Below are 72,089 nucleotides of genomic sequence, written 5' to 3' on the forward strand. Positions count from 1 at the left end.
ATAATAGATCTAATCAGAGGACGGCTGGTAGTAGCCCAAGATGGACATAAGAAGTATGTTGATTTGACACAAAAGGACAAAGAATAGGAAGTAGGGGACCTAGTGCTGTTATAGGTATTCCCTTGGAAAGGATGGATGAGGTTCGGAAAGAAAGGAAAGCTAAGCCCACGAATTGTTGGACCCTTGGAGATATTAAGACGTATTGGGAATTTAGCATATGAGCTAGCCCTACCCCCAACCCTGTAGCAAGTTCATAACGTGTTCCACGTATCAATGTTAAGGAAGTGTAATCCGGATGCCAGACAAATAGGGGCATATGAGCGCATAGACATGCAACCAGACGTAACCTATATGGAGCAACCGGGAAAGGTTATAGATTGAAAAGGAACAAGTGATTAGGAGAAGGGTTATCAAACTAGTCAGAGTTTGATGATAGAACCACAATGTGGGAAAATTGACTTGAGAGTTAGAAAGTACAATGCTAAGAAAGTATCCCTATTTATTTTCTATCTGATTCCGGGACGGAATCCTTTTAAGGAGGGGAGACTGTAATAACCCCAATTTTTGGAATTTTTGAAACACGGATAAATAGTAACTTTTGCCGATGATGCTGATTAAGGAAAATTATCAGATCACGCTATATAGGAGTACTTTATGGAAATTCTAAGATCGTATTAGTATTCCATAAAGTAAATGAGTGTGGGTCGTTAGAATTCGAATCCGGACACTTTGATTTTTTCCGAAAATCCACCAGATACCGAAAGAAATGAGTATAAGGTAACATGATTAAAAGGATTTAAATTCAAGGATTATAAGAGAGGATCATAAAAGGAATATAAAATATTGAGAAAGGTTTAGGGGAACCCAAGTAATAAGATCCCAGATATGATCCCTCAAATGACGAACGAGAACGAAAGTTAAGTGAACCGTAAAACAAATAAGCGACCAAGAGACAAGCTTGTACAAGAAGCCAAGGATTGTGACATCATCAAACCACAAGGAAAGGACATGTGTTAAAAAGGTGACACAAGCATGGTGACATAAGCATGACAAAAAGAAGTGTGTTGTTGGTTGATTCTTGGCCATGCAAAAGTTACCATGGTAAAAGATCAAAATTTGCCAAGCCAAAAAGAAAATCAACCAAGCAAAATATCATAACACAAAATTAAAAATTTGACTTTGTTCCCATGAAGAGAAGCTCTTGGCCAAAACAAACCCAGCAACTTGAAATTGTCATATCTCCTTCAATACTCACTCAAATGTTGTGTTCTATAGCTCGTTGGAAAGGTATTGAGATGGCCTACAACTATAGTTCACAAGTATCGTCCAAAAAAGCATAGTAAGACCCTCATTTTTACAGTTCTTTCAATCATACTCTTAGAAATTTCAAAGCCTAACTTTGTGTTCTTGATTTCTTTGGAAAGATCAAGCTTGTAGGAGGCTCCCTAAGGCTTCCTAGCAACTTAACACCTACCAAGGAAGGTATAAACTTCAAACCATAGCCTTTAATTTTACTATTTGTGAGTTTGATGGTTGGTTTCAAAATGAGAAGCATGATCTTTGATTATTAGTAGTTTGATTTGAAATTGGAGTGATTTGGTGAATGAATCTTGTTATAGTTAATAGAACTTGATTGTGGTTGGTTGAGATGAAGAATATGGAGAATAAGGACTGGTATAGTATTATGTAGTTGAGGTTTTGATGTGTTAATAATTGTGGGTTGTTTGGTGAGGTTTTGGTGTAGTGAGAAACTTGGAAAACTTGTAAATATAGTCGTCGTAATGCCCGTTTTCCTTAGACTGTTGTACATGAATCTCGGACCAGATAACTCACTGACCAATCTTTAAATTTTCCATTTTTAGCTAGATCATGTCGTAAGCTTCGTTTTGGTATGTGGTTCGCTTAGATCTGATTTACGGTTTAGGAGAAACGACCGTTTTAAGTAACGGCGTTTGACGAACGAACCTTTACCCCTCACTTTACTTTGAGACCTTGGTTAAGGCCCAAAATGACTAATTGGAGTATGAAACAATTATGTAAAGTGGATTAGGAAGTTGGTAGAGTACTCGTGAAAGAATCGCCTTAAAATTCTTAATGGTTAATTTATTAAAAATGGTGGAGCCGAGGGTACTCGAACGACTTATATGATTCGTTAAGCGTAGGAGTGACCATAAGGGGACATTAGGGTTCAATTGGTTAAAGTCTAGTTTCTTAAGAGACCGGGGTTTAATTCTGACTTATGTTGTTGTTCATAGGTTATCGAACCCACTCTCAGCTTAAGTCTATCCGGGAACACTCAGGCAAGTTTTCTACCCGTTATACTGTTGTTGTGATGTATACATATGTATATGCATTATCTTGTGATAGATGCATGGTGGTTAATTAGCAAATCTTGCGATATATTAGAGCATTTGATATGGTATATATGCATGTCTATTTCATAATCTTGATATATATTGTTGATTCAATTGCTTATAAGTTGCATAATACCTATGCTAGAAATAAGCAGTAGTTGCGTATACTCTTAGTATAGGGGACCCAAAGGTGAACATTTTCTAAAACTGGGAGTCGATGTTCCCGAGTATATTATATTTATATTTATATATATATATATAGATAGTTTTCAAAACTATGAATCGAATAAGGTTTATTCGATAACTTTATTTTATTAATAAATATTATTTTGAATATTCATTCGAGGGCTTATGACTCCGTCTATTTTATTAATGAATATTATTTTGAATATTCATTCGAGGACATATGACTCTGTTTATTTTATTTAATGAATATTATTATTTGAATGTTCATTCGAGGACTTATGACTTCGATTATTTAATAATTATTATTCTTTATTTTATTAAAGAATAATGTGTCGATAATCAAACTCACTTTTGATTATTCAAATAAAGATCCTACTTTCGTATAAGTATATCTTTGGTTATTTAATATTCATTTCAATTATGAGTTTTAAAACTCCTACCTCGATTATTTTTATAAGGATCACCCTTATGGGAATATTATTTAAATATAATATTCAGATATTTTCTAATATATCGGGACTGATTTATTTTACTAAATCAGCATTACTCCAAACATTCTTAAAAATGTTTTCGAGTCTTCAAATGATCTTCCTTTCGAAGGGGATTTAAATACTCGCTCAAAACCTGAGGGATCCGGCTCTGTGGTGTATTTTATATTCGCAACAAGGTTGTTATTTTGATAAAAGAGTTTTTGATTACTTACCCAACACTCGGGAAGTAAAATTCTTAGAACAAGTTAATCCATTAACAGACACCGCATGGGAAATATCGGTGAGTTTTCCTTTCCAACTAGATACGACTTCTTGGTGGAGCCGTATCAACAAGTTTCTACTTGGGGAAAGGGGGGACAAGCTTTACGTTTCAGAGTCATGGATTTCATCTGAACTAGGAGTGGCGTAAGTGGTCGAGTGGCGCCGGCCCAACCTTATTATATTGGCCCAAATGGCCTGGAAGTTCCGTTAAGACGGTCCATTCCTTAGGAGTCCAGTGTTTGGTTGACAAATAAATCCGACAGGTTCTCCTCTACATGTAGAAAATGGTGGGGTTGCACTACTGCGACTGATCATCGTGAGTGGTCTTCCTGGCGCGGCAAACTCCCGTAATGAGTTCATCATCCAATTGGATATTTCTGCAACACTACCCAGAGCACTTCGATAGAAAGGCTACGGCTGGGCGATTGTTGAGTGTTGGCAGGGTCGAGTTTTCAAAATGATGTTTTCGTCAAATGAAGTATCTCGTAACTTCATTTCATTTTGATGATATTTCAAAGATTGATTCTATACAAGTTTTGTCTTGTAGCTTAATCTATGGGATGAACTATTTATACATTGAACGGTGGTAGTTCAAGTAGTATTCAGAAAAGATATAAGTATATTGGAGTATCTTGTAACTTCATCTTTTAAACTTATATCTAGTAAATGATTATCTTGTGCATGTCAAAAATTTTCAGAAAAACGTTGAGACAAGGTTAGATATATGAGATCACCTTGCAACAATATTTTTATACATTTATAAACTGGAACTCTGTGTATATTATACATGTCAGAGGATTTCAAAGATTGTGAAAAGTATATAGGTATATATATACTGAATATTTTGCGACTTGGTCGCGTTAAGATATCAACTTGGTTCATTTCTTCTTGACCAAGACTTCATGAGTACTATGAGAATGCTCATATATTTTAATTATATACATATTATTTCGGTGGGCTTGTTGCTCACCCTTTCTTTCTTCTTTCATCACACAACAACAGACAGACAAGATGAACAGGACCAAGCTCCCAATTTGCGAGCGGATAGGAAACGTTCCGCAGTTTTCTATAGGCGTTGATGTCGCTGTAGCTGAGGTAGGAACTACCAATAGGCTAGGCTTTCAACTTTTGATGTACCAGACTTATGTATCTTTATGAATTGTAATAATGGCAAAGAAATGTAAATTTATTCAGAAACCCTTTTAAGGTGTAACGGTTTATAATTGTGGAATAAAATGACTTGTGTTATTTTTGATATTCATCTCTGAGACTATAACTTGTGTGTGTGTGTATTGTGGGGTCACAGTACTCAGTAGTTGGTTGACTGTTAAGATTAAGTATTGATAAAGGAAATGGAACTCGTGACAACCCGAATCCCCGACCCCGGATTTGGGGGTGTTACACTCAACATATCCTCTAGTGTCTGGATGGTCCCTTTCACTCTACCCATCCGTCTGGGGATGGTAAGCAGTACTCATATTTAACTTGGTCCCCACACATTCTTGAAAGCTCCTCCAAAATCTGGAGTTGAACCTGGGGTCTCGGTCTGAGAAAATGGACGCTGGGACTCCATGTCGCGTCACTATATCCTTAAGGTAAATGTCCACCAGTCTATCGACTGTGTATCTCTCATTGATAGGAATGAAATGGGCTGACTTTGTCAGTCGGTCTATAATCACCCATATGGCATCATGGTTGGCTTTCATCCTTGGTAAACCGACAACAAAATCCATGGCTATCTGTTCCCATTTCCATTCGGGAATCTCCAGGGGTCGTAAAAGTCCACTGGATCTCTGGTGCTCTGCCTTTACTCTTTGGCAAGTCAAGCATCTGTTTACCCATTCTTCTATGTCCCTCTTCATGTTGGGCCACCAGTAATACTCCTTCAAATCCCTATACATCTTAGTGTTTCCCGGGTGAATGGAATACCTTGAACTATGGCTTTCATCCAAAATCTCGTCTTTAAGCTCTTGAACGTTCGGAACCCAAATCCGGTAGGAGTACCTCATTATCCCTTTATCATCTTTATCAGTATGAATCTCTTCTCCAGTCATTGACTCTCTGCCTTCATTCATTACTTTCTCTTGGCACAATCTGATCTTTTCCAATAACTCTGGCTGCATCGAGATCTCAAACAGTTTTTCGGTTCCGGTTCCGGTTACCTTTACTTCTATTTCCATTCTCTCGAAATACTTTATCAATTCTTCCGAAGTCGTTATTATTCTGAGTCTTTCCTTTCTACTAAGGGCATCAGCCACCACATTGACTTTCCCCGGATGATAGAGAATCTTACAATCATAGTCCTTGATTAGCTCTAACCATCTCCTCTGGCGCATGTTGAGCTCTTTCTACGTAAATATGTATTTGAGGCTCTTATGGTCTGTGAAAATCTCGCACTTCTCTCCATACAAGTAGTGCCTCAAATTTTTAAGGCAAAAACTATTGCCGCGAGCTCAAGGTCATGAGTAGGATATCTAATCTCGTATTCCTTCAATTGTCTTGACGCATACGCAATCACCTTACCGTGCTGTATAAGCACACACCCTAATCCTTTGTGCGACGCGTCACTATATATCATAAAATCTCCTTTTCCGTCTGGTAATGCCAATACCGGGGCCGTTACCAACCTTTTCTTTAATTCCTGAAAACTGTTCTCACATTTTTCCGTCCATTCAAACTTCTCTGTCTTACGAGTAAGTCGTGTCAAAGGGGCTGCGATCTTCATAAAGTCCTGTACAAATCTATGATAGTAGCCGGCCAATCCTATGAAACTCCTTACATCTGTGGGTGTGGTTGGCCTTTCCCAATTTGAGACCGCCTCTATCTTGGAGGGGTCGACCAATACTCCTTCTTTATTGATCACATGTCCTAAAAACTGTACTTCATTCCGCCAGAATTCACACTTCGAGAATTTGGCAAATAATTGTTCCTCTCTGAGTATTCCTAGAGTTATCCTCAAATGCTCTGCATGTTCTGCCTCAGTCCTTGAGTAGATTAAAATATCATCGATAAAAACTATCACACACTTGTCCAAGTACTTCTTAAATACTTTGTTCATTAAATCCATGAAAGCCGCTGGGGCGTTGGTTAATCCAAAGGACATTATCAAGAACTCATAGTGCCCATACCTGGTATGGAACGCGGTCTTGGGAATATCTTCGGGTTTAATCTTTAGTTGGTGATATCCAGTTCTCAGGTCAATCTTGGAAAAATAAACAGCATCTTTTAGCTGGTCGAACAGATTATCTATTCTAGGTAACGAGTACCTATTCTTTATGGTTAGCTTGTTCAACTCTCGGTAGTCGATGCACAGCCTCATGCTCCCATCTTTCTTCGTAACAAATAACACTGGTGCTCCCCACGGAGACACACTGGGTCTTATCATACCCTTATCCAAAAGTTCCTGCAATTGGGTAGATAATTCCTTCATTTCTAATGGGGCTAACCGATAAGATGCTTTTGAGACTGGCGCCGTCCCTGGGGCCAACTCAATAGCAAATTCAATCACTCTATCGGGTGGTAATCCCGAAAGGTCTTGTGAGAATACATCTTCAAATCCGTTGACTACCGGAATATCTTGTAAGTTGGGCACCTCCTTCTGCGTGTCTACCACATAGGCTAGGTAAGCCTCATTTCCTTTTCGTAGCATCCTTTTTGCCTGGGCCATAGTCAAAAATTTCTGTGTCTGCCTCTTTCCTCTAAATATGACTTCTTTCTTTCCTGGAATATTCAACTTAACTTTCTTCCCCTTACAGTCTATCTCAGCATCATTGCTAGATAGCCAGTCCATTCCCAAAATTACATCAAACTCCCCTAATTTAAAAGGAATCAGATCAATACTAAAAGATTGTTCCCCTATGCCTAACTCACAGGCGGGGTGAATCTGGTTAACAGGAATAACTTCATGATTGGCTATTTCTACTTGTACGGGTTCTATCAAGGATTCAGCCTTAAGTCTTAATTTACGCGCAAAGTCCTTTGATATAAAAGATTTAGTTGCTCCCGAATCAAATAAAACGTTTGCACTGACTGAATTTAGAGAAAGGGTACCTGCTATCATATCTGAGTCTTTCATAGCATTCTGGACTGTCATGTTGAAAGTCCTCACAGTCGGTGGCTTATTAGAAGCAGCTCTGCTTGCTCCTGAAGCTGCTGGTTTGTTTATTGGGCATTCCCTCTTCCAATGACCCGGGCGTCCACACTGATGACAAGTGGTGGTTGGAATGACGGTAGGGGCTGACGAAGGGTATTTATGGGAATAGTGGCCCACTTGTCCACACTTAAAGCAGGTTACTGGCTTTCCCTTACACTCCCCAGAATGCATCCTTCCACAAGTGTTATAGGCTGGCAATGGGGGTCGAGACTGGTTGGAATAGGACATTCTTGACTTCTGGCCGTTCTGGCTCACATTCACACTCATTGGCCGCTTAAACCTAGTGTTCTTTCCCGGTAGGGACACTGCTCCTCGATTAAATTTAGTTGGGAAGCTCCTTCCTGCGGAACCTCCACCCATGCTCATACTTTTCCTCTTTATTCCCTTCTTCTCTCTTTCCTTCTGCATCTGTTCACTTCCGGCTTCTACAATTGTTGCCTTTTGCACCAGAGTGGCATAATCAGTAAGCTCAAGGATTGCCACCCTATTCTGAATCCACGGTTTCAGTCCCTGCTGAAACCTCCTAGCTTTCTTTTCCTCGGTGCTCACAAACTCCAGCACAAACCTTGATAACTCAGTAAATTTCGCTTCGTACTCTGCTACAGATAAGTTATTCTGCTTTACCTCCAAGAACTTGAGCTCCATCTGGTTTTCCATAAACCTTGGGAAATATTTTCCCAGTAACAACTGACTGAATCTCTCCCAGGTTATAATAGCATCTGTCTCCATGTTTTTCTTGGCCTCCCACCAGTAGTTAGCCTCTCCTTTCAGAAGGTAAATAGCAAATACAGTCTTCTATGCCTCATCGGTACTCAGAATCTCAAAGGATTTCTCCATTTCCTTTAACCATGCCCTTGCCTCAACTGGGTCGGCTGATCCGTGGAACTCAGGGGGCTTAAGGGACTTGAAAGCCCTGAAGGAGTTTGCCACATCATTGTTATTTCCTTGAGGGGGTGGGTTGGGTTGACGTTCCAAGTTCTTCCTTAGTAGTTGCATGAACTGTCCCATGGGATCCATGCCTGGGTTTGGTACTGGTTGCTCAACCTCAGTTTCTCCTTCTTCAGCCTCTATCTCAAATCCCTCAACATCATATGTTTCCTCCTTCTCTTCATACGGGGAGTCATCCTATTCAACATAATCCTCATCTTCCTGTTCACTGTGTTCTTGGTTCCTATCGTCCTGGTTATGGCTTCCCTGGTCCTCAGATCCAGGGTTCGCCCTAGTTCCAATCTCTCTTGGCGGCATGATACTGATAATTTTTTTTTTGGGAAATTCAACGTTAGGTCACAATCATACACAAAATTGTGCCATGCACAGTTCTATAATGGGGAGAATGTATCTCGCAATTCTATTATATTATGACAGTTCTAAAAGAAGTACAGTAATAATAATGATAAAGACAGTGATCTCGTCACTAAAGAACTGAACTGAAAGGAAACAAATATATACATGATGCGAGAAAATACATAGTTTGATCTGGTCAAAAGTACAACAGTGCTACAGCCATCTGCCCAAAAGTGATACACAAGAGTCTATCTGTCTAGTCAGAAAAAGGGATGCTATATACAAGTCAACTATCCCGGAAAATTGGCTCTTACTATGGCCTCGACTAACTAGACATCTAGACTATCCCATCGTCGGTCCTGAATCACACACCGGAGCGGGTCAGCTCCCATACCCTTTCCATCACACGATGGAAGATATAGTCGGCCTGCCGCCTGGAGATCCTACCATGCTTGTCCCCCTGGAGCGATCGGAGTCTCTCTCGGGACGTGAGCTCTATCCCCGTCAGCTCCCTCCTCAAGGATCGGGGTATAACAGCCCTAGTCTCATAAGCTCGGGCACGCCTACCCGCCCTCTCCGCATCCAACTCCCTCCTGACCTCATCCAGCCGGGCCTCAGCAATAGCGACTCGGGTCCTCAGTACATCCTGAACATAGCCGTGAGCTAACAAAGACTGCCTATGGGCAGGGTCGAGAGGTGGTGAATCCGGAGCTGCTGGGGGTGCCTCCTCGGTCTGCCTAGGCTCGGGAGTATGGGTCTCTGAGCTGTCATCATAGGGGCTCCAAGATAGTGGTGGAGGGGTAGGAGCTCTGACCACCGGGAGTGAGGGTAAAGGGGTACCACTATACTCCACTATAGCTCCGACATGCTCCTCAGCTACTAGGACCTCATCTGGGTCCTCCTCATCTGAAATAGCAATAACCTCTGTCTCTGACTCCTCTGAGGGGTCCTCCTCATCCTCCTCCATCTCAGGCTCCTCCTGATCCTCGACATCTAGCAGTGCCTCATTATGCTCACGCTCGAACATCTCAGGGTCCTCTATCTCATGTGCCTATACATTAAACGAGCTAAGTTACTATCATGATACTTATAAGGGTTCCCGTAAGGGTTTTAACTGTCAGTGCTACTTTAAGTAGTCCGACTATGAACTTGGCAAAAGTTCTTATTATCTTTGTGAGTTGATTATTATATCGTCGCATCATCTCTGAGGTTTATAACGCTTAGCTCTGATACCATTTCTGTAACACCCCAAGATCCGGGGTCGGGGATCTGGGTCGTCACGGTCTTTCTTTCCACAATATCACTTAACTTAATTAATAATAAATAACCTCATGCTGTGACCCCACGCTAACACACACCACAACCCGTTATAGTCTCAGAGATGAAATTGAAATAAGTACAAGTCCTTGAATCCACAATTTAAAAGTTATTACAACCCAAAATGATTACTTGATAAGTTTACAGTTAATTGCCATTATCTGCCACAAGTTATAATTATACATTATTTAGTTCCCAAAAGTAGAATGCCTGATCTACCAATAAATCTACCTCTGCAGCTATAGCAGCTACAACATCAACGGAAAGACGCGGGACGCTTCCCATGCGCTTGCGCTGGGTCTGCTTGAGTCTGGCCATCTTTCCTAACTGTTGTGTGTGATGAAGAAATGAAGCAAGAGTGAGCATTACAGCTCGCAAGATAATATATAGTGTAAACAATAATGCAAGTATCTAAATGGATAACTTACTAGAATCCTTTATGAAGTGTAAGGTAATTACTTACTGGATATAAGCTTAAAGGAAGCTGAATTTAACAATTACTTCACTATACTTATACCATTTTTAGAAATCTACTTGAACTACCACTGTTCAAAGTATAATAAGTTTCAAAAGTTCGTCCCATAGATGAGACCACAAGTTAAGACTTGAATAGATTCAATCTTTGAATTAACTTTTAAAGGAAATGAAGTTATGAGATACTTCATTCAATGGAAACACCATTATAACTGTTTGACCCTTGTCAATGCTTCGACAATTACCCATTCGTAGCCTTTCGATCGAAATGCTCCGGGTAATGTTGCAGAAATATCCAACTGGATGATGAACTCATTACGGGAGTTTGTCGCGCCAGGAAGACCACTTACGATGATCAGTCGCAGTGGTGCAACCCCACCATTTTCTACATGTAGAGGAGAACCTGTCGGATTTACTTGTCAACCGAACACTGGACTCCTAAGGAATGGACCGTCTTAGTGGAACTTCCGGGCCATTTGGGCCAATACAATAAGGCTGGGCCGGCGCCACTTGGCCACTTACGCCATTCCTAGTTCAAATGAAATCCATGACTCTGAAACGTAAAGCTCGTCCCCACTTTCCCCAAGTAGAAACTTGTTGATACGGCTCCACCAAGAAGTCGTATCTAGTTGGAAAGGAAAACTCACCGATATTTCCCAGGCGATGCCTGTTAATGGATTAACTTGTTCCAAGAATTTTACTTACCGAGTGTTGGGTAAGTAATCAAAAACTCTTTTATCAGAATAGAAACCTTGTTGCGAATATAAAATACACCACAGAGCCGGATCCCTCAGGTTTTGAGCGAGTATTTAAATCCTCTTCGAAAGGAGGATCTTAAATATAAAAATGAGCTTTGGGATCAGCCCTAACCTTTAAAATCATTTTGAAGACTCGAAAACATTTTAAAGAATGTTTGGAGTGATGCTGATTTAATAAAATAATTCAGTCCCAATATATTAGAAAATTTCTAAATATTATTATTTAAATAATATTCCCATAAAGAATAATCTTTATAAAAATAATTGAAGTAAAAATTTTAAAACTTATACTTGAAATGAATATTAAATAACCAAAGATATACTTATACGAAAGTACTATCTTTATTTGAATTATCAAAAGTGAGTTTGATTATCGACACATTATTCTTTAATAAAGTAAAGAATAATAATTAGTAAATAATCGGAGTCATAAGTCCTCGAATGAATATTCAAATAATAATATTCATTAATAAAATAGACGGAGACATAAGTCCTCGAATGAATATTCAAAATAATATTCATTAATAAAATAGACGGAGTCATAAGTTCTCGAATGAATATTCAAAATAATATTCATTAATATAATAAAGTTATCGAATAAACCTTATTCGATTCATAGTTTTGAAAACTATATATCTATATATATATATAAAAATATATATAATATACTCAGGAACATCGACTCCCGGTTTTAGAAAATGTTCACCTTTGGGTCCCCTATACTAAGGGTATACGCAATTACTGCTTATCTCTAGCATAGGTATTATGCAACTAATAAGCATTTGAATCAACAGATATATATCAAGATTACGAAACAGACATGCATATATACCATATCACATGCTCCAATATATCGCAAGATTTGCTAATTAACCATCATGCATCTATCACAAGATAATGCATATACATATGTATACATCACAACAACAGTATAACGGGTAGAAAACTTTCCTGAGCGACTGGGGGTAATAAATGGCTTGGGAGGAGTCTGGTAACCTATAAACAACATATAAGTTGGAATTAAACCAAAGTCGCTTATGAATCTATACTTTAACCAATTAGACCCTAACGTTCGCTTTTGCGCTTAACGATTCACTTAAGTCGCTCGAGTACCCTCGGCTCCACCATTTTTAATAAATTAACCATTAAGGGTTTTAAGGCAATTCTTTCGCGAGTGCCTTACCAACTGCATAATACACTTCACATAAATGTTTCATACTCCAATTAGTCATTTAAGGTCTTTAACCTATGTTTCAAAGTAAGGCGAGTGGTAATGGTTCGTTCGCGAAACGCCGTTACTTAAAACGGTCGTTTCTCCTAAACCGTATATCGGATTCAAACGAACCACATATCAAAACGAAGATCGTAACATGAACTATCTAAGCATGGCAATGGTCAAAACCTAACAGTGAGTTCTCGGGTCCTGATGTTAAGAGCAAAAACAGTCTAAAGTAAATCGGACATTACGACGGCTATGTTTATGCGATTACCAATTTTTATTCTACTCCAAATCAACCACAATTCAACCATACAACCAAACTCCATCCATACATCACTACAACAGCCCCAACACCTCAAGTATTTCCAATTTATATTAATCTCAAACATGAACTAAAACTATTCTTAAGTTCTTTAACTAATAACCAAGATTTACAACTCCAAAAACATCACAAAACCAACTAATCTCTACATACACAACAATCAAGCCTCTTATGAACTATAATACTCATGCTAAGCTCTTAACATTCAATAAAAAAGCTAGGTTAAGAGATTATACCTTCCTTGTGAGTAGGAGTAACTAATTAGCTTGGAATCACCCTTGAAAGTCCTTATCTAAGCTTAATCTAAACAAAAACTCAAGAACAAAAATTTAAGTTCTTAAAAAACACTATTCACCCTCTTCTTCCATGAATTTTAGGAAGAGATTGTGAATGAACTTGAAGCTCAAACTTATAGGATAGCTATATCTATGCATAAGGAGTATTAGATAATTACCTCACTAATTAACAAGGCTTGGATCTTGAATTTTAGATTTTTCTTCTTGAAAAAAAGAGAAAGGCCGAGAGCTTTCTTGAAGAAAATGAAGTCAACTTTGTGTTTTTGTGATTTTGTGATTTGTTTTGCTTGGTTGCTTGCTTTTGTTTTGATTTATTACTTTTAACCATGGTGAATTTTGTGTGGTTCACAATCAACCAACAACACCCTTCTCTTTGGTCATGCTTAGGTCATCATGTTATGTCATCCTCCCACACTTGTCCTCTTCTTGTTGGTTTGATGACATCATCCTCACTAACCTCTTTGATTAGCTTCTAATTACTTGGCTAATGACCGCTGATCTGTTATACGGTTCGCTTAACTTTCGTTTTCGTTTATCGTTTGAGGGATCATACCCGGGATCTTATTACTTGGTTTTCCTTAACCTTTCTCAATACATTATATTACTTTTATGATCCTCTCTTATAATCCTTGAATTTAAATCCTTTTTATCCTGTTACCTTATACTCAATTCTTTCGGTATCTGGTGGATTTTTGGGAAAAATCAAAGTGTTTGAATTTGGATTCTAACAATCTTTACATACACTTATATATCATATAGAGTGCTAATAAGATCTCAGAATAACAATAAAAGAACCCCTACATAGTGTGGCATGAAAAGTTTTCTTATTCAGTAATATCAGCAAAAACACTATTCACAAGGGTTACAAAAAAAAGTTCAAAATTTTGGGGTTATTACACCTTCCATCACATGTTCCCTTATGAAATGGTACCTTATACTGATGTGCTTTGTCATTGAGTGTTGAACTGGATTACCTGTCATAGCAATAGCACTTTGATTATCACAGTAAATAGGTATTTTAGAAACTTCTAACCCATAATCCAGTAACTGATTCTTCATCCAAAGAATCTGTGCACAACAGCTTCCTGCAGCAATATATTCTGCTTTTGCAGTTGATGTGGAAATTGATTTCTGTTTCTTGCTAAACTAAGAAACTAATCTGCCTCGAAGAAATTGGCAGCTTCCAACTGTGTTTTTTCTATCTATTTGCATCCTGCAAAATCTGCATCTGAGTAACCTATTAGCTTAAAATATGATTCTCTAGGATACCACAATCATAGATCAGCTGTACCCTTAAGGTGCTTAAAAATTCTTTTCACAGCTATTAAATGAGGTTCTCTTGGATCAACCTGAAATCTTGCACAAAGACAGGTAGCATACATGATATCAGGTCTACTAGCAGTTAAATAGAGTAAAGAGCCAATCATACCTCTGTAGTTAGTAATATCTACTGATGAACCAGTATCTTTATCTAACTTGGTTGCAGTGGCCATGGGAGTGGATGCAGTTGAACTGTCTTGCATTCCAAATTTCTTGAGTAAATTTCTGGTGTACTTGGATTGACAGATAAAAGTACCTTCTTCATTTTTCTTGACTTGAAGTCCCAGAAAATAAGTGTAAATACAATCAAATCGATTTAACACAAGTATGTAACAAAGATCAAGTATATTAAAGAAACTCCGTTACAATAAGAACTATTGTTCTCTCTCAGTGATGAAAAAAATCACTAAGAGCTGCTAGGTTACAATGTATAATCTTCTCGATAATGATAACACATATAGTGTAAACCCTATGTCTGTGTTTATATAGTATACAGTTACAAGATAACTTCTAATTGATATGGAATATAATTCTGTCTCCTAAAATATATCAATCAGATATCTTCTACAAGTCTTCTAGTCTTCTAACTCTTCCATGCATATCTTCTTTTGTTTTAGTCTTGATCTTCTACTGCAAATCAGCTTCCTTCCTTATATGAAAGTCTTTCCGCACTTAAGTTCTGATATGACCTTAAGTTCTGATATTAAGTTCTGACTTCCAGTAAGTCCTGATTTCAATAAGTCCTGATATATCCTGTTTGTTAAGATCTAAAAACTAAACATGAATCATGTTAGACATGACATCTCAAATATATCTAATAAAAGCAAGAGTGAGCAATAATGCTCAGCCATAATAATCAACAGGATGAAAAGATTGTTAAAGAAATTATATTAATCTGCATAAGGAAATGTATTTATTCAAGTAGTTTTCTTGGTGATACACACCTCTTTTCAAAACAATATTTTTGATTGATTTATCAGTCTACAAATATCTTAATGGTAAACCCAACGCCTAGGCTTGGGTTACGGTATTGCATCTCAATTCCAATTGGAAGAATAGGACATTCACTGGAGCTACCGCATATGATTATCAGTCGTAATACGGAAATATGTAACCTTTTCTACTAGTAGAAGGACGACACCTTCGTATCCCGATTATGAACCTTACCGCATTCGGGCTACGTGTCCCATTTCGGGTATACACATACTTCTCAAGTTCCTAAGTACACAGAGTACCTTCGCCTGTGGTACCTTTGGTAGTCTCCCTAGTACACATAGTACTAGAGTCTACCTTTCCAAGTCTTTTGAAGAATCCGATCATATCTGAAGAACTCGAACAACATCGAAGTTCCCCAAGCATTTTGCTTGTTGAGAGAAACAACTCATCTCATATGTATATATATATATGTACTTCTGAGAATTTTCGGAGGAAGTACTAAGGTAATGTGAGTTGACTGTTTTCAACAGATAAATAAATAAGGAGAAGTTCTTTTGAAACTATGCTCAAATATTTAAAATAAGTCGAGATAATATTCTTCGACGATTTGAAATTATTCAAATGACTTTCTGAAATTCAGAAAGTATTTTAAATCAGGTTTTATTATTTTTAAATCATTTAATAAATAATGAATAATTAAATAATAATTATTAAATAATTAAACCTCGAATAGTTCTTCTTTAAAAGAATATTTGAAATAATATTCCTCAACTAATTTATGTTTAAGTAATTATATTAATCTTTAAGATATATATAAAATAATTGGTCTTAAAATATAATAAACGTTGGAGAATACTTCTCTCTTTTTAAATAAATATCTCAAATTAATTAAAATTCGAGGTACTTTAAAATTTCACAAGAGGACATCGAATCCCTTGGAGTAAAATAAATACGGACTTTTGATCGTCCAAAACATCACCGGGATGATTCCCGGGTTTTAACTATAATATACATACCGACCGACTCTCGGTCTACAATTTACATGTCACGCTACTCTCTAGCGTTAACATTTCTTAAATATAACAACACCGCAATATTTCCTGGTTTTTTATAAACTTACACCGACCAATCCTCGGTCTAAATATATCGTTTCAAATCCGGTACTTTTATTATACCAAAATCATCGTATCTTATGATTCAATATATAACAATTTGTAAATCACCGTAAAACATTTATCATGCATATATTACAGTATTTAAAAGCAATCACAACACAATAGTTCTTAAAAGGTAGGGTTTGAAAACTTGCCTGGAGTCCAGATACGTTTCACGACTTCCTCTCGTTCCCGGTTTTCTAATCAACAAGTATCATAATCTTAATCAGTATTCCTAATCCCATCACCGACTTATATTTCTTGTTACGACCGGCATTTTATGTAATATTAATTATGAATTTGATGTAATTATAAAGCCGAATGCAAATATATTCAATGATTGTACGTTGGTGTGAGTGAAAAATTTCTGCATTATAAATTTGCTTTATGTAGTATATGATTTTTCAAAGCAAGAGTTTATTTAATTGCATTATTTTTGAATTATAAGGGATATTCTAAGCCTTGGAAAATTTTTCCTTTAAAAGGTATTTTGTTCACAAATTTTGAAAATGATTTTATAAAGTCTCTAAAAATCCAAGTTATTTTATGGTATAAATTTTATAATTTTTGAACTTGTATTTTATTTTATAAAAATAAATCTTTACAAATTTTATTTATTATAATTAGCAAATTACATGGCTACCCTTGCATGCAAATACTCTTCCAATTCAACTAAGGGGCAAGGAAGACATTTCCAACCCCACTCACTTTCATTCTACTAACCAAATTACCACTTTGTCCTTGCATGCAAATCTATCTAACTATGTTGGAAGGTTACTCTTGTAAATTCTCAAATCCACTCACTTTTGGTCAAATAAAAACCAAACTAACATGATTATTACTCCACTTTCACCCCACAATTTCCACACTCCTCCTTTCCTCCCCCTCCTCTCGGCTCTCCCCTCTCCTCTCGGCTTTTTGGCCGAAGGCATACCCCCCTCCCTTTTCTTCATTCTTCATTCAAGCTCCCACTTTCCAATCAAGTAAATGTTACTTCCTATATCTTGATCATACATAATTTAAAGAGTGTTGAGTGAAAAGTTTAAGTTTAAAGGTTGCATGTAAAGGTTTTAGTGAAACTCAAAATACAACCTTGATTCTTGTGAGTTTAGGGTTGTTTTTGAGAGGACTACAAGGAATGGAGAAGTGCCAAGTCTTGAGAGAGAAACTCTTGATGATTAAATGGCCATTCCTATCCATTGCATTCGGCCATGACCATATGGAGCCGAATGAATGGTCCTTAAGACTATTCTTGTCGCTTAAATCAATTTTTGCATGTTTATGTGATAATGACTTGAATTTTGCGGTGAAAATTTGATAAAACTCTTTGCATGCTAAGTGATCATCTAGGTATAGTTTATGCTAGGCTTGCATGTCAATTTTATGATAGAATATATGTAGAAAATATGTTGTTTTGGTTTGCAAAACCCGAAGACATGCATGCATGTGGATTTCTCTTAGAATGTTATAAGATTTTGATCATTTGGAAAGATTTTGTTAGTGAGCCTTAATTTCAGTAGGAATAATGTGTTAATATTGATTTATGCATCTTGTTACATGGTAATAATTCGTGGTTATCTTTTAATAAAAATGCATATCTTGTTGTTTCAAAAGCATGAAGATTTGTGAGTTGTGAAGTGTAGTTTCTTTTGTTTTGCCATAATTGTACCTTAGGTAAGGATGATCTCACCCAAGGTTATTTTGAGAATAAGGGAGTTAGTTCAGTAGATTACCATGTTTAAGTCTTGGTTTGAGTATTGGGTTGTTGGTAGTTGAGTTTGTCAAGTCAAAACCTTGGAGAAAGGAGAGTTATAGTTTCTGCAGAAAAATCAGTTTAGTACACTGAGGTTTAGAGTGAGTTTTGACCATGTCATTGATGTGTACTTTGAGGCCCAAGCCACCAGAAGTTAGTATTGGGAGTATATAAAAAGTTTTAGGTGTTGGTTGGAGGTTTGCATATCATTTGGTTAGGTGCACAAGTAGAACAACAAAATCTGTCCAGCAGGGGACAGTTTTGTTGCAACTTAGAAATATGGAGATTTGACCATGTCATGGGTAGGCCCTCATTAGGCCCTGTTGGGCCTTAGTTAGAGGGAGTGTCAGAGAAGTTTTCCAACCATAGTTCATAGGATATGAGTTAGAACCATGTGTCACAAGTTAATTCAAGTCAGGGCATTTTCTGCCCAGAAAAATAGGGGAACCTTGGACTTTTAGCTTAGGCCCAAGAAGGCCCAAGCCAGGCCCTTGAGCCACATCAAGTTTGTGAGATGCCCTTAGGTCAGGAGAGTCTTGTGTAAAAGTTTTGATGGAAAACTTGTAGTTTAAGAGTGTCTAATCCACTCAAGAAACCATAGTTGTCATTCTGAAATTTGCACCAGTGAGCACTTTCACTTATCACATAGTTTTAGAACACTTAGGAGTGAGTATTAGGTCGACCACCATAGTTGTAAGATAGTATAAGGTCAGTAGAACAAAAGGCACAAGTGAGGGTCAATAGGTTTTGGATAGTTTAGTAAAGGCACATCGAGTTAGGAAGCCAAAATTAGAAGACTTTGTCTAGTTTAGCGACCAAGTGACTTAAGTTGTGAGTCAAGATCATCCGAGCCTAGTGTTGCATTATGGTATATATGATGTTATTAATATATGATATGTGATTATGTGGCTATGTCTGAACATTTGTAATTTAAAAGTGAATATAAAATTAAGTGCATATAGGCCTAAGTGCCATCCCTGTTAAATTTCGGGTTGTAAATAGGTTAAGATGGTAAGAATATATTATAATGAGGATTATCATTATTTATGTAGGATCTCGAGACGAGGGAAAACTTGCCATGAAGGTCGAGTGAAGCTATAGTTGTTGCTCCTAACAGTCAGACCAGACCAACCTTTCTCAAGGCAAGTGATTCAACTTGACCTTCGTATTTACTGTTAATAGTTCATATATATCGATGCAATTATCCTGAGTCATTTTGATATATTTAAATCAAGCGTATCTTTTGTTTATCTTTGAGTTATATAGAGATGCCATGAACCCTCGAGTACGTATTGCAAGTAGTTCAAAAGTCTTTTTCATGATAGTTAAATGCCATGATAAAATGAAGAGTTGTTATATTACTTGATTGATCCTCTTGATTAACATGCTGATGATTCCTATGTATTGATATCTCATCCTGATACTTGAATCCCTATAGAAACTTACCTTGAATCCTGAAAGCCAGATATTTATCAAAGTGATTCCTCATTGATTGATACCTCTCTTTCTTATCTTAAAGCTTGACAATTCTGATATATCCTGAGCTAAAGATCATTTCTTCATACCTTAACACCCTTAGTATTCATGAAGCTTATCTTCTTGATGATCCAACACCTGTACCTTGACGAGAAACCATTGCTTTAAGCCCAGTTTGGCATTACCCCTTCATATTATCCATTAGCCTCACTAAATTTTCTTGTCCAAGTTTTGACATATGAAAACCTTTTAGTTACCCTAATAGAGTAAAGTTTTGTGAATCATGGCCCTGAGAGTTAGTATCATTTTCCATCCCTTGATAAAAATGTTTACTGTAAAAAGAGATTTTAGTTATAATTCGGCATCAGTATTTTTGAAATAAATAAAATGTGGGTTTTCAGTCCCAAAGGGGGATAAATGTTTTCTTTGAATGGTGGATCTGGACTGAGACGCGAGTCCTTTCCACACTTAAATTAGGCTTAAAAGTTGCCTAGGGATTCCCATTAATGTTTTAGAACCCAGCGAGGTTCGGGATTACTTCGCGGCTGATCACCGGCTGTAATCCGTAGCGTCATAAAATGATTTTGATTAAGATATGATTTTAAAATTGTTTTGATACAAGCCAAATGATGCCATCGTGCATAGTTTTATCTCTCGTTATCATTGGTTATCTCTTTCCATTGTCATTCTTTAATGTATATCTCGATTTATGTTTTGTATCGTACTGTTAGCACTTGTTGAGCATTTGGCTCACTCCTTGCTTTACCCTGATATTACAGCTAGCAGCTATGGTTAGATTCAAGCAGACTGCCCGTAATACCTGTGATGCTGATGCTTATGTTCGAGCTCAGGTAGAATAAGTGATAGTAGTTTGTGTGAGGACTCGGTTTTTAAAATCAGATGTAATAGTTGGTAGTGTTGGGCTGTTCCAAACCCTAAACTGTAAGATCTTGGATTTGGTTGTATTATTTCTTTTAAAATTTTGTAATAGCTATATTTATTTTGCTGTTCAAGTTGGGGGCGTGACATTTCTAATAAGTACAATACTTCATATTTTTCAATATTCGACCGACTCAAAATAAGTATCAATCCGTGGTCGAAACGGACGGTCAAAGTGGTCTTCTAGAGTTGACTTTACCGAATGTTACTATTACGCAATTCGCACTCTAACATTTTTAATAAATCGAAAAATTAATACTTTAATGCAAAACCACCTCAAGGAGCTTCTTGAGTTGTTTTAATATTTATCATAAAAGTTTCATTTTAATAAAATGAATTTAAATAGGTGAAAAACTTTTTAAAAATTCGGTCAACTACGGAGTTTTACTATTCATACCGCTTTCACTAAAATATTGATTTCTCTCAAACCGTTAACTCAATTGACACACCGTTTTCGTGTGCACAATTTAGATAAAATTTAGAACACCGTTTTCTAGGAAGAGGGTTAAAATCCCGAAGAAGCAGTTTCTAATAGGGGGTTGTTTTTTGATGTTCGTACTCCGCGCGACCTCGGCTCCGACATTTTTTTAAAATCTAAATATCCATATTTTTACTTGAAATTTTTATGGCCGTTAATAAACTCTATTTATTAATCTCTGTTCAAATTTCATGATTTTGAAATATTTTTAAGTCGATCATTTCTATTTACAAAGTTCATAATTTGTAGGAGTTTTTGTTACGCAAATCGTTTTTACTAAACGGTCATAACTTTTGATCCGTAAATTGAAATCAAGTTATTCAAGCGTCTAAACGATCCTAATAAAATTTTCTATCATAATAAAGTATTAATTTTCAAGAAACTACAGTTTATACATTCGGGAATGTCTGCGGAAAACTTAAGTTGTGAATTGTTCATTTTAACGAGGTTACGATTACGATTCGAGTTTCGTTTACGTCCTAAATCATTATGCAACCATCAACAACCAACATATCATCATCTCAAACACTAACTCCTCTCAAGAACATAATGTTCTTGAGAAAACAAACATCGACCTTAATACTAACTAACTAAACATCAAGAAAATATCAAATCAATCATCAAAACCATACTTATATCCAAGATACTTACTTTTCTTGAAACTTAAAACTTTAACAAATTTTGGATGAATATTTATAACTTCCTTGAATCTTTTTAATACTTAATAAATTCCTAAGATCCTTTATGAAGTCTTGGTCTAGCTTTAGGAGCCTTAAACTTCCATGAAAACTTAAGAAAATAAGTTAGTGATTTTCGGAGTTGCTATTCACCCTCAAATTCAAACATTTTTATAAAATTGAAAACTTCATGGATGGGCTTGAAATTTGGTGCGTGACTTACCCATGATATGAAAGAGGATTGGTAAAAATTTGGTGATTTTGAAATGAGTAGAACATGAGATATGAATTTTTCTTTCCATGGTATTCTTGAAATCAGCATTGTGTTTTGAAGAGAGAGAGAGAGTTTTTATAATTTTCTTGGATGCTTCTTGTGAAAGATTGTGATATATGATCTTGTATATATCCTAGTACTACTAAGTCAATAGAAATCTTTGCTAGCCATCCTAGTTTCCAATGTATACTACTTAGTTTAGGTACTTAGTTACTATTTGCTAGCTTTTAGGTTATCATTCCTATTTAGCTAGGTTACTATTTGGCTACTTAACCATGGTTAGTTTCTTACTCTAGTTAGCTTGTATAGTTAGCTTGATTTAATACGTTTATTTATTCGTCTACACATTCGCTTAGTCGCTTATTCGTTTTCGTAATAAACTCTCATAAACGGTTCGCGGTGTAAATCCTTTCTTATACGTTCTTTATGTTTTGAAGTATCGTACTTGAATTTGAATTTATAGGAATTTAAATTTGTAAATATATTGTGATTCTCGTAATCCTTGATGGTTCATTCATACGGTCATTTTTCAAAGTTTGTTTTCTTCGAAAACTAATAGCGTTTACATACACTCATTTGGTACGTATAATCACAATATCAACTCAGAATCTTAAATTAAAAACTCATATATGGTATGGTCATAAAAAATTTTATTTAACCGCAAGGTTACTATTCATAAAGGTCTTTCACCGATGTCAAAATTTTGGGTTTTTACAATCTTCCCCCTTAAAAGGATTCGGTCCCGGAATCAATCTAGAAACAGGCAGGGATATGCTTCTCACATGACAACCTCGAGTTCTCACATTGACTTTGCAGTATTTGATCTCTTCCTAAAATTTTCACTCGTCCGTCAAATATATTTCAGAGTACTCGTTCCTGGAGACCTATGGTCTCTACATGTTTCTCCACATATGTTAAGTCTGGCCGCAAGTTTATTAGCACACTTCCAATCATATGTCTGGCGTTGTCGGTTAAATTTCCTAACATCGATTTGTGATACTCGTTATAAACTTGGCAACTGTTCGACGATGGTGCTAATATATAAGTCAAATCTCTTAGTCCTTTGAAGATTTCAACCGGTCCAATAAACCTTGGGTTCAACATTTCTTTCCCTTTTGAATCTCATCACTCCCTCCCCGGTCGGCACTTTCAACAATACTTGGTATGTTACTTCGTACTTTCTGTCTTTATAGTTCTGGTCCGCATATCTCTATTATTCATCCTGGGATGCCACTAGCCGGGTTCGAATGAATTCTAGAAATTTCTTTGGTATGTCGACTCATCTATGGTCTAAGTATCCTCCGCTTACCAACTTCTTCCCAACATAAGGGAGAATGAATCTTTCTTCCGTACAAGGCTTTGTAGCCATTCCAATGCCCGCATGATAATTCGTTATTATCGATAATTCGATTAACGTCAACTGGTCACTTCATCTTCCTTAAAAATCTATAATATGGAATATTAGCGCATCTCCTAGCGTTTGGAATGGTCCAACTTATTTGTTTCCCTCTTCATCACTGTTACCAGTGCTAGAGTTTCATTCCTTAATGTTTGCTCATTTCGGCGCATCAACTCTATCGATTATTTTATGTAAGAAGTTCCCGTTGGACATCTTCATGCTCGTCTCTTGTTACATGTTTAGCATCATATTTTAACATTTCTTCATGTAGTAATGTAAGGCACGTCGGGTCTTGTTGCCATCTTGAAGGAAGCACCATTTCATACGCAATCGATTGATACATTTTAGAATCGTGGAATGCTCAGCTTCCGCTATCGATCATACTTCTTTAATCATTTCCCATATAATATTTATAGTACTAGGATACCTTCTGGGTTGTATTTGTTATTCTCGCTAGTGTCTTTGACATATACGCATTTATTGGGGACTGCTACCAATGGCCTTTAAAGGGCGTGTACGATCTTCTTTGCCTTCTGTCAACTCTAACAATGACATCCTTCATTCTTCCACATTATCCTTCGTAAGGGATATCGGCGGCTATTTTCCTTATGCTCACGTGGTAAGTATATCTACACAAATTTTCTGTTAACGATAGGCGATTCTCCTAACCGTTCCCAATAAAAGGTAAGCCGCTAGACATATCTTTAATGGTCTGGATAGTCCTCTCATTCTACTTGTCGATTTAAGAACTCTAAGTTATGCCTATGTTCGTCCTTTTTTCACAAAATATTTTGGGAAATAGTCCCGTTATGAAATTAAATCTTAGGTCCTTGCCTGGCGCAATTGTCACGGAGTGTCTCTTTCACTAATTATCTCTTCTACGTTCATAACAATTTTGTAGAGTGGAGATCTTTCATTTGCATAATAAAATAAGCGGTCTTATTTAACCTATCACTCAAAATCCTCAAACCGACTTACTTGGTTGTTGATAATCATCCTTCAAAATTTAATATAATAAACTCTTACTTCCATTTGGGTCATTTACAAGTCGCAATCGCCAAAATTTGAATTCTCGCCTTTCCGTTTTCACTTTCAACCATGTCGAGTACTTACTTACCTACTCAATGACATCCCTTTTCATATTCGGTCATGACTAACATCCTTTTAAGTTTCTAGGCATTATTAATTCTTTCCATTATGTAATAAAGGGTTCTCTTTACATTGTCTTAACTTGAAAATTCATTCGTGCAATCCTCCGCATCACTTGTCCTGAAATTTGTTAATCTGAATCTATCTTTTCCTACTTAAAGTATCGGCCACCATATTGGCCTTTCCTCGATGATAATAGATTTCTCAATCATAATCCTTTTTATTTTGACTATAGCCTCTACCTCGTGTCCAGCGTAAGTATACACTTTGGGAAAAAATATCCATATTTTCCTCGTATGTTAAACTTTTCGCCCCTTATAGTGTGGAACTTATCGTGATTATTTTAGATCATTATTAGGATGCTATATATCACGGTCCTTAAGCTGCGTAAATGTATCATTACACTTCATATGAAATCCTATTTTTATCGTCGAGTATTGCTAACACGGGCTTGTTACTAATCTTACCTTCACTTTTTGAAAATCCTATTCCTCGAATTCATACATGCTTGGTCTTTCCCGAATTCATTAGTACCTATCCCGATAATGTTTCATAGAAGCGTACCTCATTAATCACGTTGGTATCTCTGTTATTGTTCTTCTATAACCATGTTAAAGATCATTTGGATGATAACTAAATATGGTATTCCCTTTTTCAAAATAACTTACTCATCACGATGCTCCGATTGCACCATCATAGCACTGAGTTTTCAGTCTCATATTACAACAATCGGTTTTCAAATATACATTTTCCTGTGTTTTTGACTTTAGTATCATCATACCTATGATCAATGAGATGTGATCATCAGTCAACAAACACACCAGTCTTAATGTATTATTATTGTCCCTTAATAATAATACTCGACTAGGGACCTTTAGGAATTTGATACTATTCTCATAATCTCATTTCTAAGTCACGTACTTAGAGATATATAATTGCATATCATATTCCAAGGACATTTATTAATCTAAGATTTATATCGCAGTAAATTAAGAATTAATACATTATAAAGGGAATAATCGATAGAACATAAACATTAATAATCCTAATGTCTAAAACTAAAACATTATAGTGTTGTCTCTCGGGCACAAACACTAACAATCTCCCACTTGCACTAGAGCCAATCACCCATGTATCTAATACTCATGGAACTAGTATGATCATCATGCTTCTGCTGCGATAAAGCCTTAGTCAGTGGGTCTGCAACACTATCACTACTATGCACTTTATATATATATCTCCTTGATCATTAATCTCATTAATAAGGTGATATCGCCTAAGGACATGCCTAAACACTCTCCTTGGCTGTTTCAAAAGTATCAATATATTTGGCTTCCATTATAGAATCATCAATGTTCTTGCTGTGAACCATTCCAGCTAATATAACTTATATTTAGACAAAACACAAATCAGACATAGACACATAATCATCCTTGTATATCCATAAATTAGGTTCAGAAACTAGTAACAATTTAACCCTTTATCCCCAGTTCCCTATCTTCTCCATACACCAAAAATAAATCTTTAGTCTTCTTTAAGTACTTAAGAATATTCTTGAAAACTATCTAGTGACCCTCACCTTGATTAGACTGGTATCTGCTCGTCATGCTCAAAGCATACAAAATAACATGATAAATACATATCATTGTACACATTATAGATCCAATTGCTGATGCATCTGGAACTTTCTCAACGGCCCTTATCATCTAATGATTTATGGGGCATTTATCTTTTGAGATCACTATCCCATGAGACATCGAAACATATACTTTCTTTGTCTCTTGCATCATAAAATGATGCAATAATTTATCAATGTATGTACTCCGACTAGGTCGATTAATCTCTTCAATCTATCTCTATAGATCTTGACCCCTAATATATAGGGAGCATCGCCTAAGTCTTTTATCGAGAAACAAGTTCTCAACCAAGTCTTAACATCCTGTAGAGAAGATATGTCATTCCATATATGTTATATGTCATCTACATATAATACTAGGAATGTCACATGGCTCCCATTAACCTTCTTGCAAACACATGGTTCATTTTCATTTTGAATAAAGCCAAACTTTTTTACCATTTTATCAAAATGAATATTCATTCTCCTTGAGGCTTACTTTAATCTACAAATAGATAGAAGAACCTTACAAACTATCTTAACAAACTTTGGATCGATAAAACCCTCAGGTTGTATCATATAAACATCCTCTTCAAGGCTCCCATACAAGAAAGCAGTTTTGAGATCCATTTTCCAAATCTCATAGTTAAAGTAAGCAACTATTGCTAACAAAGTCCTGATGGACTTGACCATAGTAACCGGTGAAAAAGTCTCATCATAGTCTATACCATGAATTTGTTTGAAACTTTATTGCCACTAGTCGCGTGTTATAGGTTAGTACTTTACCATCCATGTCAGTTTTCTTCCTGAAAACCCACTTGTACCCTATAGGTTTTACCCCTTCGAGTGGATCAACTAAAGTCAATACTTTATTTTGATACATAGATTTCATCGCGGATTTTTTGGCCTCCATCCATCTCTCGGAGTCTGGACTGTTCATAGCATCTGTTATTCCCTAACAATACAACAAGAATTACAGAAGGGGGGTTGAATGTAATTCTGTCTTCTTTTTGAGATTTTTAAAACTGTTCTAACTCAATAATATATAAGTGTTCGATTTGCAAAGTGCGGAATGAAAGAATTACATAAATCGAAACACAAGTAATAAAAACACAAGTCTTTAAAACATTCTGGTGGATTTGAATGTATCCACCAGATATATATATTTATATATATATATATATATATATATATATATATCGAGAGAACCCTGTGAAGGTTGAATAGCTCAAAGCTGCTGTTACAAGTGAACAAACAAACTACAGGGAAATTCTTAACAGTTACAGCTTTTTCTATTTATCTTCTAAAATGTGTTTGCTTAGTTTTTTGTTCTACTAGCTACACTTGGTTTATATATCACCAAGTTTACATGGTAATAAGACAGGATAATAAAATAAAGCCTAGCAAGTCTAACTTCATGCTGCTTCACTACTCTATTCCAGCATCTTTGAATATCTTCATAATAGCAAGGAAATGGTAATGCTTCTTTGTTCACGAAACCCTGCTAAACAGGCTGCCACATTCCTTTTGCAAACACTCGACGCATGTGACTGTGTTGTCACTGTCAACAGATATTTGAATTGATCATCCGTCGGGTACTTTCTTGTTATCCGTCGGGTAGCTTTGTTGATCATCTGTCGGGTAGCTTTGTTGATCATCCGTCAGGTAGCTATTTGACACTTAACTCCATTTCATTTATGGAGAATTATAAGACATCTTATATTTAAAATTAATCAACCTATTCTGCATATCTACTAGCAGTCAACATCACTCATATGCTACTACAGAATCTACACAAAGTTGTTTGCAGAAATCTGCTACATTACTTATTATTACATTAACTACTCACCCGGTGGATATCAATTAGTCATCCATCGGGACTATATTGAATCATCCGTCGGGACTATAATTGATCATCCATCGGGTGCTACAAAATTCACTAAGTTAAATCTACATAGGTGTTTTGTATAGCTTATCAACAAGTACATAACATATTCCTAACAATCTCCCCCAATTTATGTCTACTGGAATTGTAGCCATAAATTAAGATAAACTTGATGATAAAAAAACATCCTAAAAATACAGATTCAAAAATAGTAGATAAAACTGATAAGTGCTACAAAATTACTGAAAATTGAACAATACAAAGTACACAAAGAAACTGCTCAAAATATTTACCAAGGTGCTCCACTAGTCTGAGCAGATAGATCTATTTCCTTGATTGTCTGGATTTCTTTCCAAGCCTTCTGTTGTTTTCTTCAATTTAATTCTAGAGTTGTCTGTGACTTTCAAGTTTATCAGCTTTTGAGAGATTTAGCATTTCCTGCATTTCCAAAAGAGTCTCATTGCTAGAGATACTCAATTGGTCCTCCAATCTGAAGAATCTTCTAACTCCTTTTTCATCCCTGAATTCCATCAGCCAATAGGGACTGAGATACACTCTCTTTCCTGTAAAGGGAATAGATAGAGTTTTTGGAAGTGTATCTTTTGCTCTAGTACTCCTCAGCTCCTCAATCTTCTTTAGAACTAGTCTTCTTGCTATCACATTGTACCCAAAGTTCTTTTTGAATGAAGAGTAGAACTTTATAAAAAAATATTGGCTTTCTAATAGAATCCTATAAAGTGGCCATATGATCTCTCTTCCTCCCTTGTATTTGAATACCAGCCTTTCAGGGAGATGTCTGTGAGCATCAATTCCTCTAACTTCCTCCAATTCATCTAAGTAAAGGTTTATGTTAGAAAACTCCTTGATGTCACAAATATACAACATGTCTCCCTTGTTGACTATAGATTTGGCTTTGATTGGTGTCTTGGATCTGAGAATCACTGGATTCACTTTCTTGCTAGCTCTTGTCTTTGTCTTCTTTGTCTTGAAGATGGGTAAATTTAGCTCAGGAATTGGCAAACTATCCCAGTCTACTGGCTCATCCTTAGGAACAATTGGTTCACCATGAATATTCCTTGTTGGATCAACCACTTTGAATTCTTTAAATACCACTGAGGGTTTTGATGTCTGAGTTGTAGTTGTTGGCTTTTTGGGAATTTGGTCTTCCTTTTCCTCATCATTAATGTTCAATTTCCTCTTGGAATGGAGTTTGTATATGAATCTTCTTTTCTACTGTGGTTCTTCTTGTACTTTCAGATCCTTAGGTTCAGCAATTATGGTTGGTTGTACAGGAATTTCTTTTGTGGTTTTTATAGCTTGAAGCATGGCCAAGATAACAGCTTGCTTCTTCTTTTGTTTAAGCTTTTTAGCATCCAAAGCAGCTTGCTTCTTTTCTTGACTGATTCTCTCTTTCTCTTCCTTTTTGGCTTCCACAAACATGGGGTGTCCAGCCACCACACAAATTTTCTTACCATTTTTGTAAATCTTTGCTAATCTTCTTTTTAGTATTGAATTAGTTGGATCTTTGTAGAAGGCAATTGACCTAGCCAGCAGATTCTTCTCATCAGGCCTAGGTGTCTCATACACAGTATCCATATGATTTTTATCTGAAAACTTTGAATAGTTTCTTTTAGGCTACATGATAAAATATGCTTTTGGAGATTTGATGCAAGATGTTTGGCCTTTTTCCAGATAATTCATATCACTTCATTCACAGAAATGTTCTTGACTTTAGAGTGATGAATGAATGTTTTGTCTGGCTTCTGAATTGACCCAAACTTTTGTTGAATATCTGCATCTATCTTTCTCCATTTTTCTTTTAGTTCCTTCTCTAAAGCTGTAAAATTAAGCATCTTAGGATTTGACTTTGACTCAAGCTTTTCAGCTGCTATTTGGATTAGATCAATGCTATCCAACACTGGTGGCTTTGTGAAAGCAATTGTTGGCATAATCACTTTGCTGACTTGTATGTTTAGCTGTAGCTCCCCTTTACTTGAGCCTTTCTCCCTCTCCCCCTTACTTGAGCTTTTCTCCCTCTTTTGTTATCATCAAGTACAGTGGAGGATGAAATTATGTAACCACTAGTTGTTGTAGCAGTTGAGTTTGCTGAGCTTGATGTAGATATATAGCTATTAAAGAAGCTTCCATTGCAGTTATTCTGGTATCCAAGAAATCTATCTTTGTGGCAAGATCAGAATTCTTCCTGAGTTGTCTCTTCTGGAAGTTTAGAATCCAACCTTTCAAAAATGTCCTTTTTCATTTGATCAATCTCAATCTTTATAGAAGTGACATCCTGATTGTGTTGAAAGCCTTGGATTTGTTGTAATTGAAGAGAAGCAAGGTATGCTTATAGGAGCTTCTTGGCGCTGGCATTTGTTGTTGATTAAAATAGTGATATAATACTAGATTGATCCTCTTAATTAACATGCTATTGATTCCTAAGATATTGACATCTCACCCTGATGCTTGAACCCCAATAGAAACTTTACCTTGATACCTAAAAGCCAGATATTCTTCAAAGTTGTTCTTAATTGATTTGATAACCCCTTTTTCATACCCTGAAGATGGACAATCCTGTTATACCTTGAGCTAAAAATCATTTCTTCATAACTTAACACCCCTATTATTAATGAAGCTTATCTTCTTGATGTTTTAGTACTTGTACCTTGTCGAAAACCATTGCTTTAAGCCTAGCTTGGCATTACTCTTTCATATTATCCAAGAGCCTTGCTAAATCTCCTTGTCAAAGTTCTTGTATATGGAAACCTTTCAATTACCCTAATATAGTAAAGTCGAGTGGATCATGGCCCTGAAATTCGGTGACATATTTCCAGTGTTCTAAGTTGATCTATAATCCCTTGATAAAAATGTTTACTACTTAAGAGATTTTATTATTAATCGGCACAATTTTTGAAATAATTAAAATATGGGTTTTCAATCCCAAAGGGGGATAAAAAATTTCTTTGAATAGTGGATCTGGACTGAGACGCGAGTCCTTTCCACACTTATATTGTAGGCTTAAAAGTTGCCTAGGGACCCCATTAATGTTTTAGAACCCAGCGAGGTTCAGGATTACTTCGCGGCTGATCACCGGCTGTAATCCGTAGCGTCATAAAATGATTTTCGAATTAAGATACGATTTTGAAAATGTTTTGATACAACCAAATGATGCCATCACCCAAAGTTTCATTTCTTGTTATTATTGGTTATGTCTTCACAATGTCATTCTTTTATATATATCTCGATTTATGTTGTGTATCATATAGTTTAGCACTTGTTTAGCATTTGGCTCACTCCTTGCTTTACCCTGATATTACAGCTAGCAGCTATGGTTAGATTCAAGCAGACAGCACGTAAAACCTGTGACGCCGATGCGTATGTCCGAGCTCAGGTCGAATAAGAGATAGTTTTGTGTGAGGACTCGATATTAAAAATTAGTTGTAAAAGATGGTAGTGTTGGGCTGTTCCAAACCCTAAACTGTAAGATCTTCGATTCGGTTATGTTTACTTTCTTTTAAATATTGTAATAGTTATATTTATTTTGTTTGTTAAGTTGGGGGTGTGACAGGTTTTGGTATCAGAGCTACGTTTTAGAGTCCCTGGACAGCCCAAATAGGTTATAAGATTTATGTATAGGCTATAGATAATATGCGAGAGAGTAGGTTAAGTAAACTTATTATTAATACCCCTCTTATTGGTTTGTCAGCAAATGGCGCATTCATCGTCATCCTCTAGGTCAGATGACACTATTGCTTTCTCCGTGTATGGTGAGTTGAGGCGCGAGTTTGACATGCTTCAGGGAAAGTACGACTGACTGATAGACCGACTGAAGAACGTGTACCCGGACAACCGAAACTATGTAGGGAAGCCTAAGGAGCAGATGACTGCGAGACTTGAGACTTTGGTTCAGTACGTCAACACTAATCTTGAGGAGATGCCATCACACCGAGACCGCACCAGCCAGTATATCATCCAGATGGTGGCGGATGAGCTCCAGAGCATTGTGAAGATGCTTCGAGAGGAGAAGACTACCAAGCCCCGTTCTGATGGAGTGGAGCCTTAGTTCTTTCCATTATCTACCTTCCATGTTGTTGTATTATCAGACTTCGTAGAATTCCCAGTTGTTTCCTTTAAATAAGCATGTTATTTCTAGAATCAGACTTTGTCCTAATCCTGATGTATTGTGACCTTTAAATTTCAATTATTATGCACTATCGTTCCATTTGCTATCAACTGTTATTTTACGCCTTTATATGCATTACCATATATGTTTAATTTGAAACTTGACCTCATATGTAAATAAGAATGCCATGCGATACCCTCGAATTATTTCATCATTCATACCTGTTTTGACATAACTCTTATTTCAGGATCATGCCACCCAAAAAGAAGAACCCAGCAACCACATCTACCACAGATCCAAATATTCTTCGATTACTAGAAACTTTGCAACAGTAAACCAATGCTATAGCTCAACAACAACTAACTCTTTAACAACGAATTGAAAAGCAATATAACCGTGAACCACACCAACCACCCGAACCACCAGTATCATCTCGACAAGTTGTCATTTTCAAGGCTTTTCAGAATGTGAATCAACCTGCATTTCATGATACCACTGACCCAATAATAGCTAACACATGGATTAAGGAAATGGAAAGGGCTTTTGAGTTGGTACAGATAGGGGACGATCAGAAGACGCCATATGTTACTTACTTCTTGAAGGGCGAAGTCATCTATTGGTGGGAATCAGTAAAAGCTATGGAAGCAACTCAGCAGGTTTCTTGGGAAAGATTTAAGAAGTTATTTATGGAAAAGTATTACCCTAAGTACATGCAGAATCAGATGGAGCATAAATTTCTTGAGTTGAAGCAAGGGAATATGTCTGTACTGGAGTATGAGAAGAAGTTCACTGAGTTGTCAAGGTTTGTGACAAAGTAAACCAGCACTGAGGAGGAAAACGCGAAGAGATTTCAATAAGCATTGGAGCCTTGGATCAGAGATAGAGTGGCTATGTTTGAACTTTATACTTATGCGGGAGTAGTATAGAAAGCTTCTCTGATTGAGAACAATGGGATGCAGTCCAGAAAGGAAAGGGATAACAAGAAGAGAAAGGTTCCATTTTATGGAGAAAAATCGGAAGTCGGAAATACACAAGATCGGAATGTAAAGAGGATTGGATTTCATAAGGGCGGAAATTTTCAAAAGAAAGGGAATTTGGGCAAAAGACCAGAATCAAACGGGAACAGCCAGGCAAGCCAAGGACAAGTTGGAGAAAACAGACTCCAGAGACTGGAATGCAAGCATTATGGAAGAAGGCACCCCGGAATGTGTAAAAAGCTGAGCATGACATTTTATAGGTGCAACCAGAAGGGACATTTGGCAAATGAGTGTAAGATGCCGAAGCCAGGAGTTACATGTTACAAGTGTGGAAAAACTGGACACATAGCTAGGGAGTGCAAGACAACCGGACCAGTCAAAGCTCTAATGAATGTGGCAAGTACCAGTGCGAGCGTGCCAGCCGAGGTATTGGCATTACCTCCACCACCTACAACAACTCCGCAAGCAACAGCAAGGACATTTGATTTGAAAATGAAAGATGCTGTTCAGAACTTTGAGGTGATAGCAGGTACACTTTTACTCAATAATGTCAAAGCTAAAGTATTGATTGATTCAGGAGCAACAAGATCTTTCATATCAGAAACTTTTTTTAATAAACTTCAATGTGATAAAATGATTATGAACGAGGTAGTAAATGTGGTAATTGCGAACCAAGAGAAGATTCCTGTGAACCAATTCTGTCCGAAGTGTGAGATTGATATTTCGGGGCATAAGTTTTCAGCCGACTTGATACTCTTCAAGTTGGGAGAGTTTGATATAAATTTAGGAATGGATTGGTTAGGGAAGAATAATGCCCAGATTAATTGTAAGACCAAGAAAGTGTATTTAAAGATGAAGAGTGGAGAGAAGGTAGTATTTAAGGGACATAGGCAAGAGCAACTATTTCTTACAATCGTTCAGGCTAAGAAGCTACTTAGAAAAGGTTGTGAGTCGTTCCTAGCTTATGTAGTGGATTCAGAAAAAGGAAGTCCCAGCTTAGAAGATATCCCCGTAGTTAACGAGTTCCCAGATATGTTTCCAGATGAACTACCAGGCTTACCACTAGATCGACAAATAGAGTTTGAGATCAACCTTGCTCCAGGCACAGAACCAGTTTCAAAGGCCCCATATAGGATGGCACCAGTAGAAATGAAAGAGTTGGTGAGCCAACTACAAGAATTGTTGGATAAAGGAGTGATTCGGCCAAGTACGTCACCATGGGGATCACCTGTTTTGTTTGTAAAGAAGGATGCAATTATGCGGCTATGTATAGATTATCGGGAGTTGAATAAGGTAACGATCAAGAACCGCTACCCGCTACCAAGAATAGATGACCTATTTGATCAGCTGAAGGGAGCAAAGTGCTTTTCAATGATTGACTTGAGATTAGGATACCATCAATTAAAGATCAAGGAAGAAGATATTCCCAAGATAGCATTCAGGACCAGATACGGACATTATGAATTCTTAGTAATGTCGTTTGGATTGACTAATGCCCCTGCCGCATTTATCGATCTGATGAATTGGGTATTTAAAAAGTATTTGGACAAGTTCGTAGTAGTATTCATTGATGACATCCTTATTTATTCTAAGTCGGAAGAAGAACATAAGCAGCACCTATGGATAGCATTGGAGATACTTCGGTAAGAGAAGTTGTATGCCAAGTTTTCTAAATGTGAGTTTTGGTTAAAGGAAGTTCAATTTTTGTGACACGTCATTGGAAATGAAGGAGTTAAAGTAGATCCGGCAAAGATTGAGGCGATTATGAGTTGGGAGAGGCCAAAGACACCTACGGAAGTGTAAAGTTTTCTAGGATTGGCAGGGTATTATAGAAGGTTTGTCAAGGATTTTTCGAAAATTGCCGCGCCATTGACTAAGTTAACCAGGAAGAATCAGAAGTTCGAATGGAGTGCAGAATGTGAGGATAGCTTTCAAGAGTTGAAACAGGGGTTGGTAACGGCTCCGGTGTTAGTACTACCAGATGACCAAGGAAACTTTGTGATATTCAGCGACGCTTCACATAAGGGATTGGGCTGTGTGCTAATGCAATACAGTAAGGTGCTCGCGTATGCGTCAAGATAGTTAAAACCGCATGAGTTGAAGTACCAGACGCATGACTTGGAACTAGCTGCCATAGTGTTCGCACTTAAGATTTGGAGACATTACCTCTACGGAGAAAAGTGTGAAATCTACACATATCACAAGAGTTTAAAGTACATTTTCACTCAAAAGGAGCTCAATATGAGGCAAAGAAGATGGTTGGAATTGATCAAGGACTACGATTGCTCAATAAATTATCATCCTGGAAAGGCGAATGTTGTAGCCGATGCTTTAAGTAGGAAGGAAAAATTGAATATGATGGCAACACCAAAGGAATTGTCTGAAGAGATTAAAAAAATTGGATTAGAACTTTGTGATTATGGAATAGTTGAAGAAGTTTGTCGTACAATGACTTTTCATCCAACACTAGTGGAAAAAATAAGGAAATGTCAGGAAGAAGTAATGGAGAAAGAGAAGAATCAGCTGACTGGAGAAGAGATTGGCACTCAAAGGGATGAGCAAGGTATAATAAGGTTTTCCTCAAGAATTTGGATTCCTCATGTACCTGAATTTAAGAATGAGATCCTACAAGAAGCCCACAATTCAAGATTTTCAATCCACCTGGGAAGCACCAAGATGTATCGGGACTTAAAGGAGAACTTTTGGTGGCCAAATATGAAGCGAGACGTGGCAGAATGGGTTACAACGTGTTATACTTGTTAGAAAATGAAGGCGGAACATCAACGACCAAGCGGATTAATTCATCCCCTAAAGATTCCAGAATGGAAATGGGAAAATATTGCTATGGACTTTATAGTGGGACTACCGCGAACGAAATCCGGACATGACGCTATATGGGTTATAGTTGATCGCCTTACGAAGTCGGCGCATTTCCTTCCAATTAATGAGAAGTCGTCATTGGACAAATTGGTTCATCTGTACGTGCGTGAAATCGTACTAAGACATGGAGTACCCGTATCGATAGTTTCAGACAGAGATCCCCGATTTAACTCGAGATTCTGGAAGCAATTTCAAGAAAGTCTTGGCACGAAATTGAACATGAGTACGGCGTACCACCCGTAGACTGATGGTCAGAGCGAAAGGACAATTCAAACAATCGAAGACATGTTGCGCAGTTGTGCAATTGATTTTGCAGGAAGTTGGGACGACCACTTGCCATTGATTGAATTCTCTTACAACAACAGCTATCACTCCAGTATTGGCATGCCACCATACAAAGCCTTGTACGGACAAAAATGTAGATCACCGACAAGTTGGGATGAAGTAGGAGAAGGAAGGATTCTAGGCTCGGAATTGGTACAACAATTGCATGACACGGTCAAGTTAATTCAGAGAAGGTTGCTTGCTGCTCAAGATAGACAGAAGAAGTATGCAGATCCAACGCGTAAGGATGTTCGATCCAAGCAGGCGAAGCCGTTTTGTTGAAAGTGTCACCAAGAAAAGAGTTGTCTAGATTTGGCAAGAAAGGGAAGTTAGCACCTAGGAATATAGGTCCTTTTGAAATTTTGAGTCAAGTGGGGAATGTAGCCTACGAGTTAGCCTTACCACCTCAGTATCAGCATGTGCATAATGTGTTCCATGTGTCGTTACTTAAGAAGTACAATCCTGACGCCAGCCATGTGATAGAATATAAACCTGTAGAAATTCAGGCAGACCTGTCATTTGTGGAGCAACCTGTTAAAATACTCGACTGGCAAGTAAAGAGTCTTAGGAATAAGTCGGTAAAGTTAGTGAAAGTACTTTGGAGGAACCCCAAGGTCGAAGAATCAACTTGGGAGTTAAAGTCTAATATGCGTTCCCAGTATCCTCATCTGTTCTCTTAGATTCTGGGGACAGAATCCCTTAAGGGGGAGAGGATGTTACGACCGACATTTTTGTAATATTATCTGTGGATTTTGAATGATATTAAAGTCGAATGTAAATATACTTAATGGTTGTACTTTGTGTGAATGAAAATTTCTGCATTATAAATTTGTTGTATGTAGTATATGATTTTTTCAAAGCAAAAGTTTATTTATTTCCTTTATTTTTGATTTATAAGGAATATTCTAATCCTTGGAAAAATTTTCTTTTAAAAGATATTTTCTTCACAAATTTTGAAAGTGATTTTATAAAATTTCTAAAAATCAAATTTATTTTATGGTATAAATTTTATAATTTTTGAACTTTTATTTTATTATATAAAAATAAATCTTTGAAAATTAGTTGCTTAATAATTATCAAATTACATGTTTACCCTTGCATGCAAATATTCTTCCATTCAACTAAAGGGAAAGGACGGCATTTCTAACCCCACTCACTTTTATTCTACTAGCCAAATTACCACTTTGTCCTTGCATGCAAATCTACCTAACTTTAGCTAGAAGGATACTCTTATCATTTCTTAAATCCACTCACTTGGGGTCAAATCAAAAGCATAAAAACCAAACAAATATGATTATCACTTCATTTTTTCACTCCACCATTCCACACCTCCCTCCTTCCTCCCCCTCTCCTCTCGGCCCTCCTCCCTCTCGGCTATTTTGGCCGAGCCCCACCCCCCTCTTTTCTTTCATTTTTCATTCAAGCTTCTATCTCCCAGTCAAGTAAATGTTACTTCCTATATCTTGATCATATATAATTCAAAGAGTTTTGAGTGAAAATTTTAAGTTTTGAGTTTGCATGTCAAAGTTTTAGTTGAAACTCAAAGTACAATCTTGATTCTTATGGATTTAAGGTTGTATTTGAGAGAACTACAAGGAATGGTGAAATGCCAAGTCATGAGAATAAGGCTCTTGATTTTAAATGGTCATTTCCCTTCCATTTCATTCGGCCATGACCTTTAGGGAGCTGAATGAATGGTTCTTGAGGTTGTTTTGTTGCCTTATTTCATTTTTATGTGTTTTTGGTGGTGATAACATGAATTTTTTATCAAAAACTTGATAAAACCCTTTGAATGCTAAGTGATCATTTAGTTATAACTTATGCTAGGCTTGCATGTTGATTTCATGGTAAAATTTATTTGGAAAGCATGTTGTTTTGGTTTATAAGACTCGAAGTCATGCATGCATGTAGATTTCTCTTGGAATTTTGGAAGTTTTTGATCATTTGGATTGATTTGTTAGTAAGCCTTAATTTCAGTAGGGATAAGATATTAATCTTGATTAGTGCTCCTTGATACGTGATAATAATTCGTATATATTTAAAAATATATATATATATATAACTTGTCGTTTTCAAAAACTTGATGACTTGTAAATTGTGTAATGTAATTTCCATTGTTTTGCTATGTTGCACCTTAGGTAAGGATGATCTCCACCAAGATTATTTTGAGTGTAAGGGAGTTAGTTCAGTAGAACACCTTAGTTAAGGTTTGGGTTGGGTTTTTGATTGTTGTTGGTTGGGTTTGTTAAGTAAGAACCTTGGTGAAATGAGAGTATTAGTTTCTGCAGAAAATCAGTTTGGTACCCTGAGGTTTAGAGTGAGTTTTGACCATGTCATTGTTGTGCACTTTGAGGCCCAAGCCACCAGAAGCTAGAATTAGGAGTATATAGAAGGTTTTAGGTGTTTGTTGGAGGTTTACAAGTCGTTTGGTTAGTTGCACAAGTGGAATCACAAAATCTGTCCAGCAGGGGACAGTTTTGTTGCAACTTAGAAATAGGAAGTTTTGACAATGTCATGGGTAGGCCCTCATTAGGTCATATTGGGCCTTAGTTAGAGGGAGTGTCATAGGAGTTTTTCCAACCATAGTTCATAGGATTTGAGTTAGAACCATGTGTCACAAGTTAATTCAAGTCCAGGCGTTTTCTGCCCAGAAAAATAGGGGAACCATGGACTTTAATCTTAGGCCCAAGGAGGCCCAAGCTAAGCCCTTGAGCCAAATCAAGTTTGGGAGATTCCTTATGGTCATAAGAGTCTAGTGTAGAAGTTTTGGAGGTAAGCTTGTAGTTTAAGAGTGTCTAATGCACTCAAGGAACCATAGATGTCATTCTGAAATTTACTCCAGTGAGCACTTTCACTTACCACATAGTTTTAGAGCACTTATGAGTGAGACCTAGGTTGACCACTATGGTTTCAAGATAGTATAAAGCCATTAGAATTAAAGGCCTAAGTGAGGGTCAATAGGTTTTGGATAGTTTAGTAAAGGCACACCGAGTAAGGAAGCCAAAATTTGGAGACTTTGTCTAGTTTAGCGACCAAGTGACTTAAGTTGTGGGTCGAGATCATCCAAGCCTAGTGTTGCATTATGATGTGTGTGATATTATTTGATATTAAAATATGATATGTGAATATATGTGGCTATGTGGACTATGGTATTTATAAGGTGATTATAAATTGAGTGCATATAGGCCTACGTGCCATTTGTGTTTAATTTCAGATTGTAAATAGGTTAAGTTGGTGAGAATATATTATAATGAAGTTATTATTATTTATGTAGGATCTCGAGACGAGGGTAAACTTGCCATAAAGGTCGAGTAAAGCTTCCAGTTGCTCCTATCAGCCAGACCAGACCAGCCTTTCTCAAGGCAAGTGATTCAACCTGTCTTTCGTATTCACTGCAAATGTGTAATAATTAGTTCATATATATTGATGCGATTATCCTGAGTCATCTTCATATACTTGAACCAAGCGATACTTAAATCTATCTTTGTATTATTATAGAAATGCCATGAACCCATAAGTACATATTGATATTGCAACGGTTGTATCACGCCCGTATGTCAAGTAATTGGAATGCCATTATAAGATAAAGATTTGATATAATACTAGATTGATCCTCTTAATTAACATGCTATTGATTCCTAAGATATTGACATCTCACCCTGATGCTTGAACCCCAATAGAAACTTTACCTTGATACCTAAAAGCCAGATATTCTTCAAAGTTGTTCTTAATTGATTTGATAACCCCTTTTTCATACCCTGAAGATGGACAATCATGTTATACCTTGAGCTAAAATTCATTTCTTCATAACTTAACACCCCTATTATTCATGAAGCTTATCTTCTTCATGTTCTAGTACTTATACCTTGTCGAAAACCATTGCTTTAAGCCTAGCTTGGCATTACTCTTTCATATTATCTACAAGCCTTGCTAAATCTCCTTGTCAAAGTTCTTGTATATAGAAACCTTTCAATTACCCTAAAAGGGACTGAGACGTGAGTCCCTTCCACACTTATATTGTAGGCTTAAACGTTGCCTAGGGATCCCATTAATGTTTTAGAACCTAGCGAGGTTCGGGATTACTTCGCGGCTGATCACCGGCTGTAATCCGTAGCGTCATAAAATGATTTTCGAATTAAGATACGATTTTAAAAATGTTTTGATACAAGCAAATGATGCCATCACCCAAAGTTTCATTTTTTGTTATTATTGGTTATGTCTTCACAATGTCATTCTTTTATATATATCTTGATTTATGTTTTTTATCATATAGTTTAGCACTTGTTGAGCATTTGGCTCACTTCTTGCTTTATCCTGATATTACAGCTAGCAGCTATGGTTAGATTCAAGCAGACAACACGTAAAACCTGTTATGCCGATGCGTATATCTGAGCTCAGGTAGAATAAGAGATAGTTTTGTGTGAGGAGTCGATATTAAAAATCAGTTGTAATAGATGGTAGTGTTGGGCTGTTCCAAACCCTAAACTGTAAGATCTTGGATTCGATTATGTTTACTTTCTTTTAAATATTATAATAGTTATATTTATTTTGTTTGTTAAGTTGGGGGTGTGACAATTTAGAGAATCTTAACAAGATTTCAAAATCTAATATCTAAAGAAATAATGAGCTCTGAATAAAAGAGTCACAACACTCAAAAGATTTATAACTTGGAAGAACGAATACAACAAGGATTATCCTTCCATGTCCTTAGAATTTCGTATTATGATATTTTAGAGAATATCCCTTAAAAGCAATGATTACTGAATAATAATATCACACGACTGGTACTTGTAGGATTTCCCCATTGAAAGAATACTTTTATTTTCTAATAATAAAAGAAATTTCGAATAGCATCCCCAAACAAAGGTAAACCATTAAGGTCTCAAAATGATGCTATTTTGAAAGAAGGAATTCTATCCAATAATTAACAAATAAGGAAGTATATTGTTCTTCAATCACTTTATGATCTTAAATGGATATTCGTTATATAAACGAAAGAATAGAACATTTCATGAACAAAATATTTCAGAAAACTGGATATTAATCTTTGTTCGAGTCGGCGACCTAGTTAGGTCTCAATTAAATCATTCTTTGAAAATTTCATCAACAATTAAATTTTGCATATATAATGCACTACAGAATAATAAAAAATTTGATTGGATGTGGAACTAGCAAAATAATAACTAGTCCATATCAAGCAATATTATCAACCGGCTAAGAAAATGGCCAGCTCAATTGGTTTGGCCCATAGAAACTAGCTAGGACAATTAGCTAGGCTTCCGTCATATTAATTTAAATTTCGATTAGTTAGGATAATTAACTAGTCGTTCATGATAACATATGAAACTAAGCATATTTCAGTTTGTTTGAAACAAAAATCTTAAGATCGTAACCACTGAAGAAATTTGTGGCTACCCGGATGACGATTTTGAAATAAAGATTTTTCAAATTTGGGTCGAGAAAGGGAATTATAACTTTGAATCGAGTGGTCTTGGCATCAGAAGAATCGATAGCCTCTCATCAAATATTTCTTTCCAATAAAATGGTACACTCAGAGGTGCCCTTGTTCACATACTTTTTCAGATTCTCAAATAGAATTGAATTCGGAATGCCAATATCAAATAAGAATCAATTGAAGATACTCATTATGAATATTCATCGATGAATTGAGGAAAATTTATCAAAAATCTCTTGGATAATTGAAATAAAGTATAAATAGCTCTGAGCCGAAGAAGAAGACCATAATCTATGAATGAAAGTTCATGGATAAACTAAAAGAATTGAACTAGTCCTGATGCGAAGAAAGACTATTCAAGTTGTTGATCACAACAAAATTTCAAAATAGGGAACTAAAAGGATTGCCTGATATGACTTATCAAGACAATACGAATGATCAACAGTTTGGAGGGAGTAGCGTGACAGTGAGTAGGTGCCAAAATATTTCACTAATTATCCTAACTCTCGTCATTATCCGTCTGAGGATGATCCCACCTCTTCGTCTTTGTAATTCCATTTTCAACTAGTGTCTCTTTCAACATCATTTCAAAATCGCTTACTAACTTGACTTCCTCAAGTATATCTATTATTCTGGTGTTTTACCTCGAAGACCTTACTCAGCATTATTCCAAAAGCATCTGTTAAGGCAATATAGGCTTGCTACACGGATCCATTACTAATTACAAGTGGCTAGTTCCCCCAGGGAACAGATTAAAGAGATCTCTCAGGGATCTCAATGCAGTCCATAAGTTCGGTGGCATGTGTGTGTAATTGATCATACATTATCGAATATATTAGAGGTCTACGAGTATATATAAGTAGTCTTTGACATCATATCTGAAAGGAATGTGTCCTAAGTCCAATCATGTATTAGGATTTAGGAATAACTTTTTATGTAATCTGTTTTGATTTCATTGATATTAATAAAAGACTTGTTTTGTTTTTATTACGGGCTCTATCTATTTAAGTGTTTAAATAAGATATACCATAGTTTAGAGTAAAGCTTTTTATGGATTATGATGAGATCATAATAGTGAGACCTAAAAGATGATAACTCTAAACTTAAATAGTTCCTGGTCGTAGGATTACTAACTGGTAATTAATAATCCGCAAAGATCGATACATACTATGCTTGCTTCATTATGAAGGATGTTTGTTCTCATAGACATTTGTGTGGTGACATTATAGCTAGTATGTAGGTGCTTATTATAGAATAAGTTCACTGAACATGACTCGCACAGCTGAACAACTGATGGAGTTCACTCACGTATCAGCAGTTGTTCACATAGTGATAGTTGTACAAGTATCCTTAGACTTGAGGTCATCATAGTCATCTTGTATACACTGAACTATGCTTTGGTTTAGTTCTTAGTCTCCAGGGACAATTATTAGGGCTCTACTGAGTATAGGAATTTGTACACGAAGATAGTGTATGATCAATAAAGGATCTACCCCTTCCAGTGAAGGAAGCGAATGTTCAAGGCTGATCCACTTATGTTAGTTCAGGAATCTCTGGCCAGAGTAAATGAAATTAAAAAGGAGTTTCTAATTTGCATAGAACTATGCATAGTAAATGGTAAGCAAGTGATTGAATTAGATAGGCTTGACACGAGATCCATGCCTTGTATTTAATCGGGACATTGTAGGGTAGAAGGAGTTTATTGTACGGTAACTATTCACTGAATAGGTTCTTGGTATTCTAAGCAGTGAATTCATATTATCCGGATAGTCGCGATATGCTGAGAAGTATCCCTCACGATGTAGAATAAATGTGATTAATTAATTAATCATATTTAATAATTTAGAGAATTTATATAAATAATGATAAAATAGTTTTATTATTATTTATTTCTACTACCGGCTTAATATTGAACCTACATGGTCACACCATAAAAAGAGAATGATTTAATGGTGGAGGAATTAATTAATAATGGCTAATAATTATTTATTTGTGAAATAAATAATTAATTGGCAAATTTAATAATTGATTAAATGAGATTTAATTGATTATAAATTAATTAAGAAAAGTTCTTAATATTATTAATTAAAGGATTTAATTTTTGGAAATTAAATCAAGAGAGAGAATTATTTCTAAAGTGTTTAGAAAAAGGATTAATAATTAAAAGGTGTTTTAATTATTAATGAGAATAATAAATGGGATAATAATAATATTTATGGGAAAATTTCAGCTGAAAATTTTGCCTATAAATACACTATTATAAACCCTATTTTTATTCGAACCCAAAAAACCCAAAAAGTTTGGAAAACCCAATTCTCTCCACCTCCTTCCTCCTCCTTAACATCGTTTTCTTGGTGGATACCGGTGGACTGCTTTACACTTGAGGAGCAACTGCTAAGGATCTCTGATCGTTGTCTCCGAATTATTTTAAAGGTTAGATTTGATCCCTATGTTTTTACCACGATTTATATGCTTTTATTTGGATTTTATGTGTGTAAAAGTGTTTTGCCATGCCCTCGCTGCATTTAAAATCCAACAATGGTATTAGATCATAGGTTGTATGCATATAGATCTGTGGTAAAAATTTCAGAATTTTATGTGTTTGTATGAATTAATTATGATTTTTACAAGTTATATTATGGATTAATTTTGTCTGATTAGAAATCGTTTCTCATAATAATTTTGAATGTTGATCTGGGTTCTACAAGTGTTGTAGATCGTCTGGGTATTTTTTCATAATTTTATGATGTATAGATTTTTTATTATGAATTTTTGAAGTTGTTGCAATTAAATTCGTAATTAAATAAATCAAATATATATATGAATTGTAAGTATGTTTATATATTTGTATATATGCTGCTGTATATTTGTCTGTTGAATGCTGCTGTACGGAGAAAGACAAAGAAACAATCAGATGTACGGCGGCACGGAGATCGAGGAAAAGACGGCGGCTGCTGCAGAAAACAAAAAAAAAGGGGTGTCGCGCATTCCGGGAATGCGTTACACCCTGTGGCGCATTCACGGAATGCGTTACACCTTTTAATGGCTTAAAAGGGTTGTAACGCATCACCGGAATGCGTTACAGGGCTTGTAACGCGTTCCTGTAATGCGTTACAGCCCGACTGTCCACATTAAATTTAATTTTCTGGGAGTTTCGTAACTCCGTTTTGGGCGTGCAATATACCGTTGGATTTTTTTTTCCGAGACGGATCTAATGGAGTGATCAATTTTAGTTTATATAAAAGGTTTGAACTGTTTATATTTCCGAAAGTGTTTTAAAGCTGTTTTTAACTGTTTTAACTGCTTTTAAATGCTTCATGTGATACATAGAGATGTATAATGCTTAGACTAATGTGCTAGATGATATAACATGCCTACCTTGATGTTTATTCATGTTGATATATGTGATATATGCTTAGTTTATCATGCGATAATAGATTTAGGTGAACTTAAATGAACATAAGGTGTTTGTTAGACAACCTAGTATAGTGAAATTGTTTCATAACCTTAATAACAATATTATGAATACAATCATGAGATTCTTGTGTTTATGAAACACGTAATTGAATATGAATTTTCAATATGAGAGAAAGGATGATTCTGTCAACAACAGATTTTTATCTGTAAGAAAGGGTTATTAAGTGACGCCTCTTGACAATGCTCCACCCGATCTGGGAATCATCTGATTATTGATTATTGATTTGAAATATTTAATTTAAAAGGAAGAATCTCTTTATAATATGATTATGATTGTAACGTAATATAATCCCTCTAAAATTAAATAATATCAAGTAGTAATTGGCCAATGACACAACGGGCTTGTGTCGGTCATAGCCTTCCAACATGATAGAAAGTAGTTCTTATTTTTAAATCATTGTCATTTCGTGCCACAGGCGAGGGCTTTGATTTCGAAATAAGAAATACTTGTCTATTACATAGAGATGTGTACATTGAATAAGAATCTAAAGGTCGTTACGTGCCACAGCCGTGGGCCTTTGGGGACTGATTCAATTGTACGGAATGTTGGGTTAGACTTGACTTAGAATATTGAGTTTGTCGTGCCACAGCCATGACTCAATTATTCAAGAGGCTAAAGTTTGATTAGGGAATAACATTAGATGTAATTGACAAGAGTTGTTTGCCTATTGAACATTACATGGCGTTTCGTGCCACAGCCGGGGTTGTGTAACGGAATGTAGGATCCCTATTCCCACTAGCATTATCAATGCTTAATTTTTCACATAGGGGGTTGAATAAATTAGGTAAACTAGTGGGAGCCACTTATGAATAAAGACCCGATTCATATAGTGTTTTAAAATGAAATCAAATATTTGCTAAGTGTTGTTATGTGTTTATCATTTACAGATTTACAATATACATTATGTCTTCTGCACTATCACTCAGGAGCATACTGGATGCTCACAAATTGACTGGTCCTAATTATGCTGACTGGCTTCGAAACTTAAGAATTGTTCTCAGGATTGAGAAGCTGGAATACGTGATTGACTCACCTAAGCCTACTGAACCTGCTAGCGATGCACATAATGATGAACATGTTGTGTATCGTAAGTGGATAGATGATGCAAATGTTGCTCAATGCATCATGCTAGCTTCCATGAACATTGAGCTACAGAAGCAACATGAGCATATGGATGCTCACACTATCCTCATGCATCTACAAGAGTTGTATGATGTGGCGGGGAGGACAGCTCGATATGAGATATCGAAGGAGCTGTTCGGTTGTAGGATGTCTGAGGGATCATCTGTGAATGACCATGTACTTAAGATGATCAATTTGATTGAACGTCTTGGACAACTTGGTTTTGCCATGGATGGGGAGCTGAGCCAAGACTTGGTCTTGCAATCGCTTCCGAGTTCGTTCTCGCAGTTTGTTGTGAACTTTCAGATGAATAAGTTGGATGTCAGCCTGCCTGAACTCCACAACATGTTGAAGACTGCGGAATCGAATTTCCCCCCTAAGAAGAGTTATGTTCTTCTAATTGGTGAAGGTTCCAATCCTAAGAAAAGGAAGAGGAACCCTTCCAAGAAGAAGAAAGTAGGTGAGAAAACGCCGGTTCCACTAAAAGCTGAAGACCCCAAGAGCAAAGTTGTTTGCTTTCACGGTAACAAGGTGGGGCACTGGAAGAGGAACTACAAGGTTTACCTTGCAGAATTGAAGAAGAAGAAGGGTAGTGAGACTACCGCTTCTGATTCAGGTATGTTCATGATAGAAGTGAATATGTCATTAAATCAAATTTCTACTTGGGTAATAGATTCCGCCTGTGGTTCTCAAATCTGCAATTTGTTGCAGGGACCAAGGAGAAGTAGGACTCTTGAGGAAGAGGAGGTGATTCTACTGATGGGAAATGGAACAAGAGTTGCTACTGAAGATGTAGAATCATTTCATTTACATATGCCTACGGGCAAGACTATTGTTTTAAATAATTGTTATTTTGTTCCCTCGATTGTGAGGAATATTATTCCCATGTTAGACTTGGCTGGATTTTCATTTATTATTGAGAATAATGAATATTCTATTCTTAGAGATAATATTCTTTATGGACGTGGTACTTTAAATAATGGTCTGTATAAATGTGACATAATTTACTTCAGATTGAACAAACTAATAAAAGAAAAGGGATGATGAAAATCTCACTTCATTGTGCCACTGCAGTCTCCATTTAGTAGACATGGAGAGAGGGCTGCAAATTTGCTAGGAATGGTACACACAGATGTATGTGGACCAATGTCTACGCAAGCCATGGGTGGATTTTCATACTTCATTACTTTCATAGATGATAGATCTGGATTCGGATATGTGTTTGATGAAACACAAGTCTGAGGCCTTTGAAAAGTTCAAAGAATATAAGTATGAAGTGGAGAAACAACCAAACATAGTATTATAACTCTTCGATCAGATTGAGGTGGTGAATACTTTAATGGAGTGTTTTTAGATTATCTCAAAGTAAATGGTATAGTCTCCCAGTGGACTCCTCCAGATTGGTATCTGAAAGGAGAAATCAAACTTTGTTAGACAGTTCGGTCCATGATGAGCTATGCAAATCTTCCAGTATTCCTATGGGGTTATGCATTGGAAACCTCAGCATATTTACTGAATATGGTGCCTTCCAAAATCTGTTCCTCAAACTTCGTATGAGATATGGAAAGGAAACCGAGTCTTAAACACGTTAAGATTTGGGGATGTCCAGCTTATGTCAAGTAAGTTGACCCAGATAAGCTGGAATATCGATCCGTAAAATGTAGTTTTGTGGGATATCCTAAAGAGACTTTAGGGTATTACTTTTGCACCGATCATCGGGTGTTTGTCTCCAGACATGCTACCTTTTTGGAAAAGGAGTTTATCCTTGAAGGAAACAGTGGGAGCGAAATTGAACTTGATGAAGTTCAAGAAGCACAAACTACTACGGATCAAGTGGAAACACCTGTTCTGACTGAACAACCTTTTGTGGAACAGCCCATTCATAGAACAGGGAGAGTGTCTCGCCAACCTGAGAGGTAATATGGCCTTGTCATTAAGAATGACAATGAGTTGTCGATCATTGATGATGACGACCCTGTGACCTATAATGAGGCTATGAGTAGTGTTGACTCAGAGAAATGGCATAATGCCATGAAATCCGAAAAGGAATCTATGTATACGGTATACGAAAGAATGATTAGAGCAGATGGGCCAGGTAGAGACCTATAAGGCCAGGCTTTTGGAAAAAGGATTCAAACAAAGGCAATGGATTGACTTTGATGAAACTTTTTACCTATAGCCCTGTTAAAATCAGTTCGGATTTTGCTTGCGATTGCTTCTTACTACGACTATGAGATCTGGCATATAGCCAGATGGTTTTCTTTCCAAGGGCAATGAAAGCCTAATGTGTAAGCTACTGCGAACAATATGTGGTTTAAAGCAAGCTTCTCGAAAGATGGAACATTCGTTTTGATGAGACAATCAAAGAGTTTAATTTTATCAAAAACGCAGATGAACCATGCGTCTACAAAAGGGTTAGTGGGAGCGCGGTAACATTTCTTGTATTGTATTGAAATAGAGTTGACACACATAATAACATAGCAGACCCACTCACAAAGCTACTTTCTGAAAGTCACTTTGATCGTCATAAAGACTAGATGGGTATTAGATACCAGAGTGATTGGCTTTAGTACAAGTGGGAGATTGAAAGGAATGTGTCCTAAGTCCAATCATGTATTAGGATTTAGGAATAACTTTTTATGTAATCTGTTTTGATTTCATTGATATTAATAAAAGACTTGTTTTGTTTTTATTACGGGCTCTATCTATTTAAGTGTTTAAATAAGATATACCATAGTTTAGAGTAAAGCTTTTTATGGATTATGATGAGATCATAATAGTGAGACCTAAAAGATGATAACTCTAAACTTAAATAGTTCCTGGTCGTAGGATTACTAACTGGTAATTAATAATCCGCAAAGATCGGTACATACTATGCTTGCTTCATTATGAAGGATGTTTGTTCTCATAGACATTTGTGTGGTGACACTATAGCTAGTATGTAGGTGCTTATTATGGAATAAGTTCACTGAACATGACTCGCATAGCTGAACAACTGATGGAGTTCACTCACGTGTCAGCAGTTGTTCACATAGTGATAGTTGTACAAGTATCCTTAGACTTGAGGTCATCATAGTCATCTTGTGTACACTGAACTATGCTTTGGTTTAGTTCTTAGTCTCCAGGGACAATTATTAGGGCTCTACTGGGTATAGGAATTTGTACACGAAGATAGTGTATGATCAATAAAGGATCTACCCCTTCCAGTGAAGGAAGCGAATGTTCAAGGCTGATCCACTTATGCTAGTTCAGGAATCTCTGGCCAGAGTAAATGAAATTAGAAAGGAGTTTCTAATTTGCATAGAACTATGCATAGTAAATGGTAAGCAAGTGATTGAATTAGATAGGCTTGACACGAGATCCATGCCTTGTATTTAATCGGGACATTGTAGGGTAGAAGGAGTTTATTGTACAGTAACTATTCACTGAATAGGTTCTTGGTATTCTAAGCAGTAAATTCATATTATCCGGATAGTCGCGATATGCTGAGAAGTATCCCTCACGATGTAGAATAAATGTGATTAATTAATTAATCATATTTAATAAATTAGAGAATTTATATAAATAATGATAAAATAGTTTTATTATTATTTATTTCTACTACCGGCTTAATATTGAACCTACAGGGTCACACCATAAAAAGAGAATGATTTAATGGTGGAGGAATTAATTTTTGGAAATTAAATGAAGAGAGAGAATTATTTCTAAAGTGTTTAGAAAAAGGATTAATAATTAAAAGGTATTTTAATTATTAATGAGAATAATAAATGGGATAATAATAATAATATTTATAGGAAAATTTCAGCTGAAAATTTTGCCTATAAATACACTATTATAAACCCTATTTTTATTCGAACCCAAAAAACCCAAAAAGTTTAAAAAACCCAATTCTCTCCACCTCCTTCCTCCTCCTTAACATCATTTTCTTGGTGGATACCGATGGAGTGCTTCACACTTGAGGAGCAACTGCTAAGGATCTCTGATCGTTGTCTCCGAATTATTTTAAAGGTTAGATTCGATCCCTATGTTTTTACCACGATTTATATGCTTTTATTTGGATTTTATGTGTGTAAAAGTGTTTTGCCATGCCCCCGCTGCGTTTAAAATCCAACAATATCATGCTAAGATCGAACCATTGTTCATTGTAATCTTACGTCATTTAATTGTAAACATGCCATCGATTCTCGATGCTCTTGATTTTTGAGCTAAGCCATCATAACCTTACATGTTAAGTGCACTAATAATATCATGTAAAGTACTCGTCTTACGATAACATTCATATATTACGTTCAAATATTTCTTAATGGAAATAAAATCCTCAAGGGTATATTAGACACTATCTCTGCTGAATTCGTTATTGATACGGTATTCATATCCTCATTGGCAAAATAATACCTTCAACTAGCTGGTAGTAACCTCAACTGTTATATTAATAATTACATTTCATGGTTCTCACATGTGATTCCCCTTCATGGGCAACCTATAAAGAACTACGAGTAACAAAGCTCGTGTTGTGCAAATGAACATATGGTGTTGATAATACCGTCTTTACCCCAAATGCCCTGGAGACTCTGCTCCGAGTTCTACATCCACATCATTTCCAAATCATATATGATTCTAATTTTTCTTCTCATCATTCTGATAATCTTTAATAGTTCTATTAGTCATACTTTAATACCTCAAATATACACTTATCATAACCTACACATTGGGGCTAACTCCGGTAGTCCAATGATGAACTCTATATGAGCTCATACACAATCTCGCATATAGACAAAATCCTAAAACTCTCTCCTCTGAGTACCGTTTTGTTGAATGGCATTTATGACATTTTATAACGCTCCATAAAGCTTTGGATTGATGTTTTGTACTCAAGTTGTTAGTGTTTTTAATGTGTTTTTGTAGTGTTTTTGCATTTCAGGCATTATTCAGGAATACAGGTACATTAGCATTGTTTGGATGTTAATTTGGTGTTAGGATGGTGTCTAGAATAAAAGCTCGTAAAAAGACCAGCTCAAACCAACAAGAAAAGAAGAAGTCAATATTTTTTCCAGAGAGACGGCGCGCCCGCGCTGTGATAGCGCGCAACCGCGCCAGGAAGGCAGAATGTCAGCGCGTCCGCGGTGGTTAAGCACGCGACCGCACCAGGTCGGGAAAAGAAAATCTTGTTTCTTATGGAATTTTGATCTAGAAGACTTTTACTCTGCATGGGCTGCTATATATACATAACTTATGCTCATTTTTCATAAGAATACGTACTAGAGCTTAAGGAGAAGGCGTAAGAAGACCGTAGAGCATAATTCGACCAAGGCGAAGAAGATCTAGTTTATTCTTGTGATTCTTTATTTTAAGTTGTAACTTTGGATGCTAGTTTTCTTATTCGTGAACCTATACTTTTATTTCGTACTTGGTTTTATTAAGTATAAAGACTACGTTTATTATACTATGCTTTCATCGGAACCCACATTGATGATGAGTCCGATTATGGGCTAATCGTTATCGTGGGGTTCTAACGGATTTATTTATGGATTTATTTAGTTAATTCGTTTCAATGCCTTAGTGTGTGGTGATTATATGATAACCTAGTATTGGTTGTGCTTATTCATCTTATGAGCATCACGAACTTATAAGATAGTATGTAAATCATTAATGAACCGAAAGTGAATTTAAGGGTTTAGAACTTGCCATGCTAGCATAGGTTCATGTATGTTGTAATAACCCCAAAATTTTGGACTTTTTGTAACCCTTATGAATAGTGATTTTACTGATTATGCTGAATAAGAAAACTTTTCATACCACACTTTATAGGGGTTATTTTATTGTTATTCTGAGATCTTATTACTACTTTATATGGTATATAAGTGTATGTAAAGATCGTCAGAATCCAAATTCGAACACTTTGATTTTTCCCGAAAATCCATCAGATACCGAAAGAATTGAGTATAAGGTAACAGGATAAAAATGATTTAAATTCAAGGATTATAAGAGAGGATCATAAAAGGAATATAATGTATTGAGAAAGGTTAAGTGAACCCAAGTAATAAGATCCCGGGTATGATCCCTCAAACGATAAACGAAAACGAAAGTTAAGCGAACCGTATAATAGATCATCGATCATTAGCCAAGTAATTAGGAGTTAATCAAAGAAGTTAGTGATGATGATGTCATCACACCAACAAGAAGAAGACAAGTGTGGGAAGATGACATAAGAGGATGACATAAGCATGACACAATGGGAAGGAATTGTTGATTGATTATAAGCCACACAAATTTTACCATGGTAAAAGGTTAATTAACAACAAAAACAAAGCAACCAAGCAAACACATTCATTTCTCTTAGCCCCATCTCCTTGCTCACGGTTTTTTAAAGAAAAACAAGAAGAAAAATTTCCAAACCCAAGCTCCACTCAATCATAATTCAAGAGGTTTGTTTCTTTGGATCCTATATTTCATAACTAAGAAGAGCAAGTAGTTTGAGTGCTTGAATCAAAGGTTTTCTATCTCAAACAAATCATTTTAGTTTAGGGTGAATAGTAACTTTCAAGAACAAATTTTTGATTCTTGAATTTATTTGTAAGGTCAAGGTAGCTTAAGCATAGATAAAGGCTTCCATGGGAATTCCAAGGATCTTTCATGGATTAAAAGCTTCAAGGAAGGTATAAAACTTCAAACCCTAGTTTTACTTTGAATATTTAGGAGTGGTTTTGATTAATATAGTTCATGAGAAGCATGATGCTTGTGTGTTTAAAGTTTGGTTGGGTTTGTAGCGATTTGGATGATTGAATCTTGTTTATAGTTAATGAAACTTAAGTATAAGCTTTTAGTTCATGATTGAGAGTAGTATAAATTGGAAATCTTGAGATGTTGGGGCTGTTGTAGTAGAGTATGGATGGAGTTTGGTTGTAGTAATTATTGTGGGATTGATTGTGGATTGATTTGGAGTTGTACAAATTTGGTAATCGCGTAAACATAGCCGTCCTAATACCCGATTTACCTTAGACTGCTTTTGTTCTTAACATCAGGACCCGTGAGCTCACTTTTAGGTGTTGACCATTGCTATGATTAGATAGTTCATGTTACGATCTTCGTTTTGATATGTGGTTCGCTTAAATCCGATGTACGATTTATGAGAAATGACCGTTTTAAGTAACGGCATTTCACGACCGAACCATTACCCCTCGCCTTACTTTGAAACCTTGGTTAAGGCTCTTAAATGACTAATTGGAATATAAAACAATTATGTAAAGTGGATTAGGCAGTTGGTAGGGTACTTGCAAAAGAATCACCTTAAAATTCCTAATGATTAATTTATTAAAAATGGTGGAGCCGAGGGTACTCTAGCGACTTAAGTGAATCGTTAAGCGTGAAAGCGAATGTTAGGGTCTAATTGGTTAAAGTATTGATTCTTAAGCGACTTTGGTTTAATTCCAACTTATATTTTGTTTATAGGTTACCAGACTCATCCCAGGACTTTTACTACCCCCAGTCGCTCAGGCAAGTTTTCTACCCGTTATACTGTTGTTGTGATGTAAATATATGTATATACATTATCTTGTGATAAGTGCATGATTGTTATTAGAAAATCTTGCGATATATTGGAGTATGCTGATATGGTATATATGCATGTCTGTTTCGTAATCTTGATATATCTTCGTTGATTCAAATGCTTATAATTGCATAATACCTATGCTAGAGATAAGCAGTAGTTGTGTATACCCTTAGTATAGGGGACCCAAAGGTGAACATTTTCTAAACAGGGAGTCGATATTCCAGAGTATAATATATATATATATATATTTATATTGATATAGTTTTCAAAACTATTAATCGAATAAGGTTTATTCGATAACTTTATTTTATTTAATGAATATTATTTTGAACATTCATTCGAGGACTTATGACTCCGCTTATTTTATTAAATGAATATTATTTTGAATATTCATTCGAGGACTTATGACTCCGCTTCTTTTATTAAATAATATTCTGTCACACCCCCAACTTAACAAACAAAATAAATATAACTATTACAATATTTAAAAGAAAGTAAACATAATCGAATCCAAGATCTTACAGTTTAGGGTTTGGAACAGCCCAACACTACCATCTATTACAACTGATTTTAATACCGAGTCCTCACACAAACTATCTCTTATTCTACCTGAGCTTGGACATACACATCGGCGTCACAGGTCTTACGTGCTGTCCGCTTGAATCTAACCATAGTTGCTAGCTGTAATATCAGGGTAAAGCAATGAGTGAGCTAAATGCTCAACAAGTGCTAAACTATATGGTACAAAACATGAATTGAGATATACATAAAAGAATGACATTGTGAAGACATAACCAATAATAACAAGAGATAAAACTTTGGGTGCTGGCATCATTTGCTTGATTCAAAACATTTTTCAAAATCATATCTTAATCAAAATCATTTTATGACGCTACGAATTACAGCCGATGATCAGCCGCGAAGTAATCCCGAACCTCGCTGGGTTCTAAAACATTAATGGGATCCCTAGGCAACTTTTAAGCCTACAATATAAGTGTGGAAGGGACTCGCGTCTTAGTCCAGATCCACTATTCAAGAAAACATTTATCCCCCTTTGGGACTGAAAATCAATATTTTAATCATTTAAAAAAAACTGATGCCGATTTTATAAAATCTCTTAAGTAGTACACATTTTTATCAAGGGATTATAGATCAACTTTGAAACGCTGGGAATATGTCACCAAATCTCAGGGCCATGATCCACTAGACTTTACTATATTAGGGTAATTAAAAGGTTTCCCATATGCAAGAACTTTGACAAGGACATTTAGCAAGGCTCTTGGGTAATATGAAAGAGTAATGCCGAACTAGGCTTAAAGCAATGGTTTTCGACAAGGTACAAGTACTAGAACATCAAGAAGATAAGCTTCATGAATATTATGGGTGTTAAGTTATGAAGAAGTGATTTTTAGCTCAAGGTATATCAGGATTGTCCATCTTCAGGGTAAGAAAAGGGGTTATCAATCAATCAAGAACAACTTTGAAGAATATCTGGCTTTTAGGTATCAAGTAAAGTTTCTATTGGGGTTCAAGCATCAGGGTGAGATATCAATATTTTAGGAATCAATAACATGTTAATCAAGAGGATCAATCTAGTATTATATCAAATCTTTATCTTATCATGACATTCCAATTACTTTGACATACCGGCGTGATACAACTGTTGCAATATCAATATGTACTTGAGGGTTCATGGCATTTCTACAAAGATAGATTTAAGTATCGCTTGTTTTAAGTGTATCAAGATAACTCAGGATAATCACATCAATATATATGAACTAATTATTACACATTTGCAGTGAAAACGAAAGGCAGGTTGAATCACTTGCCTTGAGAAAGGCTAGTCTAGTCTGGCTGGTAGGAGCAACTGGAAGCTTTACTCAACCTTTATGGCAAGTTTACCCTCGTCTCGAGATCCTACATAAATAATAATAACCTCATTATAATATATTCTCACAACTCAACCTATTTACAACCCGAAATTAAACACAAATGGCACTTAGGCCTATATGCACGTAATTTCTAATCACCTTATAAATACAATAGTACACATGGCCACATATACTCACATATCATATTTTAATATCAAATAATATCACACACACCATAATGCAACACTAGGCTTGGATGATCTCGACCCACAACTTTAGTCACTTGGTCGCTAAACTAGACAAAGTCTCCAAATTTTGGCCTCCTAACTCGATGTGCCTTTACTAAACTATCCAAAACCTATTGACCCTCACTTGGGCCTTTAATTTTAATGGCTTTATACTATCTTGCAACCATAGTGGTCAACCTAGGTCTCACTCATAAGTGCTCTAAAACTATGTGGTAAGTGAAAGTGCTCACTGGAGTAAATTTCAGAATGACATCTATGGTTTCTTGAGTGCATTAGACACTCTTAAACTACAAGTTTACCTCCAAAACTTCTACACTAGACTCTTCTGACCATAAGGAATCTTCCAAACTCGATGTGGCTCAAGGGCCTAGCTTGGGACTCCTTGGGCCTCAGCTTTAAGTCCATGGTTCCCCTGTTTTTCTGGGCAGAAAACGCCCTGACTTGAACTAACTTGCGACACATGGTTCTAACTCAAATCCTATGAACTATGGTTGGAAAAACTCCTCTGACACTCCCTCTAACTAAGCCCCAATAGGGCCTAATGAGGGCCTACCCATGACATGGTCAAAACTTCCTCTTTCTAAGTTGCAACAAAACTGTCCCCTGCTGGAAAGATTTTGTGATTCCACTCTTGCACCTAACCAAACGACTTGTAAACCTCCAACAAACACCTAAAACCTTTTATATACTCCTAATTCTAGATTATGGTGGCTCGGGCCTCAAAGTGCACAACAATGACATGGTCAAAACTCACTCTAAACCTTAGGGTACCAAACTGATTTTCTGCAGAAACTAAGACTCTCCTTTCTCCAAGGTTCTCAGTTAACAACCCAACCACCAACAACCAAAATACCCAAACCATGACTTAACTATGGTGATCTACTGTACTAACCCCCTTACACTCAAAATTGACTTGGTGGAGATCATCCTTACCTAAGGTGCAACATAGCAAAACAAAGGAAATCACATTATACAAATTACAAGTCATCAAGTTTTCAAGGACAACAACTTTAACCTTTAGGATAAATATAAACGAAATAACATCACATTTTAAGAAGCACAATTCTTAATTAATATCTTAACTTAACTACAATTAAGGTTTACTATCAAGATATCAATCTGAATGATCAAGAACTTTCAAGAATTCAAGAGAAATTTGCATGCATGCATGACTTCGAGTCTTACTAATCAAAACAACATGCTTTCCAAATAAATTTTCATTTTAACTCAACATGCAAGCCTATCATGGTTTATATCTAAATGACCACCTAGTATTCAAAGGGTTTTACCATGATTTCACTAAGATTTTCATGTTATTATCATAAAAACACATAAAATGAAACAAAGCAACCAAAACATCATTAAGAACCATTCATTCGGCTCCCTCAAGGTCATGGCCGAATGAAATGGAAGGGAAAATGACCATTAAAATCAAGAGCCTCATTCTCATGACTTGGAATTTCACCATTCCTTGTAGTTCCCTAAATAATACAACCTTACTTCCATGAGAATTAAGATTGTACTTTGAGTTCCAACTAAAACTATGCCATGCAAGATCAAAACTTAAACTTTTTACTCAAACTTCTTTGGATTATATATGATCAAGATATAGGAAGTAACATTTACTTGAATGAAAGTTAGGTGCTTGAATGAAGAATGAAGAAAAGGGAGGGGGTAGGGCTTCAGCCAAAAAGCCGAGAGGAAGGAGCCGAGAGGGAGGGGAAGGAGGTGAGGTGAGGGTGGAGTGAGTGAAATGATCCTCTCATTTTGTGCTTGGTTTTATACTTTTGATTGACTAAAAGAAGTGAGTGGACATGAGAATTTACAAGAGTAACCTTCCAACATAGTTAGTGTAATAAACCCAATTTTTGGAAATTTTTTGAAACCCTTATGAATAGTGTTTTTGCTAAATGAGAAAACTTTTCATGCCACACTATGTAGGGGTTCTGTTATTGATCTTCTGGGATATTATTAGTACTCTATGGGGTATATAAGTGTATGTAAAGATCGTCAGAATCCAATTCCGAACACTTTGATTTTTCCCGGAAATCCACTAGATACGGAAAGAATTGAGTATAAGGTAACAGGATAAGAAGGATTTAAATTAAAGGATTATAAGAGAGGATCATAAAAGGAATATAATATATTGAGAAAGGTTAAGGGAACCTAAGTAATAAGATCCCGGGTATGATCCCTCAAACGATAAACGAAAACGAAAGTTAAGCGAACCGTATAACAGATCAGCGGTCATTAGGCAAATAATTAGGAAGTTAATCAAAGGGATAAGAGAGGATGGTGTCATCCAACCAATAGAAAGAGGACAAAGGAGGGGTGATGACATCACAAAGTGATGCAAGCATGACATAAGAGGGAAGGAAATGTGGTGGAATATTAACCACACAAAATCAAGGGTAAATGGGTAATTGACCTAAAACAAAACAAAACTAATTCAACCAATCAAGCAAATATTCATTTTCATCAAAACAAAAACACAAAATTCTCCTTCATCCTCCCTTTGCTCTCGGCTTTTGCCATTTTCAAAGAAAACAATTTTCAAAATTCAAGTTCAAGGCTTCCTAAATTGGTAAGATAATTCCCTAGTATTCCTTATGCATAGTTATGGCTATTCTATGAGTTTAAGCCTCCAAATCATTCATAATATTCTTCAAGAAATCAATGAAGAAGACAATGAATAGTGACTTCAAGAATTTTAACTTGATTTTCTTGTTTTTCCTTTAAGATCCAAGCATCCCTAAGTCATCTCAAGACTTCTTAAGGCTTCCTAGCTACTCACACCACTTCAAGGAAGGTATATCATCTCCAAACCCTAGCTTTACTTTGTTAAATAGGATGATTCTAGTTGTTATGGTGATATAGTAGCTTAATGCTTGTTGGTTTAGAATTTGGGTTGGAGTGGTAGTGAAATGGATGGTGAATCTTGTTGTTTTGGTTAAAAGAACTTAAGTATAGTTAAATTCAAGCTTAAGCATAAGTATAAATGTTAATATTGAATTGATTGGGGCTGTTAGGATGTGGTATGGATGGAGTTTGGATTGGGATGTGATTGTGGCTTGATTATGGGTTGAATTGGAAGGGTATAAAATTGGGAAATCGCGTAAACATAGCCGTCGTAATGTCCGATTTACTTTAGACTGCTTTTGTTCATAACATTAGGACCCGAGAACCCCCTGCTAGATTTTGACCACTGCCATTTTTAGATAGTTCATGTTACGAGCTTCGTTTTGATATGTGGTTCGTTGGATTCCGTTGAACGGTTTAGGAGAAACGGCCGTTTTAAGTAACGACGTTTCGCGAACGAACCCTTACCCCTCGCCTTACTTTGAAACATAGGTTAAAGATCTTAAAGGACTAATTGAAGTATGAAACATTTATGTAAGGTGTAATAGGTAGTTGGTAAGACACTCGCGAAGGAATTGCCTTAAAACTCGTAATGGTTAAATTATTAAAAATGGTGGAGTCGAGGGTACTCGAGTGACTTAAGAGAGTCAGTAAGCGCAAAGCGAGCGTTAGAGTCTAAGTTGGTTAATGTATAGATTTACAAGTGACTTTGGTTTAATTCCAACTTACTTGTTGTTTATAGGTTACCAGACTCGTCCCGAGCCATTGTAACCCCCAGTCGCTCAGGCAAGTTTTCTACCCGTTATACTGTTGTTGTGATGTATATATGTATATGCATTATCTTGTGATAGATGCATGTTGGTTAATTAGCAAATGTTGCGATATATTGAAGCATGCTGATATGGTATATATATGCATGCCTGTTTCGTATTCTTGCCATATATATCTGTTGGTTCAGTTGATAATACCTATGCTAGAGAATAACAGTAATTTGCATATACCCTTAGTATAGGGACCCAAAGGTGAAAACATTTTCTAAAACCGGGAGTCGAGGATCCCGAGTAGATTTTATATATATATATTTATATATATATATATGGTTATAATTTTCAAAACTATTAATCGAATAAGGTTTATTCGATAACTTTATTTTATTATTGAATATTATTTCGAATATTCATCCGAGGACTTTTGACTCCTTTATTTTATTATTGAATATTATTTCGAATATTCATCCGAGGACTTATGACTCCTTTATTTATTATGGAATATTATTTCGAATATTTATCCGAGGACTTATGAATCCTTTATTTTATTATTGAATATTATTTCGAATATTCATCCGAGGACTTATGACTCCTTTATTTTATTATTAAATATTATTTCGAATATTCATTCGAGGGCTTATGACTCAGCTTAATTTATTTATTGAATATTATTTGAATGTTCAGCTGAGATATATTCTTTATTTTATTAAAGAATAAGGTGTCGATAATCAAACTCACTTTTGATTATTCAAATAAAGATAGTACTTTCGTATAGGTATATCTTTGGTTATTTAATATTCATTTCAAGTATAAGTTTTAAAACTTCTACTTCAATTATTTTTATAAAGATTATTCTTTATGGGAATATTATTTAATAATATTTAGATATTTTCTAATATATTGGGACTGATTTACCTTGTTAAATCAACATCATTCCAAACATTCTTAAAAATGTTTTGCGAGTCTTCAAAATGATTTTTAAAAGTTAGAGCGGATCCCAAAACTCATTTTTATATTTAAGATCCTCCTTTCGAAGGTGATTTAAATACTCGCTCAAAACCTGAGGGATCCGGCTCTGTGGTGTGTTTTATATTCGCAACAAGGTTGCTGTTTTGATAAATGAATTGATTACTTACCCAACACTCGGGAAGTAAAATTCTTGGAACAAGTTAATCCATTAACAGGCATCGCCTGGGAAATATCGGTGAGTTTTCCTTTCCAACTAGATACGACTTCTTGATGGAGCCGTATCAACAAGTTTCTACTTGGGGAAAGGGGGAACGAGCTTTACGTTTCAGAGTCATGGATTTCATCTGAACTAGGAGTGGCGTAAGTGGTCGAGTGGCGCCGGCCCAGCCTTATTATATTGGCCCAAATGGCCTGGAAGTTCCGCTAAAGTGGTCCATTTCTTAGGATTTCAGTGTTCGGTTGACAAGTAAATCCGACAGGTTCTCCTCTACATGTAGGAAATGGTGGGGTTGCACTATTACGACTGATCATCGTAAGTGGTCTTCCTGGCGCGGCAAACTCCCGTAATGAGTTCATCATCCAATTGGATATTTCTGCAACACTACCCAGAGCACTTCGATAGAAAGGCTACGGTTGGGCGATTGTTGAGTGTTGGCAGGGTCAAGTTTTCAAAATGATGTTTGTATCAAATGAAGTATCTCATAACTTCATTTTATTTTGATGATATTTGAAAGGTTGAATTTATTCAAGTATTATCTTGTAGTCTCATCTATGTGATAAACTTTTGAACTAATTATAACTTGAACGGTGGTAGTTCAAGTAGTATTTGGAAAAGATATAAGTATATTGGAGTATCTTGTAACTTCATCTCTTAAACTTATATCTAGTAAATGATTATCTTATGCATGACAAAGATTTTCAGAAAAACGTTGAGACAAGGTTAGATATATGAGATCACCTTGCAACGGTATTTTTATACAGTTATACACTGGAACTCTGTGTGTATTATGCATGGAAGAGGACTTCCAATATTTTGAAAAGTATATATATATATACTGAATATTTTGCGACTTCATCACATTAAGATATCAACTTGGTTCATTTCTTCTTAACCAAGACTTTCTTGAGTACTATGAGAATGCTCAAATATTGTAAGTTATTATAAATATTATTTTGGTGGGCTTGCTGCTCACCCTTGCTTTCTTCTTTCATCACACAACATCAGATAGGCAAGATGAACAGGACCAAGCTCTCAATTCGCGAGCGGATAGGAAACGTTCCGCAGTTTCCTATAGGCGTTGATGTCGCTGTAGCTGAGGAAGGAACTACCAATAGGCTAGGCTTTCAACTTTTGATGTATCAGATTATGTATATTTATGAATTGTAATAATGGCAAAGAAATGTAAATTTATTTGAAAAACCTTTTAAGGTGTATTGGCAGATAATTGTGGAATAAAATGACTTGTGATTATTTTTGGATGTTCATCTCTGAGACTATAACGTGTGGTGTGTGTGTTTATTGTGGGGTCACAGTACAGAGTAGTTGATTAATTATTAAGATTGGGTGTTATTAAGGGAAATGGAACTCGTGACAACCCGGATCCCCGACCCCGGATTTGGGGGTGTTACAGAAGTGGTATCAGAGCTAAGCGTTATAAACCTCAGAGATGATGTGACGTAAGGATAATAAGTTCACTAAGATAATAAGAACTCTTGCCAAGTTCATAGTCGGGCTACCTAACGTAGTACTGACAGTTAAAACCCTTATGGGAACCCTTATAAATGTCGTGATAGAAGCGTAGTTCGTTATCGTATATGGTAGCGGGACTCCGAACCCTGAGGTTGAGGAGCAACAACGCGATGATGTTTTATTACTTATTGGAGATCAGATTATGGATCCGATAAAGCGTCCTAACGCGGGATCAGATGATGTTCATATTGAGGATGTAGCGGTTGAGGATGTTGTCCTAGAAGGGACAGTTGCTGAGGAGGATCTAATGGAGGATCCTGACAAGAATGATAAAGGACCACTGATGAATTGATGACCATGGTTAGGTCGACTACCAGAGGTAGGATTGGTCGATCACTACCGGAGGTTCGTTCAAGTTTGTAAAGATAGTAGCCCCCTTTAACGTGGCTTACTCGTAAGACTGAGAAGTTTGAATGGACAGAGAAATACGAGAACAGCTTTCAAGAACTGAAGCAAAGGTTGGTGAGGGCCCCTATGCTGGTGTTGCCGGATGGAAAAGGAGATTTTGTGAAGTATAGTGACGCTTCGCACAAGGGCTTAGGGTGCGTGCTTATGCAGCACGATAAGGTAATCGCGTACGCATCAAGACAATTAAGGGAATATAAAATTCGATATCCCCGCCCATGAGCTTAGGCTCGTGGCAATAGTTTTACCCTAAAGATTGGAGGCACTACTTGTATGGAGAGAAGTGCGGGATTTACACAAACCATAGGAGCTCTAGTACATTTTTACGTAGAAAGAGCTCAACATACGCCAGAGGAGGCGGTTAGAGCTAATCAAGAATTATGATTGGGAGATTCTTTATCATTTGGGGAAAGCCAATATGGTGGCTTATGCCCTTAATAAAAAGGAGAGACTAAAGATGATAATGTCTTTTGGAGAGTTTATAAGAGATTTTGAAAAAAATGGAAATAGAAGTGAAGGTAACCGGAGCCGGTACCAAAAATCTATTTGAGATCGCTATACGGTCTGAATTTATTGGAAAATTTATTATTGTGCCAAGAAAAAGTGATGAATGAAGGCAGAGAGCCAACAATTAGATAAAAGATTAATACCAAGAAAGATGATAAGGGAATAATGAGGTATTCCTACAGGATTTGGGTTCCAAATGTTCAAGAGCTTAAAGATGAGATCCTAGATGAAAGCTAGTTTGAGGAATAAGATTTAGAGCAAAACCTGAACGTGATAGTCAGGGAGGTCGCCATCAAGATAGAATGAACCCATAACATAATGAAATGGAAAATGAGGATTTAAAATGTATAAAATAACCCCAAGTATGGGAGAAGGATGAAACATTTCATACTAAGGAAATAGAAGTCGAGTAAGGAAAGGAGAACCGAGACGGTACTCCTATACGACAATTTATGGACCTTTCTAGACAGAACTTAGACTATTATCCCCAACCACCACCCTGAGGAAACAATGCGGTGAGAAATTCTTTCAGGACCTTTAAGTCGCTAAGCTCTCAGAGTTCCAAGGAACAAGCTGACCCAGTCGAGACAAGAGCCTGGCTAAAGGAAATATAGGAATCATTTGGAATTCTAAATGATTGACGAATCACAAAAGACTGTTTTTGTCACTTACCCTCCTAAGAGAGAGGCCACCCGCTGGTGAAAGTCCAAGGAAGGAACGGAGCCAGAGGTTACAATAAACTGATTAAAGTTCAATCAATTGTTTTCAGGAAAGTACTTCCCAAGGTTATGGAGATAATGTAAAAGCTTTAGAGCCAGAACAAAGGCGGATGAGAATGATAAATTATGAATCTAAGTTGTAAAAGTTGTCAAGATTCGTTCTGAGGACACGAATCCAGAATGACGGGATGTTTGAAATCAATACTTATGTTGTGTTGGTTCATGAAATAAGGATAAGAGAAAGGAAAATAAAAAGAAACTGAAGTGGAAAGGAATATAAAGGCAATAGAGTTTGAAGTATGATAAGGGAGTTGGGTATGAGGAAACCCTAAAGACTCGTAGCAATAGAAATAGAAAAGTATGCATTTGTCAGGATGAGGGTGATTCACCATGAGTTAAAATTGATGGTTGAGGGCATAAGAGATACATATATTTTATCCCCTGTAAGTTGGGAGAATTTAATGAAACCTTGAGATAATTCGAAGGGTAAATAATGAGACACGGATAGACTAAGGAGACAAGGAAGTAAGAAATTAGGAAAATTGGATGAAGGAAGTGACCTTCAAGAATGTGAAGTGTAAGACCGGTGGCTTGATACCCAGAAAGGGAGACGCCAGGTATGAAAGATATTCCAACATTGAGGTGACTGTTGAGATAAACAACAAAAGTAAACAAGGAATTATTAAGAAGAGGTTCACGTTGAATACGACCAATATCTTCCAGAACATCCTTGTTATCGTTACCAAATTAGGCAAGAAAAGCGGATAACCGTTGTTATCTTTTGGAGGCCATATTGATTGACCTCATTTTGAATACAGATGTTATTGTGAAAATTAGGCATATACTATCGAGGTGGGAATGATTGAATAAGACACCCTTATCAGGGATATATGACTTGATTTATCCATGGAAGGATGCATGTACTTTTTTAAAGGTGGAATTAAGGATAGAACATCGGTAACTTAAAACGAATCCTAAGGGAATGCATAAAGGTTGGCATTTCACCCTTAATAGGGATAGTATGAGTTTTGACAGTATGAATTGGAAAGGATTAAAGTAATAACAACCTTTAAGGATCAGTGGAGAAATTTTCAGAAGTATATAGACAATGGTTCTGGTATTAGTAAATGGTATTTTGATATGCCCTGTATCTAGGGAATACAGGAGGAACGAATCAAGGATAACCTTAGAGGTTTTACAAGGAGAAAGGTAATATTCAAAATTCTCAAGAATAGAAATGTTGATAAAGGAGATATGACGTAATTATAATGATGCCAAGTGGGGCACATGTTAAACCACAAGAAAGTATAGATCGAACCAGTAAAGGTTGAAACTGTTCAGGGAAATTAGGACCTAAGATAAAAGATGTTCTAAGTATGATTGCGAGTCATTCGTGACAGTGATTAACCTCTAAAGACTGAGGCGATAACTTATGGAAAAATGGTGATATTTTTTTTTTACTCATCAGATTTTAAGGAAAACATCTTCACATAAGCAGTGATTGAAATGAGGAAGAAAATTTATTTGGAGGTGGTTAAAATGACATTGACTATAAGGAAAATTTTACTATCAGGAAAGGCCAAAGAGGTGGCCGACACTTTAAAGGTAAGAGGATAATTATAGGCACTCGTGCCAGAGGAATACAGTGATAATGGTTGAAGCCGTCAAGGTTGTATTATGGTTTGGAAGATTGACATTCCTTCTGATGACTGTGCAATACCCAACCGTAATAGTAGTTGGTAAAGGTTTAATTCGTGTGATCGCCATGAGCGGGCTATCTATCTCAGAAGGAACTACCCGGAGGATAATCCCGGACCATGTTTCAAAAAGGACTAAACGAACCTTGACTTAAGTCTTCTATTTAAGGCATGCGAGTAAGAATGGTATTAACCTTCTATCGTTGCTTTGATTGAAACTCTTCTGCAATTTTATCTGCTTCATGTCAGGTATGTATGTCAGGATCAGGAGTGTTCTTCATGAATCATGAATGGTGATTATGTTACCTTCTTAGAAGAATTTTATACGACATATATGGACTCCGTATGGTTAGATATTAAGATTTCATGGAAAGTGAATGATGACAGTAGGTCAGTGGTGGACCATAGTAAGGCAGCAATGATTCTGCGAGTAATGAGCTGATTACAACCATGAGAGTTGTATTGGAAGGGATGTTGAGATTAAGTACCACTAATTGGGTCGTGGTACTGTATAAGTTATCATTGATAGACTAATTAAGTAGAGTATCTACCTATTGAATATTTATTCCTTCCTATCAATAGAGAGTCGTATTACTATACGAGGAAGGTTGCGATGCAAGCATGGAATTCTAGTAACGATGATGTCTAGAATGAGATCCCAGATTCGATTTTCAATGTCGAGGGAGTTTCAAAGGTGATTGTGTATAAGCTCGAGGAAGAGCATGGGTCCATAGAATGATGGACGGAATAGCAAAAATATTTAAGCATGTGAAATGCAATGCGATAATACTTGATGTTGATATATATACACATATGTTTTGTTCTCCTATGACAAACCTCTATAATTCAGAGGTAGGTTCCAAGCCAGATATTTTGTGGCAGTATATTTTTTTGCATATATACAATTCTCTTCAGTTCGTTCTTTTCTCTTTTTTTCATTTCATATAAACTGAGAAGAACAACCCTTCCAGAAGGGGAGGTATTGCCGAATGACTATCTATCTGTGTGATAGAAGCCGAGTAGGATACCAGCTATTGTTTAATTTCTTATCAAGTACTAAAGGCTGGCCACCTTCTGTACTAACTATGCGATATAACAAGTGTTCATGATCATAGTGATCTCTCAATGAATTCTTTTACTTCTATATGATTGATCAAACTTTGGGAAATAGAAACAGCTGAGAAAGGAGTAGTAAAGTTATGGTGGTAGTCAGAATGGAAGCACATTCGTGATACTAAGGTTGACGTGGTTATTAAAATGTTATAGAACTCTAACGAGCAAAAGTATAACCAGTATAATATTAGGAACGGAAGGTAGTAGCGATTACGAACTGGAAACCTTTGGAAAGGATTGATGAGATTCGGAAAGAAAGGAAAGCTAAGTCCACAATTTGTCGGACCCTTGGATGTATTACGACGTTTTGGGAAGTTAGCATATGAGCTATCCCTACCCCCGAACATGTAGCAAGTCATAACGTGTTCCACGTATCAATGTTATGGAAGTATAATTCGGATGCCAGACAAATAGGGGCATATGAGCGCATAGACATGCAACCAGACATAACCTACATGGAGCAACCAGGAAGGGTTATAGATAAAAAATGGACAAATGCTTAGGAGAAGAGTTATCAAACTAGTCAGAGTTTGTTGGTAAAACCACAATGTGGGAAAATTTACTCGAGACTTAGAAAGTGCAATGCTAAGAGAGTATCCCTATTCATTTTCTATCTGATTTCGGGACGGAATCCTTTTAAGGAGGGGAGACTGTAATAACCCCAATTTTTGGAAAATTTTTGAAACCCTTATGAATAGTGTTTTTGCTAAATGAGAAAACTTTTCATGCCATACTATGTAGGGGTTCTGTTATTGATCTTCTGGGATATTATTAGTACTCTATGGGGTATATAAGTGTATGTAAAGATCGTCAGAATCCAATTCCGAACACTTTGATTTTTCCCGGAAATCCACTAGATACGGAAAGAATTGAGTATAAGGTAACAGGATAAAAAGGATTTAAATTAAAGGATTATAAGAGAGGATCATAAAAGGAATATAATATATTGAGAAAGGTTAAGGGAACCTAAGTAATAAGATCCCGGGTATGATCCCTCAAACGATAAACGAAAACGAAAGTTAAGTGAACCGTATAACAGATCAGCGGTCATTAGGCAAGCAATTAGGAAGTTAATCAAAGGGATAAGAGAGGATGGTGTCATCCAACCAATAGAAAGAGGACAAAGGAGGGGTGATGATATCACAAAGTGATGCAAGCATGACATAAGAGGGAAGGAAATGTGGTGGAATATTAACCACACAAAATCAAGGGTAAATGGGTAATTGACCTAAAACAAAACAAAACTAATTCAACCAACCAAGAAAATATTCATTTTCATCAAAACAAAAACACAAAATTCTCCTTCATCCTCCCTTTGCTCTCGGCTTTTGCCATTTTCAAAGAAAACAATTTTCAAAATTCAAGTTCAAGGCTTCCTAAATTGGTAAGATAATTCCCTAGTATTCCTTATGCATAGTTATGGCTATTCTATGAGTTTAAGCCTCCAAATCATTCACAATATTCTTCAATAAATCAATGAAAAAGACAATGAATAGTGACTTCAAGAATTTTAACTTGATTTTCTTGTTTTTCCTTTAAGATCCAAGCATCCCTAAGTCATCTCAAGACTTCTTAAGGCTTCCTAGCTACTCACACCACTTCAAGGAAGGTATATCATCTCCAAACCCTAGCTTTACTTTGTTAAATAGGATGATTCTAGTTGTTATGGTGATATAGTAGCTTAATGCTTGTTGATTTAGAATTTGGGTTGGAGTGGTAGTGAAATGGATGGTGAATCTTGTTGTTTTGGTTAAAAGAACTTAAGTATAGTTAAATTCAAGCTTAAGCATAAGTATAAATGTTAATATTGAATTCATTGGGTCTGTCAGGATGTGGTATGGATGGAGTTTGGATTGGGATGTGATTGTGGCTTGATTATGGGTTGAATTGGAAGGATATAAAATTGGGAAATCGCGTAAACATAGCCGTCGTAATGTCCGATTTACTTTAGACTGCTTTTGTTCATAACATTAGGACCCGAGAACCCCTTGCTAGATTTTTGACCATTGCCATGTTTAGAGAGTTCATGTTACGAGCTTCGTTTTGATATGTGGTTCGTTGGATTCCGATGAACGGTTTAGGAGAAACGGCCGTTTTAAGTAACGACGTTTCGCGAACGAACCCTTACCCCTCGCCTTACTTTGAAACATAGGTTAAAGACCTTAAAGGACTAATTGAAGTATGAAACATTTATGTAAGGTGTAATAGGCAGTTAGTAAGACACTCGCGAAGGAATCGCCTTAAAACTCGTAATGGTTAAATTATTAAAAATGGTGGAGCCGAGGGTACTCGAGTGACTTAAGAGAGTCAGTAAGCGCAAAACGAGCGTTAGAGTCTAAGTTGGTTAATGTATAGATTTACAAGTGACTTTGGTTTAATTCTAACTTACTTGTTGTTTATAGGTTACCAAACTCGTCCCGAGCCATTGTAACCCCAGTCGCTCAGACAAGTTTTCTACCCGTTATACTATTGTTGTGATGTATATATGTATATGCATTATCTTGTGATAGATGCATGTTGGTTAATTAGCAAATGTTGCGATATATTGAAGCATGCTGATATGGTATATATATGCATGCTTGTTTCGTATTCTTTCCATATATATCTGTTGGTTCAGTTGATAATACCTATGCTAGAGAATAACAGTAATTTGCATATACCCTTAGTATAGAGACCCAAAGGTGAAAACATTTTCTAAAACCGGGAGTCGAGGATCCCGAGTAGATTTTATATATATATATTTATATATATATGGTTATAGTTTTCAAAATTATTAATTGAATAAGGTTTATTCGATAACTTTATTTTATTATTGAATATTATTTCGAATATTCATCCGAGGACTTATGACTCCTTTATTTTATTATTGAATATTATTTCAAATATTCATCTGAGGACTTATGACTCCTTTATTTTATTATTGAATATTATTTCGAATATTCATCTGAGGACTTATGACTCCTTTATTTTATTATTGAATATTATTTCGAATATTCATCCGAGGACTTATGACTCATTTATTTTATTATTGAATATTATTTTGAATATTCATTCGAGGGCTTATGACTCAGCTTAATTTATTTATTGATTATTATTTGAATATTCATTTGAGGATCTATGACTCTGATTATTTGCTGAGATATATTCTTTATTTTATTAAAGAATAAGGTGTCGATAATCAAACTCACTTTTGATTATTCAAATAAAGATAGTACTTTCGTATAGGTATATCTTTGGTTATTTAATATTCATTTCAAGTATTAGTTTTAAAACTTCTACTTCAATTATTTTTATAAAGATTATTCTATATGGGAATATTATTTAATAATATTCAGATATTTTCTAATATATTGGGACTGATTTACCTTGTTAAATCAGCAGCACTCCAAACATTCTTAAAAATGTTTTGCGAGTCTTCAAAATGATTTTTAAAAGTTAGAGCGGATCCCAAAACTCATTTTTATATTTAAGATCCTCCTTTCGAAGGGGATTTAAATACTCGCTCAAAACCTGAGGGATCCGGCTCTGTGGTGTGTTTTATATTCGCAACAAGGTTGCTGTTTTGATAAATGAATTGATTACTTACCCAACACTCGGGAAGTAAAATTCTTGGAACAAGTTAATCCATTAACAGGCATCGCCTGGGAAATATCGGTGAGTTTTCCTTTCCAACTAGATACGACTTCTTGGTGGAGCCGTATCAACAAGTTTCTACTTGGGGAAAGGGGGAACGAGCTTTACGTTTCAGAGTCATGGATTTCATCTGAACTAGGAGTGGCGTAAGTGGTCGAGTGGCGCCGGCCCAGCCTTATTATATTGGCCCAAATGGCCTGGAAGTTCCGCTAAGGCGGTCCATTCCTTAGGAGTTCAGTGTTCGGTTGACAAGTAAATCCGACAGGTTCTCCTCTACATGTAGGAAATGGTGGGGTTGCACTACTACGACTGATCATCGTAAGTGGTCTTCCTGGCGCGGCAAACTCCCGTAATGAGTTCATCATCCAATTGGATATTTCTGCAACACTACCCAGAGCACTTCGATAGAAAGGCTACGGTTGGGTGATTGTTGAGTGTTGGCAGGGTCAAGTTTTCAAAATGATGTTGGCATCAAATGAAGTATCTCATAACTTCATTTTATTTTGATGATATTTTAAAGGTTGAATCTATTCAAGTATTATCTTGTAGTCTCATCTATGTGATGAACTTTTGAACTAATTATAACTTGAACGGTGGTAGTTCAAGTAGTATTTGGAAAAGATATAAGTATATTGGAGTATCTTGTAACTTCATCTTTTAAACTTATATCTAGTAAATGATTATCTTATGCATGACAAAGATTTTCAGAAAAATGTTGAGACAAGGTTAGATGTATGAGATCACCTTGCAACGGTATTTTTATACAGTTATACACTGGAACTCTGTGTGTATTATGCATGGAAGAGGACTTCCAATATTTTGAAAAGTATATATATATATATACTGAATATTTTGCGACTTCATCGCATTAAGATATCAACTTGGTTCATTTCTTCTTAACCAAGACTTTCTTGAGTACTATGAGAATGCTCATATATTGTAAGTTATTATAAATATTATTTTGGTGGGCTTGCTGCTCACCCTTGCTTTCTTCTTTCATCACACAACATCAAATAGGCAAGATGAACAGGACCAAGCTCCCAATTCGCGAGCGGATAGGAAACGTTCCGCAGTTTCCTATAGGCGTTGATGTCGTTGTAGCTGAGGTAGGAACTACCAATAGGCTAGGCTTTCAACTTTTGATGTATCAGATTATGTATATTTATGAATTGTAATAATGGCAAAGAAATGTAAATTTATTCAGAAAACCTTTTAAGGTGTATTGGCAGATAATTGTGGAATAAAATGACTTGTGATTATTTTTGGATGTTCATCTCTGAGACTATAACGTGTGGTGTGTGTGTTTATTGTGGGGTCACTGTACAGAGTAGTTGATTAATTATTAAGATTGGGTGTTATTAAGGGAAATGGAACTCGTGACAACCCGGATCCCCGACCCCGGATTTGGAGGTGTTACAGTTAGGTCATTTTGCATGCAAGGTCAAGGAGGTAATTTGGCTAACAAAATGTGAG

The sequence above is a fragment of the Apium graveolens genome, chromosome 3, assembly GCF_009905375.1.
Source record: "Apium graveolens cultivar Ventura chromosome 3, ASM990537v1, whole genome shotgun sequence".
Lineage (NCBI taxonomy): Eukaryota > Viridiplantae > Streptophyta > Magnoliopsida > Apiales > Apiaceae > Apium > Apium graveolens.